The sequence below is a fragment of the Triticum aestivum genome, chromosome 6D (genome assembly GCF_018294505.1).
Source record: "Triticum aestivum cultivar Chinese Spring chromosome 6D, IWGSC CS RefSeq v2.1, whole genome shotgun sequence".
NCBI lineage: Eukaryota > Viridiplantae > Streptophyta > Magnoliopsida > Poales > Poaceae > Triticum > Triticum aestivum.
This window is the reverse complement of record NC_057811.1, coordinates 463,221,287-463,290,973: the sequence shown is the minus strand read 5'-3', so window position 1 is coordinate 463,290,973 and position 69,687 is coordinate 463,221,287. Positions and strand designations below refer to the sequence as shown.

The 69,687-nt window shown below is 46.1% G+C and overlaps 5 protein-coding genes across 6 annotated transcripts; 3 read left to right on the top strand and 2 right to left on the bottom strand.

The window, feature by feature from the left end:
- The first annotated feature begins 20,766 nt into the window (after nt 1-20,766).
- Nucleotides 20,767-23,267, top strand: LOC123145922 (uncharacterized). Its single transcript, XM_044565440.1, has 7 exons — nt 20,767-21,023; nt 21,908-22,210; nt 22,304-22,347; nt 22,433-22,495; nt 22,584-22,716; nt 22,799-22,859; nt 22,940-23,267. The coding sequence occupies exons 1-6, from the start codon at nt 20,900-20,902 to the stop codon at nt 22,849-22,851; spliced, it is 720 nt and encodes a 239-aa protein (XP_044421375.1). The 5' UTR covers nt 20,767-20,899; the 3' UTR covers nt 22,852-22,859; nt 22,940-23,267.
- A 516-nt stretch (nt 23,268-23,783) lies between these two features.
- Nucleotides 23,784-32,355, top strand: LOC123145921 (serine/threonine-protein kinase VPS15). Its single transcript, XM_044565439.1, has 12 exons — nt 23,784-24,187; nt 24,276-24,350; nt 24,840-24,962; nt 25,175-25,220; nt 25,327-25,487; nt 26,149-26,228; nt 26,840-26,945; nt 27,943-28,119; nt 28,212-31,037; nt 31,310-31,545; nt 31,643-31,742; nt 31,994-32,355. The coding sequence occupies exons 1-12, from the start codon at nt 23,987-23,989 to the stop codon at nt 32,171-32,173; spliced, it is 4,311 nt and encodes a 1,436-aa protein (XP_044421374.1). The 5' UTR covers nt 23,784-23,986; the 3' UTR covers nt 32,174-32,355.
- A 6,499-nt stretch (nt 32,356-38,854) lies between these two features.
- On the top strand, nt 38,855-42,980 carry LOC123145918 (alpha/beta hydrolase domain-containing protein 17C). Of its 2 annotated transcripts, XM_044565437.1 has the most exons (6): nt 38,858-39,453; nt 40,713-40,749; nt 41,495-41,731; nt 41,821-41,868; nt 42,301-42,498; nt 42,614-42,980. In XM_044565437.1, exons 1-6 carry the CDS (start codon nt 39,152-39,154, stop codon nt 42,626-42,628), a joined length of 837 nt encoding a protein of 278 aa, XP_044421372.1. In that variant the 5' UTR covers nt 38,858-39,151; the 3' UTR covers nt 42,629-42,980. The 2 variants fall into 2 exon arrangements, with proteins under 2 accessions (XP_044421371.1, XP_044421372.1); XM_044565436.1 differs by having other exon boundaries at nt 38,855-39,453; nt 42,301-42,980.
- A 446-nt stretch (nt 42,981-43,426) lies between these two features.
- LOC123145920 (uncharacterized) lies at nt 43,427-44,839 on the bottom strand. Its single transcript, XM_044565438.1, has 2 exons — nt 43,752-44,839; nt 43,427-43,647 (listed from the first exon to the last, which is right to left on the bottom strand). The coding sequence occupies exons 1-2, from the start codon at nt 44,343-44,345 to the stop codon at nt 43,579-43,581; spliced, it is 663 nt and encodes a 220-aa protein (XP_044421373.1). The 5' UTR covers nt 44,346-44,839; the 3' UTR covers nt 43,427-43,578.
- A 1,561-nt stretch (nt 44,840-46,400) lies between these two features.
- LOC123145917 (protein LAZ1 homolog 2) lies at nt 46,401-49,945 on the bottom strand. Its single transcript, XM_044565435.1, has 9 exons — nt 49,692-49,945; nt 49,209-49,433; nt 49,022-49,078; nt 48,564-48,672; nt 48,110-48,294; nt 47,937-48,025; nt 47,417-47,666; nt 47,087-47,332; nt 46,401-46,996 (listed from the first exon to the last, which is right to left on the bottom strand). The coding sequence occupies exons 2-9, from the start codon at nt 49,356-49,358 to the stop codon at nt 46,730-46,732; spliced, it is 1,353 nt and encodes a 450-aa protein (XP_044421370.1). The 5' UTR covers nt 49,359-49,433; nt 49,692-49,945; the 3' UTR covers nt 46,401-46,729.
- Nucleotides 49,946-69,687: the final 19,742 nt, after the last annotated feature.

The window sequence follows — 69,687 nt, the reverse complement described above, 5'->3', positions numbered from 1 at the left end:
CTCGCACCAGCCAGTGGTTCGAAACTAGTATCTTTGGATAACGAAGAATGGCGGACCATTACGTTGTATATCTTCAACAACCTGACAGAAGTGCGGCCGTACATCGAGTAAGTTCTCGGTACATCGTTTTGCAACTTCTATTTCCTTTGAACTGCTCTTATTCCTGGATATTTCATACAGTCGATACGTCGCCATATTCTCGTATGGAGCGGTAATCCAAAAGGATTCCGTCGAAGAGTATGAGCTTCTCGTAAAGCAAGGAGGCGGCTATCCCGGTTTCATCTCTTGGTTCAAACAAACGGTAATTTCTATTAGACCATTTCATTACATTCGCTAATTTCTGCCTAATGCAACAATCCTTTCGTATTAAACTTGTAGGCTAATTCAGAGTCTATGGACGCCGAATTGAGACAAGTTGCTAATGGTTTTGACTATAAGGTCCGTTCATTTGACAAATACGACATCAACGGGTATCGCTTTCATACCTATGGCAAAGAGCTATCTATGGCCGACCAAAAGTCTACAAATTGTTGTGTATCTGCTATCAGCGAAGGAGGTACCGAGTATTATGGGAGAGTTGAAGCAATTTATGAACTTCTATTCTATGGTGACAACCCACCGAATGTCGTACTCTTCAAATGTTATTGGTTTCAGCCGAAGGAGACTAGAAGGACTCATGAACATATAGGGCTAGTTGAAATCAAACAAAGCACCCATTTAGATGTTCCTGATGTCTATATTACGGCTCAACAGGCGACCCAAGTATTCTATCTACCGTGGGCCTGCCAAACTAATCCAAATCTGAAAGGTTGGGATGTCGTTTATGAAGTGCCGCCACGTGCTAGACTATCTCCCCCAAAGGAAGAGGATTATGAACCTCACATTAACCCAGACACATATGAAGGAGAATTCTTCCAAGAGACACGCCTTTCCAAAAAGCGTTTCAAGAACCGCTATACTTCACCCCAAAACATTGAAGTGGACAGCGACAGTGAATCCGACATCAACCCAGAGGAGGAACAAGAAGAGCCGGAACAAGAAGAGGTTACTGCTGCGGATGACCTGTCAATACTTGACCGATTACGTCAAGGTGGCCTTCCACATGTTGATGCCACTGAGCCCTATGAGCCCGTCATTGATTATAGTGATGATGATGATTATGCATTTATTGATGATAGTGATCGAGATTATTAGTAGTATCAGGTATTCAATTTTTTATGTTGTACTTGATGATGATACACTTAAGTGATATACATATTATTATTCATGTCGGTATTTTTTATGCTGTACTAATTTCGTTTACTCTTTGTCATGGCAGGTGTTGAAAGATGGTGGGCGCTGGTCGGGAGTGCTCCGAGGCCCCTTCTTCGTCGGCGCGTGGTGGGAGGTCTTCCATTCCACACGCACCTCTCCGCCGAGCGTTGCTGGACAGTATGGCGACACCGCCGGGCCCTTCTTCGTCGACAGCGGTGCCCAGCAGGGGACGAGGTAAGGGAGGGAAGAAGAGAGGAGTTGGAGCACGTGGTCGCGGGAGAGGAGGTAGGGTGACTGCTAGGGCGCCTTCCTCGCCGCCGACCCCAGCTGTTTCACCCGAGCACGTGACTACTAGGGTGGACTTGTCCGAGGAGGAGGCTACACGGACTCCGGTCCACGAGCCTCGGGTCGACGGGCCTTCGGCCCACGAGCCTTGGGTCGATGGGCCTTCGGCCCACGAGACCCCGGAGGAGCACACGTCTGGATGGGGTACCTGGCCGAATGAGTCTGAGGGGCTAGTTATTAATTGTACTAATCAATATTGTCTCATTTGATTGCAGACATTCTACAGGTGTGAGGAGGGATACGAGGAGGCGGCGGCAAATGTTATCGAGAACGTCTGCAAGCGCCTACTACAGAACATACGACACGAGGCTCGGGTGCAGGCTGTTCGAGACTACTACGCCTTGCGTGGTATCAAGAAGCCCAAGCCGGCGTGCCGCGATAAGTTCCTGACTAAGGAGCAGTACATGAAGGTAATTCTTAAGGCCTTGTACTTACTTCCTTCATTTAGTAATTCATAGCCGTAGCGCTCAAGTTTCTATTTGCTAACTAGGCGCCTCCGAGATGGTGTGCGGATCGGATGGATTGTTGGGAGGTGTTGGTCAATGAGTGGTGCTCAAAAGAATGGCTAGCCGTCCACAACGCGGCCAAGGACAAACGTGCCCAAATGGAAGGTGTGCCACACCATCAAGGCAGCTCCAACTTATATCAGTTCGGGCGGAACTGGGTATGTGGTTTGCTTCATGATTCATGCAATTCATTCATCATGCTAGCTTGAGCCCTTTAATTACTAATTTACTTTGTTTCTCTCTTTCAGGCACGCTACAATAAGGTGGATAAGGTGCCAGAGGTGTACAACCTGTATGCCATGGCCCACACTGCCTCTTTCAAGAAAGTCAAGGCATTCTCTCCGTCTGACCTCGATGATGCAAACAACTTCACCAACATCTCCTCCCACGACAAGCTCGTGAAATATAGAGATGAGGGGAAGGTGAGGAAAGGGGAGGACTTTAACCCGAGCCAGGGTCCCATTGATCCAGAGCTGGTGATGATATCTGGTGGCGAGAGGTCCCATGGCTCCATAGCCATTGGAGATGGACTTATCCGTTGTCCTAGCACTCTCCCGGAGATCAAGGCGCGCCAGTCGAGCTCCGCTCCTGAGATAAGGCCTCGTGGACGGCCAGTCCAACTCGCCATCAAGGTTAGTTATACGTACTCAGCTATCTTTCTCCATTACATTGTCTGTGCTTCCATCAATGATTACAAATGGTAACGAGTAGTGGTGTTGCAGGCTGCTATACAGAGTGAGAGAAATAGAATGGAGAAACTTCTGGCGGAGGCGGCGGAGAGGCAGCGGGAGTTGGAGGAGAGGACGACAACGATGTTGGAGGAGGAGAGGGCACGGAATGACATGCAGGCAAGGGCCATGTACGAGCTCCTTGTGGTAAATTTCTTCTGCAGATTAGCCAAAACATTCATGTAGTGTTTGTCTCATTACTAACTAGTATGACTGAGTCGTCAAAACCAAATGTGCAGTCTGTGTGCGAGAAGACCGGTCAGACCGCTCCGCCGATGCCAGTGATTGCTCCTGGGACCACGGTGAGTTTAATTTGAATGGACATTACTTGCTAGTCTTAACATTTGAGTGCCATCATGCTAACGAGACATTGGAAATGATCTTTGGTGCAGCGTAACTCCAGACAAGCATCGCATGATCCTTCTCCAGCTACCGGCACGAGCCAGCCCGCTCCTACACCTCCATGATCATGGTAAGTTTCTCTAGTGTTTTGCTTAACAAATGCATAAAGACCTAGACTTAGCCTTATTTCCTCCAATATGCTTACCACAATGACCTAGAGTTAGCTTCTTTTCCTCCAAAATGACTTAATAAGCTTACTGACCTCCAAAACCATCCATTTTACCTAAGTTAGCTCTAAAACGATCTATACTTAGCTTTGTTTCCTCCAAAATGACATAAGTTAGCTCTAATATGCTTAGTTAACTAGGTTTGCTCAATAATGACATGTACTTAGCTTACTTATGTCAAAAATGGCATAATTAGCTTAGTTAGCTCATAAACAATCCATTTTACCTAAGTTAGCTCTAAAATGACCCATTCTACCTTAGTTAGCTCATAAATGATCCATTTTACCCAAGTTAGCTCTAAAATGACCCATTTTACCTAGACTAGCTCCAAAATGATCCATTTTACCTATGTTAGCTCTAAAATTACCCATTTTACCTAGGTTAGCTCCAAAATGACCCATCTTACCTAGGTTAGCTCCAAAATGATGCATTTTACCCAAGTTAGCTCTAAAATGACCCATCTTACCTAGGTTAGCTCACAAACGATCCTTTTTACCTAGTTTAGCTCCAAATGACCCATCACACCCAGGTTAGCTCTAAAATGATGCATTTTACCTAAGTTAGCTCATAAACAATCTATTTCACCTAGGTTAGCTCATAAACGATCCATTTCACCTAACTTAGCTCAAAAAACGATCCATTTCACCTAGGTTAGCTCCAAAATGACCCATCTTACCTAGGTTAGCTATAAAATGATGCATTATACCTAAGTTAGCTCATAAACGATCTATTTCACCTAGGTTAGCTCATAAACGATCCATTTCAACTAAGTTAGCTCATAAATGATCCATTTCACCTAAGTTAGCTCATAAATGGCATATACTTCTTCTTCTAGTCACCTTTTTCTAACTTTCTTATTTGCCATTTTGCATATTTCATTCACTTCACGGAAGCTAGCTTGCTATGATGGAGTGCTTGTTTTTTCTTTGATTCTCCTCTAGTATTCTTCTAGCTTGCTATGATGGAACTTGCTATCTTGATGAAACTTTGTATGGATGGAACAATGTGTATGTGCAACTTGCTATGTATGAATGGATGGAACTATATATGTATGCACGATGAAACTTATGTGCTGGATATGTCATATGTTTGCTGTTAAATAGCCCTGTGAAATATATATATATATATATATATATGTCATATATTTGCTGTGAAAATTGCTGGATTTAAAAAAAAAGAAAAAAAAGAGGCACCTTTTCCGTCAGCCGCTGATGGCAAAGGCTCCTTTGCCGTCTGTCGCAGACGGCAAAGAAGCCACGCGGCGGCCACCTGTGCTCCCTGGGAGCTGACCCATTTGGTCAGTTTGCCTACAGCGGCGGACGGCAAAGGCTTTGCCTACAGTGGCAAACGACAAAGAATGCCCACATTTGCCTACAGCAGCAGACGGCAAAGGCTTGTCCCGCAGTGACGTCCAGCTGACGTCATTCGGCGGACGGCAAAGGCCGGATGCTCTTTGCCGTCAGCGGCGGACGGCAAAGGCTACCGTTAGCTGCCTAATGGACTAACAGCGCATTTATTGCCGTCGGCTTTCTTTGCCGTCAGCCGCTCATAGCAAAGGCCTCTTTGCCATCCGCTTCAAAAAGCAGATGGCAAAGAAGCTCTTTACCGGTGCCTACTTTGCCGGAGCCTTTTGCCGTCCGCGGCATACGGCAAAGGCCTTTGCCGTCCGCCATCCTTGCCTTTGCCGTCTGCCGTGGCAGACGGCAAAGTAGCTGATTCCTGTAGGGAAAGTAATTATATCAGGATCAACAGAGAATTCATAATCCTTATCAGTAACACATATAGGTGAAGTAGCAAAAGCAGGGTCAGGTTTCATTCTAGCATTAAGAGATCGCTACTTCCATTTAGCTAATAACTTCTTAAGATCACTTCTATCATTGCAAGCAAGAATAGCTCTAGCAGATTCTTCATCCAGAACATAACCCTCAGGCACAATAGGTAATTCATATTTATTAGGGGGAGAGTCTTCATCATCACTATCTTCAATATTATCAATTTCAATAATTTCATTCTCTCTAGCCCTAGCAAGTTGTTCATCAAGAAATTCACCAAGTGGCACAGTAGTATCAAGCATAGAAGTAGTTTCATCATAAGTATCATGCATAGCAGAAGTGGCATCATCAATAACATGCGACATATCAGAATGAATAGCAAAAGCAGGTTTAGGTGTCGCAAGCTTACTCAAAACAGAAGGTGAATCAAGTGCAGAGTTAGATGGCAGTTCCTTACCTCCCCTCGTAGTTGAGGGATAAATTTTTGTCTTAGCGTCTGTCAAGTTCTTCATAGTGACCAGCAGATATAAATCCCAAGTGACTCAAAGAATAGAGCTATGCTCCCTGGCAACGGCGCCAAAAAATAGTCTTGATAACCCACAAGTATAGGGGATCGCAACAGTTTTCGAGGGTAGAGTATTCAACCCAAATTTATTGATTCGACACAAGGGGAGCCAAAGAATATTCTCAAGTATTAGCAGTTGAGTTGTCAATTCAACCACACCTGGATAACTTAGTATTTGCAGCAAAGTATTTAGTAGCAAAGTAATATGATAGTAGTGGTAACGGTAGCAAAGGTAACAATAGCAAAAGTAATATTTTTGGATTTTGTAGTGATTGTAACAGTAACAACGGAAAAGTAAATAAGCGAAGAACAATATGTGAAAAGCTCATAGGCATTGGATTGGTGATGGAGAATTATGCCGGATGCGGTTCATCATGTAACAATCATAACATAGGGTGACACAGAACTAGCTCCAATTCATCAATGTAATGTAGGCATGTATTCCGAATATAGTCATACGTGCTTATGGAAAAGAACTTGCATGACATCTTTTGTCCTACCCTCCCGTGGCAGCGGGGTCCTAGCGGAAACTAAGGGATATTAAGGCCTCCTTTTAATAGAGTACCGGACCAAAGCATTAACACATAGTGAATACATGAACTCCTCAAACTATGGTCATCACCGGGAGTGGTCCCGATTATTGTCACTTTGGGGTTGCCGGATCATAACACATAGTAGGTGACTATAGACTTGCAAGATAGGATCAAGAACTCACATATATTCATGAAAACATAATAGGTTCAGATCTGAAATCATGGCACTCAGGCCCTAGTGACAAGCATTAAGCATAGCAAAGTCATAGCAACATCAATCTCAGAACATAGTGGATACTAGGGATCAAACCCTAACAAAACTAACTCGATTACATGATAAATCTCATCCAACCCATCATCGTCCAGCAAGCCTACGATGGAATTACTCACGCACGGCGGTGAGCATCATGAAATTGGTGATGGAGGATGGTTGATGATGACGACGACGACGGATTCCCCTCTTCGGAGCCCCGAACGGACTCCAGATCAGCCCTCCCGAGAGGTTTTAGGGCTTGGCGGCGGCTCCGTATCGTAAAACGCGATGAATCCTTCTCCTTGATTTTTTTCTCCCCGAAAGTGAATATATGGAGTTGGAGTTGAGGTCGGTGGAGCGTCAGGGGGCCCACGAGGCAGGAGGTGCGCCACCCTCGTGGACAGGGTGTGGGCCCCCTGACATGGATTCTTCTTCTAGTATTTTTAATATTTTCCAAAAATATGTTCCGTGGAGTTTCAGGTCATTCCGAGAACTTTTGTTTCTGCACATAAATAACACCATGGAAAGTCTGCTGAAAACAGCGTCAGTCCGGGTTAGTTCCATTCAAATCATGCAAGTTAGAGTCCAAAACAAGGGCAAAAGTGTTTGGAAAAGTAGATACGACAGAGACGTATCAACCGCTGCCCAGTCGGAGCCTCTTCCCCGACGACGTCGTCCACCGCAACAGCTCGACGTCCCTCGTCCACCTCCCCGGATGAGGATCCGTCGTCCATCTCGTCGTCCCGCCGGTTCAGCCGCCCCGTCCTCCATCTCCAAGGAGCTGCTCCGACGATCGCCTCGTCTATCGCAGCTGCTCCATCCCCACAGCGCCGCCTTAACCTGCTCCACCAGAACCGCAGCATCCTCACCGACTCCTCGGATGAAGTCGAGGCCTACTCGGCGCCACCAAAGAGGTTGTACACTCATCGCATCGCACCTTCTCCTTAGCTCAACCTCCCGGCGCCGACGGTGCTCCATCCTGCACCCCCATGGAGCGGCTACCTTGAAGCCGGCGCTGCGGGTGACATCTCCACGGTGGCTCTCCCCCAATGCAAGGCCCCTTCGGCGGCGGCGGCCATACCAGCCGGATCTGCTGCTGCCGCTCCGGCTCTCGCTCGCTCGCGCTGCTGCTGCTGCTCCGGCTCTCGCTCGATCGCTTGCTCGCCCAGCTGTTGCTGCTCCGGCTCTCGCTCGCTCGCGCTGCTGCTGCTCTCCCCCTCGCTCGTGCTGCTGCTCTACTCCGATTAGCTACACTTCAGTCGACTGAATCGACTTTTGGGTCAGTCGGTTTTCAGGGGGTGGGGGGCTCGCCGGAGTTAAGGAAGAACCACCCGCAGTGGGGACGGGGGCTCGCCGGAGAGGTACCCCACTATCTATCTTAGGGTTCAGGGTGGGGGCGGGGGCCTATAGGGCTGGCCGGGGCGGCGGCGGACCGGCGGTGGGGAGTTGTTTCGGGCCGGCGAGGCGGCGCTGGGGCCGGCGGTTCGGCCGGTGGTGGCTGGCGGCTCGGGGGGTGCAGGTTGAACATGAACTGCCGGCCCTCCCCAAACTACATGTCAAGTGCCTCTCTGCTACCATTGCATTCAGTTTCGACAGTAACATTCAGATTCCACAGTAAATTTCAGTTTCGACAGTTAAGTTCAGAGTCAACAGTTTTTACCTCATCTGCTGTAGTCAGGTGGTTTTTGGTGATGTAAATTTTACATCTATTTTACATCATCTATTGGAGATGCTACTAGAATCCCACTTGAGATTGACGATGTATGTCTTGTGCTGCTTCAGCCTTGACGTCTTACGGCTCACCGGGGCTGCTCCAACGACAGAATGATCCATCACAACAGAGCAGTGCCCTGGACGCCGTCTATAGATTCCTCAGATCTTCCTCCACACCTCCGATAGCCACCTCTGCCTCAACTGCTTCAGCGACCAACCCAATGATGCTGAGGTCGACACGGCTATGGCAAAGAGGTTGTACACTTGTTGCATCACTTATTACTATACATTCATGTCGATCCATTAGGGCTATTTTGGTTCAACGGAAAAACATAGCAATAGGGAATTTTCCAATGGCACTCTACTATTCAATTATTCATGCATTTTGTTGAAAGGAATGAAGCAAAACATCCACCTGGACCTACTTTTCAAAATCCTATGCATGAAAACAAGACCAAGTGCATTAGTGGCAGAATAACATTCTAACTGTACACGCTTTCATATGGTTTCACTTTATTTTGGCCATGTTTCTTTGCATTCCTCTGCTCTTCCAATTCCTGTAAACCAAACACTCAAGTTAACAGAAATCCTGTGTTTACAAATGCTCTGTTTACCATGTGCATTCCTATCCTATTCCGGTGTTTTTCCTATCCCTGCGTTTTTAGAATCATGCAAGCCAAATGAGCCCTTACAGAATTACTTCAGTTACAGGTAGGTGTCAAAGGGAACTTTGTGTGGTTTGTCCGGCTCCTGCCGCGACGTCGTCCACCTCAACTGAGCTGCTCCATCGATAGAAACATCCACCAAACCAGACATCACAACTCCTGACCGTCTTTCGCCGCCTCAGATCTCCTTCCCTGTCGCCGGCACCCACCGCAACGGCATCACCATCATCGACTCGGCAGATGAACCTGAGGAGTACACGGGTCCACAAGAGAGGTCGCACTCTTTTGTTTCTGCTTATGTTATGCATTGCTTAAAATTACCTGCTACTTTATCGTCCTGTTCACCTCTTGGACTCCAAGTCAGGTCCAAATTAATGTTCAAACTTGAGCTCTAAATTAGTTGTGGGGCACATATCGAGGAAGCAATGAATAGTATCTCTGTCTAATATCTGGTTCACCTAGGGTATGCCTATGTTGTTCATCTTGGGTGGGAAACAAATAGTAAAGCAATCATCATCTGTCTTTTTATTAAATTAAAGCAATCATCAGCCTGCTATCATTATTTTTGGATCCATCCACTGGTTGTTACCATCACTCTAAATTTCTGCATGCTCTCCTTACATAATCTCACCATATTTTTTCGTATGCATGTCAGATATTGTACACAGTCATGCTGAACATGTAGAGAAAAAGAGAAGAGTTTTGTGCGGCAATACAATGTCATGCAGACATCGCTCCATGGTGGGTTCAATGGCAAACCCTCCCCACCCCTCTCCAGATTGCAATCCAGAGGAAGATATCTATTCTGAGGCGGATTCAGACGCCGCTGACCACTCCTATTTACCCCCCAAGGTGTTTGCTCTACCTTGGCATGATGATGTTAGTCATATCATGCATATGTTGCCTTGCAGTGCCTACTTTTGACATCATATATGTCATCTGCTTAGTTTAGACATGTTCTGTAATGCCACCTGTTTAGTTTCTATATCATATATGGGAATTGTGCAGTCTCATGTCTTTTAGCCAGCCATAATATACGTGAAATGTGCAATGCCATCCTGTTTAACCAGGCATCATATATTTGAATGATATCTTGCCCATCCTTTTCTTCATTACATTTCCATTTGTCGACAATGTTTGTACATTAAACTACTCTTCCTGTGAATCAGCCATTTGGGTGGGAGATTGAAAAATCTGGAGTGAAAACAAGGCCTTCAGCGCAGACAGTGCTACCTGTCGAAGCAGATCTCTTGTTGGGTCCCGATAGCTCCTCAGAGATGGATTCAGAGACAGATGACCAGTCCTATTCCCCCACCGAGGTGTATGCTCTAACTTGGCACGGTTATACTGCTCATATCATGCATATGGTGTCTTGCATTGCATAGATTAGACATCATATACACAATATTCAACACCATGTTCTTAGTTCAGACATCATATCTAATGCCCTCTGTTTAGCATATAAATCACATATGTGAATTAAATGATGCGATCCTGATTACTTAGATAACATGTAGGTGAATTATGTCATGCGATCCTGTTTAGTTATTCATCATATCTTTGAATTATGTTATGCTATGCTATCCAGTTTAGATAGACATCATATATGTGAAATTATGTCATGCTATCCGTTTTAGTTAAACAATATACATGTCAACTATTTCATGCCCTCTTTTTTCCACACTATTTATTGCATCTCTCTCTCATACAATGTCTGTACATTCAACTATGTTTCCTGTTTATCAGCCATTTGAATTGGAGCGGGTGATGCCAACATCTAGCGGACTAAAAACACCGTCTTCAAATAAAACAGTGCTACCTCTTGGTGGAGATAGCACCCCGGTTGTACATGCACGAGAGCCAGCCGTACCACACATAACCCAAACTCTCGCAGATTGTACCCCTACTGCGATGGACAGAGAACCAGCTTCACCCAATCTAACCCCCAACCCCAGCAGATAGTAACCCAGTTCCTGTTGACACAGCACCATCTCCACCACAGAGCTCCCAAACAAGAGCAGTTAGTAAGGCAGCTCCAGTGCCCAAAGGGCCAGTACTACCACGGCGAACCCCAACTCCACCAGTTAATACGCCTATTCCTGTGGAGGAAGCACAACCAGCTAGTCGTAGTTTAGCATCTATCGCATTTGATGTTGTTAAATCGTATGTGCGTATCTTCCCATCTTGGAAATATTATACTGAAGATGAAGGAAAATGTCAGTTGCAGGTGTTTGTCCAGGAGTTATGTGTAAGTAATGTTATTCATGGCAATTACTTTGCTTTGTCCCATACATCCTACCTCCATGATGGTTATAATACAGCAAATTTTCCCATTTTTCTCTATAGAGAAGGACCGATTTGGAAACTCAGGATGAGGTAACCTGTGCTAATACCTCTGCTATCTTCAAGAATGCTTGGTGGCAGTATCGGAATTACCTGAAGAAAACGTACTTCACCGGCAAAGAAACTCATCAAATTCCCTTACGTTCTCCTGAGACACATTTACTGGACGATGACTGGGAACGCCTTGTTCTGTACTGGTCCCGAACCAAGAATGTGGTAAGGTCTATGAGCTCATTTTCTATTTTAAGTACTATATTCTTGCGTCTTACTGTACTCTGTTCATGTAGAACAAGTGCCTAAACCTGAAGAACAACTGTTCTAATTTAAGATTCCATTGCTATCATAGTTCAAAAAAGCGCTAGGCGTTAATTGTGCGTTTTGCCACCGCCTTGCGCTTTACTGACCAAAGCGCATGCTTATGCGCAGTTATGCACAGATTAAGCGTAGTTATGCGCAATGCGTTTCGCCAACGCCTAGAGCCTAGGCGCGCTTAAGCGCTCGCTTAGGCGCGCCTTTTTTAACTATGATTGCTATCGTGCATACTGCTTTGCTCTTGTATCACTGTATTTACTCATACAAACTTATTTTTAAATTGAAGGATCCAATCGAAACTCCAATGGCACAGCAGGTATGTTCACGCATGTTTCTTTAACAGGCTTGCTCTTATCAATAGCTCTGTTGATTTCAATTTCAATTGTGTATACAGTTGACTTCTCATATCATGCACATTACTAGCATCACAACAGAGCCAATAGTGTTGTTGTACATGTAGACCCGTGGTACCCATCTGAAATCTTGTTGTGCCGTGTAGTTTCCCACGCTTTGTATTCTTTCACTGCTGCTTTGTCTTGAACTGATATGATTTGAACCGTGTCTCTATTTTGATTTGGCAAGACAATGCAGTGACCATAGGACATAGATATATGTTTGTTTGATGCTTTTATTATGTACTAGTACTTGGCAATAGAAGACTTGGTAGTTTAATCCTGTCCACCTTACTAATGAACTGGTTCACCGAAATGAGTTTCATATACTAGTACATGCTAAACTGTTATGTGTCTGCTTGTTTCTTCTTTTAGAATGCTGACAGAATATTGGGGAAGAGTGCCTTATTAAGCAATGGTAAAGGAAGTAATGCAGATAAGGTTCAGGATAGTGACACATCCTTGTTGGTCTCCAACAAAGCTGATAAAACAGCTAAGGAAGACTATCTCGAAGACAGTGAGACAACCCCAAAGTCCTGTCTTGGTTTAGTGTTGGAGTTACTGGCCACTACCGCTTGCACAAGCTATTCAAACTCACTGTCTGAATCAGTTCGGTTTCTTGAGTCTCAACTACAAGCTGAAAGACATCGATCAGCTGTGCTGCGACAAGAAGCGGAAGGACTGCGGAAGTCCCTGGAGCATTCAGATGCATACTTTCTGGTGCAACAGCAAGCGTTGGAGGATTTTAGCGCCAAACAGGACAAAGCTAATAAGCTTGCTAAGCTTATTGCCAGCATGGTGGATACCACGTTTCTTGAGCTCTTATGAAGTTGTTTCAGTTATGCTCTTGTTTTGCTGCCGTGTTTATTTGCACTGGTGGCCAATTTGACGGCCAGTGTATGTAATATGCTGCTTTGTTCCCTATATTTGCACTGGTGGCGAACTTTGATGCCCAGTGGATGTAATATGTGTAATAGTGGTAATAGGCTAGCGTTAATTGCTTGCTTATTTATTTCCTTATTGTCTTGTTTAGTTGTTTGCTTGTAGTCACTGTAGTTCTTTTTCTGTGTTTTTCTCGTGGCCACAGTAACCTATTTTTGGAAACTAGGCCAAAATAATCATGGCAACACATGGACTGTTGTAACCATGGGCCTCCTGCGGGCCGTATGATCCATGGGCCTTCTACGGGCCGTAGGATCCATTGGCCTTCTATACGGGTCGTAGGATCGATGGGCCTTCTACGGGCCGTACGATCCATGGGCCTTTTATGGGCCGTAGGATCCATGGGCCTTCTACGGGGCATATCATCATTTCGCCAATCATGGGCCGTACTATTCATGGACAATAACGGGCCGTTTATTGGCCGTATTTGATAACTCTATGAAAACAGCCCAACGGGTTTTTTTCGACATGAAAACGGCCCAACGTATTAACGGGCCGCAAATGGGCCGACTGTAACCACGGGCTGAATTTGGCCCACAAGAAGAAAATGACAGTAACGGGCCGTAAGTAACCGAATGCTGGAAATGAGCCCAAGAATAAATGGGCCCTGAGAAGGCCGAGGGATATCATGGGCTGGAAACGGCCCAACGGAATAATGGGCCGTTAATGGGTAGAAAGTGATACACTGTTCATTACGGGCCAGTTTTACCACGGGCCGTTAAGGGGCCGAGGGTTACTAAGGGCCTCATATGGGCCGAAAGACGTCATGGGCCATACATGGGCCGGAAGTTAAAACGGGCTGGAATTATATTGGACGGCCCAGATGACGCTACTGGCCTAATTCAGATAGGCCGTAAACGGGCCCTGGGATAGCGGGCTGTAAATGGGCTATATGCGAACAGGTCGTTAACAGGCTTGCCGTGGGCCGGCCCGCCACCTTTTGACCAAGTCAAACGGGTCGGCCTTTTCACAGGAATGGGCCTCTGTTGGGCCGTGCCACGTGTCGGCGTATCATAGGCGCTTTGGGTCCAATGAGTGGATGACATCTATCCCAATGATGAGCCGACACGTGTTTCCTCCAGCCAATGATGATTTTACACGTGGAAAATCCCCATTGGTCGGGGCTGTTAACGGGTTATCGGATCCAAAACCGGACCCGATAGCTTAACAACGTTATGTTACGGTGGACGCCACGTGTCGGTCACCCTTGACGAAAGCACTTCTGTGACGCGCGATTTATCGTCATGGAAGTGGACACTTCCGTGATGATAATTTTGGTAATGTCATGGAACACTTCTATGACAGCACAGTTATGACTATCTTGATTCTGTCATAAATTTGTCATGGATGTACATGCATGACAGAAAACGTGACCTACTTTGACAAACATGTATCATCACAGAAGTGTATTTTTTGTAGTGGTTGCCGCCGTAGCGAACTCACCGCCGAACTAGGGTATGAGTTCGACCCCTTGTGCATTCTTTTTACCTCCGATTTTGAGCACAAGGTCAATGCCATGTTCTTTACCACGTATGAAATCATCCTGTCCAGCAAGAACATCCCTTAGATTAGATTTGATTCGAAAATTTAGGATTAGGTTTCCGCCGAACTCATCTCGGACCGACCGAGTTGTGGAAATCGGCCTCACCAATTTGGCTCAGGCCATTGCACTTGCACTTTTCGGTCTGACCGAAAGTTGCAAATCGGTGTGACCGAGTTCAACTCTCTGTGAAACCCTAGCAATCTCGGAGTCATCGAACTGTGACTCGGTCTGACCGATTTCACTAGTTTAGACTCCAAAAGTTGCTTCGGTGTCACTGAGTTTAACAAATCGGTAGCTCCGAAATGCTTTCTGTGGAAAACTAAAACTAAGTTTTTGACTCATCTGTTTTGCAAAATCCCTGCACTTTGTGATGCTCATCCACTCTACCTCATCTATATCTATTCACAGGGTCTGCTGTCAGTTTGCTTTTGTCAGGATGTCAGATCAGAGTGATAGCCAAAACAAGTCAGAAGAGCAAGTGAACATGAGTGAGGGAACTAGTCCCTCTAGCAGCTATGATGAGGGCAGCAGGAGCACTCCAAGCAATTTGCCCAAAGCAGTTACAAGGACAAGGAAGAAGAGAAACTCAAACTCAGAGGATGAGGACTATGTGGCTGCTGAGGAGGAAGTCAGCTCCAAGAAGAAAGTGTTGAAGAAGGAATATGGAGCTGCTGCTGCAACAAAACCTGGTATGGACAAGAAAGCACCTGCCAAGAGAGTTTCCATGTCAAATGCCAGAGCCTCAACTCATGAAACTTCCAAATCAACTGGAGGAGAGGTTGTTGGTGAAGGCAAGAAGAGGAAAGAGAGGGTCAAGAAGACCATGGCCAAAGTTATTGGCAGATCATCCATGATGAGAGATCTAGCTGAGGATGAAGATGAAGAGGAAGAGGATGCTGCACCAGCATCAAAGTCTCAAAAGCTGATGGGGGATGCCATCAAGTCTGGGGCTGCCTCTTCAAAGCCCAAGACTGCCCCCAAAGCTTCTTCTCAAGCTCCAAAGACTTCAAAGCCCAAGAGGAGCACAAGAAATATTCCAGCTGCTGAGAAGAACAAGGCCCCAGTGCCTGAGATTGATGAAGAAGATGTTGAATCCCAAGTGCTTAGGAAGCTCAAACCAAAAATTCCAGATCATGATGACAGCCATCCAGTGGCAGAAGACATGAACATCAGGAAGGATGCAGGGCTCAGACTTTGGAGACAAAGTGATCCATATGCTATGCGGAGGAGGATTGTTGTGGACTACAGGTTCCATACCAAAGAGCAACAAGATTTCTAAGAAACAATCTTGCTTGACAAAAAGCCCATTGTTTGTGACATGAAGTGGGCAGACTGGAAATACATTGATGAGAATGAAAACCATTTTCCAGGTGTGCATGAGAGCTTTAGGCAATGTGGTGTGGAGAAGTTTGTGGACAAAAGCTTACCGAGTGGAATGATGAGCTCATTATGCAATTTTATTCTACAGCTCATTTCTATCCTAATGGAAGAATAGTTTGGATGTCTGAGGGTACAAGGTACCAATCTACTGTTGATGAGTGGCCCAAATTGATCAATGCCCCTGAAGAGCATGAAGATGACTTGGATGTCTATGCCAAGAAGAAGAAAGACCACAACTCTATGGCCAATATGTACAAGGAAATTCTAGACAAAGTTTTGGAAACTCATAAGCTTGGGTCTATTCATTATTTGTTGTCTGGATTAGCTACAATCAACACCATTCTGAGGCATACTTTGTTGCCAAAATCTGGAGATCACAAGATGATCAGAGGCCATTCAATTAACTTGCTACAACTGTTTGATGTGCCCCAAAAGTTTAAAGTTATGAGCCTGATTGTGGAAACAATCAAGAGGACAGCTGCAGATCAGAAGAGATCTTGTGGGTATGCTCCACATATTCAGGTGCTCATCAACTCCAAGTTGGCAACAAGCACTTATCTTTTGGACAAGGAGCATCTACCCTTGAGACCAGATTTTGAGGACAACACAGTTGTCATGAATGAAGAAGATCCCACTTCTGTGTAGGCACAAGAAAAGAGAGAGAGAAGGAAAAGGCTGAAAAAGCTGCAAAGATGCCAGGTGTTGAAGAAGCATCTTAAGTGTTTCTAAAGAGCAAACAAGATCAACTTGCTTATCTGATTCAAGCAACCTTGAGGACTGAGAAGGGCTTGGCCACCCTGACTCAGAACCAAGAGAGCCTGGAGAGGATTATTGAGACAAAGTTCTATGATCTTGATCTGAAAGTGACAGAGATGCAGACAGCTGTTGAGCAGCTCCAAGAAGAAGATGAGCAGAGGAAAGGGCAGGCTACCACAGATGCCTTTCAGAGAGTGCCTAGAGGTCAGAGGTCTGCTGCAGTGCCCATGACTGACACTAGAGCTACTACATCAGCACCTGCAGCCACAGGATCAGTGTCACCTCCAGTTGCAACTCCACCAGCTCCAACAACTTCTATAGATGCTTTCGTCCTTGGAGTCCTCTCAACACCACCTCCCGAAGATCAAGCCTAGAGAGACGCATAGCACTATGCATTTTCAAACTTTTTGGTAACTTGTTGCCAAAGGGGGGGAATGTATAGATCATAGGCTTCGAGGGAGAGTGTTTTTGCCTCTTTTGTGTCTTTGTTATTTGGTTGATACTTTTGTGTGCTTGCTTAATACTCTATGTCTATGTGTGTGTGATACTTGTATGATCATGTGTTTGATCATATCCTACTTTAATGCTTGCTTGGATGATGTTATCTTCATATCTCTTATATGATCATTCACTTTGCCTTGGTGATGAGTGCATGTTTTTACTTTCTATCATTTTGAGCGCTCCACCAAGATGTATATGACATGGAAGAGTAACCCATGATCCTAATCGATTGTGCATTTGCATTCAAAAGCAAACTCTAAATAATGCACAAATTTAGGGGGAGCTCTTGCTTGTCACATACTTCTCAAAGCGACGATGTATTTTAAATCTTATTATCATTTGTCGAAGCTTTGATCCATATGTTGTCATCAATTACCAAAAAGGGGGATATTGAAAGTGCAACTATCCCTAGGTGGTTTTGGTAATTCCTAACAACATATAGCTCATTGAACTAATGTTCTTTCAAGATGATCATTTCAGAAAGTACAACTATTGGCATGGCATGGGTTAGGAATGTGGACCCCTCAAAATGCTAAGGACACATATTGGCTCAAGCTCAAGACTCTACATTTTCATTTTAGTGATCCAAGATCACATTGAGTCCATAGGAAAAGCCAATACTATATTAAAAGGGGATGAAGTGTTGCTTGATGGCTTGCTTGCTCAAAATGCTTAGTGATATGCTCTAAAAGCCCTCAACCACTTTCTCATATCCACATATGTCCCAAACCAAAAGTCAAACTCGGCCCCACCGATTTGATTTATCCGGCGCCACCGAGTTCATTAGACATAGCCACTGCCAGAAACCCTAGTCAGTTCGGTCTCACCGATAGGGATCTCGATCTCACCGAGATGGGATTGCAAACTCTCTGTTTCCCTTCGTAACGTTTCGGTCTAACCGAGATAAGCGATCGGTCCCACCGAGTTCGCAATGCAAACTCTCTGTTTTCCTTTCGTAACGTTTCGGTCTCACCGAAATCATCAACACACCATCTATTACCTTTTAGAGAGTGGTGTCTCCTAGATTGGTTAGGTGTCGCTTGGGAGCCTCTGACAAGATTGTGGAGTTGAACCAAGGAGTTTGTAAGGGCAAGGAGATCGCCTACTTCGTGAAGATCTACCCTAGCGAGCACGTTCTTCGTGGGCGATGGCCATGGTGGGATAGACAAGGTTGCTTCTTCGTGGACCCTTCGTGGGTGGAGCCCTCCGTGGACTCGCGCAGCCGTTACCCTTTGTGGGTTGAAGTCTCCATCAACGTGGATGTACGATAGCACCATCTATCGGAACCACGCCAAAAATCTTCGTGTCTACATTGCGTTTGCTCCCTCCAAACTCCTCCCTTTACTTTCATATGCAAATGTTTTTACATTCCGCTGCTATACTCTTAGACTTGCATGTGTAGGTTGATTGCTTGACTTGTGCTAAGTCGCTAAAATCTGCCGAGACTTAAAATTGGAAAAATGATAGATTTTTATTTGGTCAAGTAGTCTAATCACCCCCTCTAAACATACTTTCTATCTTACATCCGCATAAGTGGGCGCTCGCTTCTCGAGGCGCCCGACCACGGTACCGGAGCCGGTGAGCGTCGGCTGGCACTATAGGCGCTCCTCACCGAATGTTCCTAGGATGACCGCAGAACCCCTGCGGCGAGTCATCGTTCCAGCCGCGTCCGACTCCGAGTCTATGTTAAAAGACGACACTACACACCGCCTCGAATGCGGCAAACGCCCCAGGTGCGACAGCAAGAACGAGGCGGAGGACCAGAATGTCCGTCGTGCAAGGATCAAGGCCCAGAACGCCGCCCAGGCCGAGTCGCGCTTCACCGCGTCGAACAAGGGCTCGGAGGCCAAGGCCGCCGAAGACACTCGTGCCCAAATCTAGGCGAATCGGCAAGCTCGGGCCACGCGTGCCTTCACAGTGGAGCAAACCTGCGATGTTCGTGCACTCTCCGGACGAGGAGGAGGAGGATGGTTGTGCCGCATCGGACCCTTACAGCTCCAGGAGCGAGCAAATCTGCCTTTACCCGTGTTGTGTCTTCAAGCGCTACGACGACAAGAGGCAAGTGCAAGGAAAGGGTAGCTGCGGGTGAACTTTCTTCATAACTCTAGTATTTAGAACATGCCAACTTTTGCTAGTCCAATGACATGTATGATGAACTATTCGTATGCTATGTGTGTGATCTACATGATCTCTATGTGCTTTTTTATGTTGCACGAGAATGTATGGATTTGAGGATTTGATATGAAGGACATAACCGTTGACACTGACGTTTGAGGGGTCATCGGGCGCTGTCTGCGGACATGCCCGGACTTGTCCGCGGATGTTTGAGGATGATATTTAATGGGGTCCGTGGATGTTTGAGGATGATATTTAATGGGATCGGTCCGGTTGTAGATGCTCTATTGTGTGATGGTGTTGGACAAATATTTCAAAAAGTTGGGCCGCAAATCATAAGTTGAAGATCAGAAGTACTTATTTGGATAAGGTGTGCGCATGTGCGTTCATAGAAGTGACCGTGCGTGTGTATAGAGAGCAACTAGTTAACGAGCGCTCCTTCGGGAGCCTCGCAACGATCAGCGTCACTTGGCGCTCTCTCAGCCATTCGCCACGTGTCGCCCTCTGGGCACTCCCCTCTGGATTTTGTTTTTTATTTTACCGCACGCGTTTTCGGCTTTTTAAATGGTTTTTTGGGGGGTTTTCGACGTTTTGGTTTTCCACGGTCTTCCTTAGCTTTTCAATCAAAAAAAAATTTAAAAAAAATTCGCGAAGAAACGTGTTTTCTTTTTTCCCTTTCGCGAGATAACTTTTTGCTTCCGCGAGGGGCACGGTTTTGCTTTCACGAGAGTCATGGTCGTGCCTCTCGAAAAACGAAAAAACGCATTTTCTGTTTTTTTTTCTTTCATGAGAGTCACGGTTTTGCTTCCGCGAGAGGCACGTGTGTGCTTTCGCGAGAGTCACGGCCGTGCCTCTCGGAAACGGAAAAAATAGCTTTTTTGTTTTTTTCGCGAGAGTCACGGTTTTGCTTCCGCGAGAGGCATGGTTGTGCTTTCGCGAGAGTCACGGCCGTGCCTCTCGAAAAGGAAAAAAACGCGTTTTCTGTTTTTTTTCCTTTCTCGAGTCACGGTTTTGCTTCCATAAAAGGCACGGTTGTGCTTTCACGACAGTCATGGCCGTGCCTCCTCGGAAACGAAAAAAACGCGTTTTTTCTTTTTCTTTTTTCCTTCCGCGAGAGTCACGGTTTTGCTTATGCGAGAGGCAGAGTTGTGATTTCGTGAGAGGCACGGGCGTGCCTCTTTCGGAAAGAGAAAAAACCCGTGCTCCCGGTTCGGTTTTTTCGTCCGGTTTTTTTCGTGAAAAAAAAGTTCATCAAAACCTATCAATATAGGATCTAGTTTTGAAGATCTCGACGCGAGGAATCCAACGGTGAAAGCGGTACGAGAATTGGACGAACGATTTAAGAGATAAAACGTTTTGAATGAACGAATCTACGAAAAAGGGAAAATTCACAGGTTGCGACAAGTGGCGCGCTGCATGTGCGCCATTTGTCGCAACCAGGGGAATTGGAGTGGTTTTTGCAACGAGTACCCCTCAATTAGTGATTTCGGTGTGTATTTGAGCGTTGTGCATGTACGTGTTTAAAAAACAACAATTCTGAAAGAAAAAAACAGCATTGGTTGCCATCCGGCAACATGGGCTCTGATGGCAATACAATTCCCAAATAAATCCCTCGTCCCCCCTACAGATCCCACTCTCCCCCGTTCAAACCAAGCTCCCCGAGCCCCCAATTCCCCAAATCCGCCCTTCCCGTTCCCGTCAAGCACGCGGCGATGCCGCCGAGGAAGAAGCGGGGGGCTCGCCCCGCCGCCAACCAGCCGCCGCCGTCGCCGCCCAAGCCGCCCGGCCCCGACGCGTCGGTGGAGGAGAAGCTGCGGTGGTCCGCCGACCAAGAGTGTACGTGCCCCCGAGCCCTAACTCCCTCCCCCCAATCCGTCCCGCCCGAAATCAGTTTTAGATGCTAGATTTGAGGCTAGCAAGCAGTAGACGCGGGGGAAAGAAAAGATAGAGGGAGGAGGAAGAGCGCCGTCGTACTCGTGCCGCCGCTCGCCGTAGCAGGTCGTATCTCGCCGCCGTACTGCAGTTCTTGGTGCCCATGGCTGCCATATGAACTTTCGTTCCGTGTTGGTCGCCGTTGGAAGAAGGTAAAGCGTAGAAGCTATGTGATTGACTCCCAAGAGTTTATGTGGATGCAGCACAAGCCGATTTTACTGCTTTAGTATTCTTCTCTGCTTAAAGCGTCCATGAATAAATCTATGTAAAATGACGGCTTAAATTATCTTTAGGAAGCAACATACCTTCTTCAGTGTCGGGGATCTTTGGTTCAAGCCTGCTCCAAAGGATTCACCATCCCCAATTTGTCCTGGCACTGGCAGTCAGTAGGAATGTAGGATACAGTCCACTTTTTAGGCTGAACTTTGAAATCTAATGTCAATGAGAAGGTTGTAATCTAGTGCAAATATACCGACATCTTATTCTCTAGGCAGTTGGCTCTATCATGCCTGATCAAACTCTCAAATCTAATGTCAATGAGAAGGTTGTAATCTAGTGCAAATATACCGACATCTTATTCTCTAGGCAGTTGGCTCTATCATGCCTGATCAAACTCTCACTACGATTCTTTTGAATGGAGCTCTTTCTGCTGCTATGTCAAAACCTGAATTCTTGTGATTTTTTCCTCTGTATTTAATACAATAAGAATGCATATCATAGAGGCACTGTCCTTTAACTTAATGTAATTATCAGGATTCAATTGCTAATCTACTGTCCTCAATAAATAGTCGTACGTCGGAAAGCTGCCATCAGAGCTATTCAAGCAGCAGAGACTGAGAGCATACTCTCCCGGCTGCACTTGGTGCGATCCTACATTTCCAAGGAGCAACTAGAAACACCCGCCTTGCAATTTTTTCAGGAGAACTTGCCCAACGTGTCAGTTGTACGGAACGAAGAGCAGGGTGAGCTTGAGTTGAAATGGAAAGACTGGGATGATCTCATAAATGGAGACCAGAGGCATGACAAGGTTTCGCGAGCTTCGATCACGTCATTGGCAACTGCTCCTGGTTTTCATTTCTCAGGAGATTCAGGTTCAAATGCTATCTACTTGTTGTTGCTGTACCTTTATAGGCACCAAAGCAGCTTGACTCGAATGATCTTCTCACCTTATATAATGCGTGCAGTGCAGAAGAACTTCATCGAGAGCAGTTTTGATTTTAACAACTTTGTAAGTATTTCTTTTGTACAATGATGATATGGGATGATTTTTCTGTACCCTTGACAACTCTTTATTTTTCTCTGTTCCTTTGAAGAACTGGAGTGAGCTGCCCGAAAGCCAAACGATAGGAGCACCAGATTCTCTACAGACACCCGGGGTTTGTGTTTAACCCTCTTGACACGAAATGTTTGATCTTGAATCTCCTTTTGAGCTCACATATTGTGGTGTGACATAACCCTGAGCAGGCCACGAGCAGTCGACTCTCTTTTGGCATGACACCGAAATCAGTAAGACAACCCAAGAATGGCGAGATGCTCTTATCCGTGCACGGGTCACCTCTTGGAATGTACAAAGAGGAAAATCTGGCAGCTATTACCGGTACTTGCTTGCGCCTGACACCGCAGCCATCTCTTATTGCTGTTGTTTCCTTTCTGATGACTAACGGGGAAACATGTTGCAGAATCTGGAAACGGAAGCGAAGAGCCGCCTCACGATGCCAGTGGCCATCAATAGTAGTAGTAGTAAGAATTCCACATGCTTAAGCCCCTCTTTTCCTTTACACATCCACTGGCTCAAGGCTAATCTTTCATGTCCATTACAGGAGCTTAACCGGCCCTCAACATAAAAGGCTAGGAATTTGATGCTGCATCTTCTCTTCAGGCCGAAGCTGGGACACCAATCGAAGCTCCAACCACCAATTCAGTGTGCTTGCAGCAGCATCTCGAGTCCCAGCGTCAGCTGAGAGTCTCCGACAAGATGCAGTGCGTGTGTAGGCTATCATGTTTGATATAAGATCTTATCATGTTTGATGTGTTGCAAGTGCAAGCATCTGAGTCATGTTTTTGTTTGCTATAAATCATACCATGGAGAACAATGGTGAATTAGCAGCGTTTACTTTGCGGTTGCCAATCATAACTCGAGTATTTAACGCATGTGCATGTATCCCTGTGATGTACTGCCACCGTCCCGAATCTAAATCTAAGACAATTAATTTGGGAAGGAGGTAATACAAAATACCTTGGGACAACTGCTTGAAAAAAGATGTTTCAGTCAATTTTTTCTGATTGAAATTCGACGGCTGACACTGCATCTTCCTCCTCTAGCCGAGTCTTATCCTCTAGTCGAGTTCTCTGCCCAGCCCCCCTCCCTCTCCTCCCAAACCGCGTCGTCCCGTCGCCGGCGAGGTCCTGGCCGTGTCGCCGGGGACAACGCCGTTTTGCCTCGGGGCACTACTCTCTGACAAATCTGAATACTTCTACACCATTTTTTTTTGACGGGTGAATACTTCTACACCATAGTACCACATTGTTTTTGAGAAAAAAAACAAATGCCTTTTTTAAAGAAAAAGTCGGTACTAATGGTTTTGTAAACCGGACCGGGTTCCTTTCCCACCGGATCAGAGTCAGGCGGCCAGCAGGGGGTTGGATTGGTTTCCGATCGAGAGCCCAACACGACACACCTCCTCTTCTCCCCCAATTCAACCGGCGTCCTCTCATCAGACCCCATCGATCGCCTCCGCCCCACGCCACGCACCTCCCCTCCGCGGAAACCCGCGCCCAGAAGCAAAACCCCGCCGCCCCGCCCCACCCCGGCGAGCCCCTCCGCCGCGGCGGCGGGGACAGGAGAGGCAGAGGGGGGCGCCGCGGGGATGGGGAACAAGATCGCGCGGACGACGCAGGCGTCGGCGACGGAGTACTACCTGCACGACCTGCCCTCCACCTACAACCTCGTGCTGCTCGACCTCGTCAGCCGCGGCCGCTTCCTCAAGTCCGTCCTCTGCAAGCACGACGAGGGCCTCCTCCTCGTCAAGGTCTACTTCAAGCGAGCCGGCGAGCCCCTCGACCTCAAGGTAATCAGTAACCGCCGCATCCGCATCCCCTTCCTCCCCCTTCGGGTTGGGAGCGGGGTCCTGAGAAGATCTGTATGTTCCCTTGCAGGACCATGAGCGGAGGCTGGAGCGGATCCGGAGGGCGTTCCAGGGCCTCGAGGGCTCCCACGTCTGGCCCTTCCAGGTCAGGCCTTGCTCTGCTGTTTCTTTCTCCTGTATAGTACACGTTATATTACTATAACCATAACTCAGGAGACGATTACTCGCTGTTTATTAGCCCCTTATCGTGTGACATTTAGTGAGGTTTAGCGAATTCCTGTGTATTGTTATTATCTCTGTTTGGTTTTTGGTGGGAATTTTAGTGTGTTATCATTCAGCTGAGGCAGCAAGGTTGGATTCAGAGTAAATTCCCTTTAGGCTTTGCCTGCTTGTTATACTACCCTGTTCAGGGGTTTCCGCTTTCTGGATTATGATGAATGTATGACGCCAGGTTAAATTCTGACGGCCAGTTGGGAGTATGCTCTCTTACTAGGATGTTTTCTCACAAGATGTACATACTTGAACACTGAAATATCGCATTACCTTTCAATGTGTGGAGAGTGGCTTTGTTGCGCAGACATGTTTTCTCTCTCACATGGTTGACATGCTGACAGGACTCCGGTTTTTTTCTCAGGTTTGGTTTCAGACGGACAAGGCAGCATATCTCCTGAGGCAGTACTCCTACAGCAATCTGCATGATAGACTTAGTACACGCCCTTTCCTCAGTCAAATTGAGAAGAAGTGGCTTGCTTTTCAGGTGCGCCCTTCTTTCTTTTTTGTCCCTGCTGTCGGATGGTCATTAGTAGTTGTTACAAAGGTGAAAGAGTCAATCATGTGGGAGACTTCTATAGGAAGTTGTACAGCCTCTTTGCTAAGTGTAGCCTTAAACTAGTGGCACATGTAAGAGTCGTTCTTCATTCCTTTCCTTTCCAGATATGGTTGTCGACTTAGCTCAATTTGGTTGTGCAGTTAATACATGCTGTGGAGCAGAGCCATAGTAAGGGAGTTTGCCATGGTGAGAAGGTTTTCTCTTAAGTTATATGAGCACTAGTGTTTTTCTTTCATTTGTATTTACACTGCCGTTCTCCTAAAATATATATTTACACTGATGTTTTTGTTAGGTGACATAAAATGTGAGAATGTACTGGTTACCTCATGGAACTGGCTATACCTCACGGACTTTGCGTCTTTTAAACCAACTTACATCCCGGATGATGATCCATCTGATTTTTCCTTCTTCTTCGACACTGGAGGAAGGCGAAGATGCTATCTCGCACCTGAAGTTAGTCCCTTCACCTAAATTATATTCAAAACTTCAATGCTCTTTTATCCACTTTATCTCAGTTTGCTTGCTCTCATTGGTGTAACAATTGTTACATGCTACTAATAGTTTGTTAATAGACGCTCTTCACTGAAATGCTTGCTCTCACTGCATCTCCATCATTCAAAAGAGGGTACAATAGGAAAAGCCTATAATTAATAGATGTTTTAGATAAGAGCATAAGCTTTGTAATGAGAAACTGAACCAAAACAATGGGACCTCTAAATATGAAATAGAGGGAGTACAAGAATATATCAGTAGAAAGGCCTGTATAATACTTCCACAGCACCACCCAAAGCAACTGGGTTCACAAAAGCATGATAAAAAAATCACTTCTGATTGATAAACTATATAAATGATCCAAAAACATTTATACCAGGCCAATTCAGACAGTTTAGCAAATCTTTAGTACATAGTACAAAATAGCAGCTCCAGGCATGAACATAGAACTTCTGCTGAACATCAAGAATAAGAAAGAAGCATACCACAACATGCATTCACAATGGTATCCAGCTGTAATGTGATGTACTTTTATGCTATATCTTTGTTAGCTTATAACTTCTTTTTGATGGCACGTTTTTATTTGTACTGTGAAATAAACTAAACTCCATTTTTTCTCCAGAGATTCCACGAACATGGTGCTGAGTCCCAAGTTTCATCAGATGCACCTCTGAAACCATCTATGGACATATTCTCTCTCGGGTATGCAGTGTTGTATCGTTGAAGATCTTTCTTAATTTGGTCGGGAGTTGTGTTCTTCCATTGGGATATGTGTGCTTTCCATTTTGCATGTTAATGATAGATTACTGATCACTATCGTTTGCTTGAACATGTTAATTTGATCATATGTGATGTATTGTCATTTGACCTCTTTATGTGACAAAAGGGGATTTTTCTTATCAGACGAAATCTGATGGTTATTGGAAGATTACAATCGACCTGTTGTGTCAGCCATACATGATGTATGTTGCTGCAATGCATTGTATCTTCACCTTGAGACAATTTACCCACCAGTGAAGTATTGAGTTTTACTATATACTGGGGAAGAATTTGGAGCTATTTTGGATTCATTTAAGGCGGCATGCATTTTTCACAAATATTGCATCACATTTTTCTTTATTGGGATTTAGGAGTGCTGTGCAGTTAGAAATAAGAAGAGTTGTTACTTAAATGAAGATGTTGATTTTCCTGTTTTTCTTCACTAGCTACTTATCTTCTCTTCAGTACTCTACTGTGCTAAAATTATAAACTGATCTGATGGATTTTTACTTCCTTGTTTACTGATTGGCAAACTATTTTTTCCTTCCTTCCAGGTGCGTTCTTGCTGAACTTTTCCTGGAGGGTCAGCCGCTTTTTGAGCTTTCACAACTGCTTGCTTATCGACGTGGCCAGTATGATCCAACGCATACCCTAGAAAAGGTTTTCTGTTCTTTTCTTGCTCTTTGAAATATATTTTTTTAACATCAAATAGTTTCCGTATTTGTTCTGAATTATTTTGTAGCTGTTGTTTCTCTAACATAGAACTTGAGGTTGACATGTCTGTTATTCATTCTGAGCAACTGTAACATCCTGGTCGCTCCATGGGTGCCTGCAGAATTACTTCTTGGCTTCTTGCTATAGGGCCAGTAATACGTGTTCCTTGGGAAGTAGGACCAACAATAAATTCAGTCATGTTGTTTATTCCTACAGTGATCTTGTTTGATATTGGAATTTTTGTGACCAACACATACAAAATTGATTCTTGAGTATTCTGTTCTTAACTTGGTGGTTGCAATACCTTCTCAGGTTCTGGCATGGAATGTTGGATGACAACACGTAGAATAGGAGAATTGTGAATGTATACACTTTATGATTCATAAGTTTGGCTATATCTGCCCAAATATTTGTCCTAAACTGAACTTTCGTACCTCTTGGACTATGCCTTAGAATAGTACCTACCGCCTATCGTTGCATGATTTGTTTTTTCCCAGACCCTAAGAGGATACATATGGACAATTTTAAGTGGATGATCCATTGCTGAATTTAGTGCAATTGTAGAACTTTAACTGGTGATGAAATTTCCATATCTGAATCTTCATTGACTGAGTAAACAATAGGGTAAGGGTTAACGGTCTTTCGTGCAAAAAGATATTTTCTATGTGGATCTAAATCAATTAATACGAATTTGACCAGTCCGTAGGTATACATTCCTTCTTATTTGCAATTTGTTTGTGAAGCATATGTACTGAAAATGCATGGTGTAGGGAGTAAGTATGAACATGCTTTCATTTGCGCGCATCTCCCACTGATTCTGCTGGTGTTTGCTGATGTTATCCAACAGGATTGCAATATTCCTTTGAGATATACCAGCCATTCATTATGCCCATTGTACCATGTATCACAGGACAAGGTGCTCACTGTTAATTTGTTCTTTCAGATACAAGATGCTGGTATCCAAGATATGGTACTTCACATGATTCAGTTGGACCCCAAAGAAAGGCTATCATGTAAAAGCTATCTGCAAAAATATGCAACTGTTGTTTTTCCAACCTATTTTTCAAGATTTCTGCACAAGTTTTTCTCGGATATTGTTCCACTTGGCTCAGATGCTAGGGTAAGGATTGTTGAAGTTTGTGTTAATTCTCTGATCCATCCACTACTCTTCAGTCTTCACCATGAGCATCCTAACATACTTTATTTGTACAGATTGAGAAGACACAGGAAAATTTTGAAAGGATACATGACATGATGATAAGTGGCTTAGCATGTGAACAAATTCAAGTATCTGGGGAGAAAGGCATTGGAGGACAAGCTGCAAATTCACCAAGAGAATCTGCCCAAAGCGCATCTTTGGTTAAGATAAACATTCCTGGAGACCATCGGCAGATTGTTGGAGACCTCAATCTCCTTCTCAAGGAAGTTGAGCAAAGGAACAACCATGGAGACACAATGGTCTCGCGTGCAAATGGTATTGGGCCCTTGCAGCAGCTTAATGAAACACAAAGTCAAACTACAAGTGTCTTGGCAGCTCAGAACGATGATGTATCCCATGTGCACAAGATCTCCAAGAGCAACTTACTTGCTTTAGTGTCTGGTTATGATTCCCAATCAGATACCTATAGTTTTGACATTTTCCAACAGACACACTCCAAGGTGAGCTGTGAAGGAATGGTCTTGCTTGCCTCATTAATATGCTCATCCATACGAAGTGTCAAAAAACCAGAACTGAGAAGGGCCAGTCTCATTCTTCTGAAGATCTCTTCCACATACATAGATGATGATAGTCGCTTACAGCTGGTTGTTCCCTATGTTATTGCAATGCTCTCAGATCCAGCTGCCATTGTTCGCTGTGCTGCTCTGGAAACCTTGTCTGATGTTCTGTGTCTTGTTCAAGACTTCCCTATCAGTGATGCAATGATATTCCCCGAGTATATCCTCCCGATGCTTTCTTTGCTCCCAGATGATGCAGAGGAGAGTGTTAGAGTTTGCTATGCTAGTAACATTTATAAGCTGGCTTTAACAGCTTATAGATTCCTGCTTCGTTCTCGGAGCATAGCTGATACTGGGCCTCTAGACAAATCAGTGGTGGCTGCTGCATCACAGTCTGCAGATGCACCAGCAAAGAAGAAGGATGATAAAATTGATCGTCAACTTGCACGTCTGAGGAGAAATATTTATGACATTGTGCAAGAGTTGGTGATGGGACCTAAGCAGACACCTAATGTCCGCAGAGCTCTCCTGCAAGATATAGGTTATCTATGTTACTTTTTTGGGCACAGACAAAGTAATGATTTTCTTCTTCCTATACTCCCAGCATTTCTAAATGACCATGATGAGCAACTCCGTGCAGTTTACTTTGCGCAAATTGTCGTTGTTTGCTACTTCATTGGTTCAAGAAGTGTTGAGGAATATCTCTTGCCCTATCTTGAACAGGCACTAAGTGATGATATGGAGGCTGTGGTTGTAAACGTGCTTGATTGCTTAACCATGATGTGCAAAAGCGGTTATCTGAGGAAAAGGGTAATCGTTGGCTTATTTGGGAAGGCCCTTCCATTACTATGTCATCCAATTCAATGGGTTAAACGGTCTGCTGTAGGGCTTATTGCTGCCTGTAGTGAGAGCTTAGGGCCTGTAGATACTTATGTGTACCTTTCTCCACATTTAAGGCAATTTCTACACAGGGAGCCACCTTCATTGTCTGAAACTGCTCTTCTTGCATGTCTTAAGCCTCCAGTCTCGAAATCAGTCTTATACCAAGCTTTAGAGCTTGCCAAGGACACAGGAGAGGTTTTACTGAAGGGTGATGTTAAAAAGGAACAGATATTACATGGTGGAAGATATCCTGCTGCAACACAAAGTGTGTCCTCTGCGGCTCTGGAAGATGCTGTAAGGTTGAGAACATCTACGTTGGACATTAAAGATTCAATTTCTTCAGATAAATCGTTATATTATGGCTATGCGCCACATGCATCTGCTGGGAGTATTTCATTTTATGACGGACTGTCTAAAGGAATACCATCATATTCTGTTAATACTGATAAGCGTGGTTTAGGAGAAATATATATGCCCTGGGAATCCAACCGGCATCCAGGTTTATCAAGTTCAGTTCAAGGCTTCCAGACCAGAGAGAATCATTTCAGTAGCAAGCATGGTGATTTAAGCATCAGCGACCCAAGGAAGAGCAGCTCCCCTGTGCCAGGTGATGGTAGTTCCAACTCTGAGACAGCAGTATCGCCCTCCTTCAATAGATCATCAGTGGCTCTGGAGACAGGTTGGAAGCCTCGTGGAATTCTAGTGGCACATCTCCAAGAACATCGCTTGTCTGTCAATGATATTGCTGTGTCAGATGACAATTCCTTTTTTGTGACGGCTTCGGATGACTCGAGTATTAAGATATGGGATACAAGAAAGTTGGAAAAGGACATTGCCTTCAGATCTAGGTTAACCTATAGCTTGGGTAGTAGCCGAGCTCTATGTACTACAATGCTTTGTGGTAGTTCTCAGGTCGTTGCTGGTGCTAGCGATGGCACATTGCACTTGTTTTCTGTCGACTGTGCACGTGGAGCTGGGAGTTCTACAGAGAGGTATTCTGGCATTGTTAATGTAAAAAGGAAAGATCTGAAAGAAGGTGCAATCCTCAGTGTTGTAAATTGTTCATCGGATAGCTTTAGCCCAACCATCCTTTTCAGCACTGAACATTGTGACATCCATAAATGGGATACAAGGTCCAATTCAGAATCTTGGTCATTTAAATCGTCACCAGAGGAGGGTTATATCTCGGCACTTGTGATGGGCCAGTGTGGAAATTGGTTCATCTCAGGGTCTTCAAGAGGTGTTCTTACATTGTGGGATCATAGGTTTCTGCTGCCTGTCAACTCGTGGAACTATTCCACAGTAAGCCCTATAGAGAAATTGTGCTTGCTTATACCACCACACAACTCAATATCTTCTAGTGGAAGACCACTCGTTTTTGTGGCTGCGGGCTGCAATGAAGTCTCCTTGTGGAATGCCGAGAATGGTAGCTGCCACCAGGTAATTGTATAGCTTTATATTCTTATTCTAGTATTCTGGTGATAAAACATGTCATTTACTTGCCTTTGAGAGATTACTGACGCTACACCCTCATAAGTGAAAACTTTTCTATCCTGATATAGAAAGCTCATGATGTTACTTCACATGATTTAGAATGCGGAACACCTGTGTTTTCTTTCTTCTGTTTTTTCATGTGCTTTATATCATTTTGTATAAGTTGCAGCACCTTTGAAATATGTATTGGCATCTAAAACATTGAACACACTATACAGATGTTTAGGACAGCAGGCACCGAGAATGATGCTGTTACACCAAAGACACCATCAAAACCTCTTAACAAGACAACTGCCAAAGACGTGAGGCGAGCAGGAAACTACAAGTACAGAATTGAGGAACTGGCCGATCCGCCTCCACGCCTTCCAGGCATCCGGTGCTTGCTTCCTTTGCCAGGGGGAGATCTGTTGACCGGGGGAACAGATTTAAAGATACGCTACTGGGACCAGGCCAGGTTGAATATTACTACTATACACTCTTTGCTTCTGCATTTTTTCCCCCTTCACAACATGTGATATTAATATATATTCTTCTGTTTGATGATTTTGAAGACCTGAGCAAAGCTTCTGCATCGCTGGTCCTTCAGCGAAAGGAGTTGGAAACGACGAGTTTTACGACATACGATCCAGCTATGGCGTACAGGTTGTGCAGGTAAGTTTGTCAAAATAGCATCATTGTTTTGTTTCTCTTGTTTATCTGAAGTTACACAGTAATAATTCTCTAGGAGAAAACATTGTGAAAAAAAGTTCTCTACCAACTAAAGAACCTTTTGAATTCACATGTCTGTCCCTTTAACCTCCAAACTGGTGCTGCTGAATTCCTGCATGGCAATTTGATCTCCATTGGGGCTGTCTCTCTCTGAATCTCTGTTGGACGCTAACAGAATTCAACGTTGTGTGCAGGAATCGTGCAAACCGCCTACACCGGCGTCCAGGTTGACGCACAAGACGCAGCTCGCGATGGCCGCCGCCGATTCTGCCGGCTGCCACCGGGACGCGATCCTCGCGTTGGCCTCCGTCAACTTGTCGAGCCAGCGGTTGATATCGGCCAGCAGAGACGGTGCAGTCAAGGTGTGGAAATAGCTACTCCGGCCTGGGTAAGCCGGCGCCGTCTCCCACGGTGACAAGCAGGCAGGCCCCTTGGTGTACATACATATTTAGCCTCGTGACACAGTAGTACATATATATCACGACTCACTGTTGTAGTGTTGTACATATGACGATGGGGTTAATCAATACAAAACTGGAGGTTGCCATGCGTTTAACCAGTTGTTTGTTGATGACGTATCTTGCACAGTAACACTCTGCTCTAGCTTAGGCTTGAGATTGACGTGAAAAGGGGGTAATTCTTGATGCACGTTGCGAATAAGAAATACTGCCAATGCTGTATATAGAAACTTCAAAGTCCGTTCTACGTCAGAGGCATTTTTTCTCCTGCTGCTTATATATGTTTTGTTTGGCAACTCACGTTTACACAAGCTTAAAAAGGCATATGGCACTGTTAGTTAGACGGAATTCTGCAAGGTGTCCCAATTTACCACTGAAGATCCACAACTTGCTCTGGGGTTTTGCATGTTGGTTTGTGAAAAGTTTAACTTGGAGTAGTACTAGTAGCGTGCGGCATGATTAATTATGATTGCGCATCATGCATCTTGCCTTGGTTTCCACCAAACCCAGAGCGAGGGCCGCGATGCCATGTTTCTTTCCAAGATGGAGACAGCAGTAGTGGCAGTACGTAGTCCAGTATGCGCGCGCGCGCGCGCAGGCAGATCCGAGGGGCATCGTTATTCGCTGCTGCGACTGCGATTGCGAGGAAAGCAAGAAAAGAAAAGCAGAGCGGAGCCGAGGGATCCGATGCGACGCTGGGAAATCTGTTGCTCAACGCCAGGACGCCAGTGCTTGCTTGGCCCGAGCAGCAGCTGCTCTGTTCACCACCTGACGCAGTCAACAAACCCCGGCCTCTGCCTCTGCGTGCGTGCCACCAGCATCCATCCATCCATCCAGATGAAGTTTGCGTGCCACGCCACCGAACTCCTTGGACCCGACCCTCCCTTGGCCAGAGTCCTCTCCGCGTCCGTCCATGCATTCGCTTGCCATCGGGAAGCGCGCGCGCACCGGAGCCAGAGTTGGTTTCCCCAGACGCTTTGCCGATGCCTGCCAGCGGCACAAGAAAGAAGAGGACGCAAACGCTGGAGATTAGCAGCAGATTATTTACCGAGCCTTAACAGGTTACAGTTGTGCCGTTGACCGTGCCCTTTTCACCCTTTGACCGCCTCCAGCCACGCGCCCCATGAAATGAAATGAGAGGAAACGAGAGCATGCACGTGGTCCCGGGTGATAAAGAAAGAAAGAAAGTGGAAAGGGAATGATGAGCGGGCTGATGGTCCCTCGGTCCCTTTGCTTGACCGTCATACTCCTAGACTCGTCAACAGTGTACCACTATCAATGATCAGATCCAGGATCGTATAATTTCAAAAAAAAAGAAAGATCCAGGATCGTATGGACGGATCCGAAGAATTTTAGAGCCACGTCCATGCTTCCGTTTCGGCTGCCGCTCCATCCTCCGTCCATGCCGTGCGCATGGAACGCCCCGGGATTGAGGGACACTTGCAACAGTCCTGCAAGGTTGTTTTAGTAGCAGTAACACGGAGTTAAAAAAGATCGCATGGAATGTTATGGACTAACCCAGGCGATTTTGTTTTGTTTACCTGCCCGTAGCTGCGTGTTACGGCGGTGGCATGTGCACATCGGTGAATCGACCGCCCCTGTGCTGTGCTGTGCTCTCTCTTTTCTTTTCCCGTTGGCGAGGCAACCGATGGATGGCCACCCGCATCCACATGCCTTCTTTTTCCCTCTCTTTTCCATCCAATCATTTCGGTTCCGCTGCCAGAGGGCTGGCACTTGGCAGCGGGGCTCCGCCAAAAGACGCGCGCGGAGAATGTTCTTGCCATGCACACCGGTTTTCCCGGCGATACACGCCGACCGGACCCACTGTGTTCTCTCATCCCGGCGATCGGTTTCTTCTCTTTTCTTTTCTTTCCTTTTCTTGCCGAGCAATTTCTACAACGTGACAATGCGATCAAGTGGCCATGGAGCACACGATCAGTCCACGCTAGAGCCGCATGCATGATGCAACATCGAATCGTCGTGTCTCGTGTGCATGACAACACGCTTCATCTTTTTTGCAACGCTAGCTACTACTCCCTCCGTTCTTAAATATTTGTCTTTCTAGAGATTGCAACAAGTGACTACATACGGAGTAAAATGAGTGAATCTACACTCTAAAATATGTCTATATACATCCGTATGTGGTAGTCCATTTAAAATTTCTAAAAAGACAAATATTTAGGAACAGAGGGAGTAGTAGCTGCTAATAATAATGAGTCGTTAAAGACGTCGTCGATCGGTCGACGGCTAGCTAATCACTGCTTTCTACGCCTCGGTTGCACACCCGGCCGCCATCATCATCGAGTTTGAGCCCATCGATGCCGCGTTTCGGCCCACGTGCTTCTAGTCGTTACTAGGTGGCCTGCGGACTTGGATGTAGTTTTTATTAATTCTAGTGTTCGTTGTACTGTTAAAGATTAACAGATCGAAGGTTTTCCTGTAAAAGGAGACCTTTTATTCATAAATACCATTTGTGGTTGCACACCTGTCGACCAAATGCAGTTCATGACCGCCCACACATATGCAAGTCAGTTATTGTTTTTTATAATAGTTGATTAGAGATGCAATAACAGCTAATTGGTTGTCAATGCAAATAAGTTTTTTTGAGGGGGTGTAATGTGTATAAGTGTGTAGATGCACAAGCAGTACAATTGCATATGCCTGTCCCGGGTGGGCTCTCTATGGTCCGGTCCAGATAAACATTGTACGAGATCAAGCACGTACAAAATCAAAGTGGTGACATCCACTCCTACTTAAATCCTACGCACCACGCACTAGTTCACTTGCGTGACGGTTATTTTTGTTTACCTCTAAGAACATGCATGCAGTCGGGAGAAACAAAAACGCCTCGATTGCACACCCGGCTGACATCATCATCGAGTTTGAGCCCATCGATGCCGCGTTTCGACTCGCTTCAGTGCCTATAGTTGTGACGGTTATTTTTGTTTACCTCTGAGAACATGCATCCACTAGATATTTACGTATGCATGCAGTCAGGAGAAACAAAAATGCCTCCGAGGTGTATCAGAGGGAGAAATCATTACCAAGAAAAGAGTGCGCATAACTCCACCTCGTCGGGTCATATGATGAGCGGAAACCCGTCCGTTTATTCTGGCCCTACCCTTCATTGTCGGCTCGTCGGCGCCCGTGATCTCATCTGTTCACGAAGAATTTGGGTTTTAACTAACTATTGTATGCAATGGCGGTTCTTGATAAAAAAAAATCCAATCTAATGTACTAATTTTCCATAGCGCACTGGCCTCGATGGGCGCCTTCGTGTTTGTCGGGGCGACGGCGGCCCTAGCCGGTGGTCCTTTGAAGCATCTAAAGTTGAAGACGAACACAGGGTCCGGAGGCGCACTTAATTTGATCACCTCCTTGTAAAATCAGGGCGGCGCATTTTCAGCTCCTCCCATTGCGGCAGTGGTCGCACTGTAGCGTCGTATGCGCTCCTTTGCTAGCCCACCGATCCTTTTCATAGCCCTCCACGGGTAGGCCACGCCGAAACTGGCTTGCTCGACGGAGGATGCTAGGGGGGGGGGGGGGGGGCACGGTATGGCGAGGCTCCGCTCCGATGGCATCTGTTGGTGTGTTGGCATGGTAATGGCACATTTTTATTCTCGAGTTTCCATCGCTGAATCGACCGAGGCTTCGTGCCAATTGTATCTGGTTTTCGCGTGGTTCTTTCTATTTAACCCAACATCTCTCTTCTTCTATCTTCTTACAATGAAATACATGAACTGGATCCCCGACTCATCGAGGTGTCCACGAGACCAAAATGAAAATTGGCACAGTTCGTATGCGAAAGTGCTGTCAAACGGCAGCAGGGAGCACCTAAGATCAGGTGCTCCAGGAGCTTTTCAACCGTTAGATCTGAGATCCGAAGGCCGAGGAGAGAGCTCACGCTTTTATTCAAAGAACACCCCCAGAAATTTGGTATTGCAAATCGGATCCAGCGCATCTGTAGATGACCGTTGGATTTCAGATCCAATGGCTGAGAAGCTCTTGAAGCACCTAAACTTAGGTGCTCCCGTAGCACCTGATATTTTCCCCGGAAGGACAGGCGAACTGTTGCAGTAAAAAAAACTTGTGCGCTTCCCTTCCCGGCGCATGGGAGACGGCATCAGCGAGGGGATCTCGAGGCGTGGCAGCTGGCGTGGGGCCGGGGTGACAGTGGGCTGAGCCCACACGCAGTCTCACCAGTCGTCACTCGGCTCGAGCAGAGCGGAGCAGTCATTCAGCAGCTGCCATCACTCCCGTCAGTCGGCTAGTCATTCGCCGCACGCAAACACCCAGAGAACTATCCATGCTCTGCTCTTCGTTTTCCTTTTGACCGAATCTTGACCACGTTACCACTGGCGGTAAATTACTTTTTCTTCTTCAACTTGTTTAAGGGCAATTTCCAACGCAGGACCCAAATAGACGTGCGTTTTGTCCGGATTTCGTTCGCTTGAGGATGACAATGGAGCGGTGTCCCGCCCTGATTTGTGGATGCACCGGCCGCTTGCCCAACTGACGGCCGAATTTTGGCCGCATCTTGTTCGACTACATGCATTTTTTAGTACATTCACCAAATCTTAACTAAAATAGTAAAACCAAAGAAAATAAGAACCACATTTAGGCATTTTAAAATAAATCCAATTTTCATAACTGCCCTCATAAATTGGATTAATATCTTTTTGATGCCTTCATTGTTGATCTGCGGATTCTCGATCTTGTATATTTCTTTCTTCTTTGATTCTAAAGAAGTAGACGTTGCTTCCCACCAAATCTCTTCTCAGTCTCATCTCTAGCCTCGGTTCTAACAAGGAGTGCACGAGCATCTATAATATTTCGCCCAATCAATAGATCGATGTATTCTTCTTCCCAATACCAAAATTTGCATCCATCCTACACACAATTTTGCGTGTGAGCCAAGAGCTATTGAAATTACGCTGAATTCGGAAGCACAACCGAAGAAAAACAAGCATATACCTTATCTTTTTTGCACTTGATGAACACCCACCCCTGAATGTTCCGGCGTGGTAGAAACGCGGCGAATGACTTGCCGCTGGTAGTCGTTGCACTTTATGAGCGGCAACGGTGAGCTGACCAGCCGCTGGGCCAGCGCCGACCCCGGACGACGGCCGGGCGTATGTTTGCCAGCGCCGTTAAGGCGAGGTAGATCCGAGCGGCTAGAGGCGGAGTCCATGCCTGCATGTGGCGCAGAGATGTTGGCGGGGCTGTGCGGTCCGGTGCCCGGCCAATCCATGGCTAGGCACAACCCACCGCGGTCGGATGCGCATAAATGAGGCGGCCAGATGCGCTCAATCCGGCGGCCCGGCAGGACAACGACGCGGCCGAGACAAAGGTCGAAGGGGGGTAGGGGTGGGGGTGGGCGGCAGGAGGAGGAGGGGATGCGCCGGGCAGGGGCTGGCCGAGAAAATGGCGGCGGCGGCGATGGCGGGGTAGGGTTTGGGGGCGGCTGGGGGAGAAAAGGGGCGCATGTGTTCCCGATGTGCGGGCCAGGGGAGGACATGAGCACGCGTCGCGCCCGTCAGCGCGTGTCCGTTTCCATGCAAACGTGGCGCATAGTTGGGCCCAGAATGGGTCGAAAGCGGACGAAAAACAGATGTTCGTCCGTTTGCTCCTACGCGTTGGGCCGTGTTTTGTGTCCGTTTACCCTTGAACGGACACAGTGGAATGATTTGGGGGTCGTGCATTGGAGCTGCCCTATAACACACTCGCGGCTAACTCATTATTGGGTGGAATGTGCCTAACATGTTCGTCACAGTACCTTGTCAGTAGCTCGTTCAGCAGAGAAAATGCAGTTAACATACATGGTTGTTTTCTTTCTTCTTCTTTTTTATACCTTAGAAAATACACACACACCCCGCGCAAAAAAGATAAAGAAAAAAAGAAAATACACACACATTTGAGAAACAACCATTCTTCTTTTTTACCTTAGAAAATACACACACACACACATTTGAGAAACAATCATTTTTCTTTTTTACCTTAGAAAATACACACACACGCACACACATTTGAGAAACAACCAGTTGGTGGATGGTTAGGGCCGTGGTACTTCAAGCCCACCAGAGATCAAACCCATGTGTTGACGCTTTGTTTCCTTTTTTAGAAAACCTTCGATCTATTCATCAACTGTCAAGATAGCACAAAAAACACCAAAACTCTTTTTTGGTTCGTATACCACCTAGCGACGACTACAAGCACCGGGACGAGCTGAAGGCGCGCCACCGTCATTGCCCCTCCTTCATCAGAGTTGGGCAAACATTCTTGTATCCTTGTTCGGGAAGTCGTCTATCTGCCAATGACTATGAGCGTTCAAACGTCACTGCGTTGTACTAGTAGACAATTTTTCTATGAACCAAAGAGGCCTTGGGATTTATGTCTCTATAATTCCAACCAAATACAATCATTCAATTACATCCATCACAAAAAAAAAAACAGTCATTGAAACACATGGCATTTCTTCCAATTCGCAAAAAAAAAGGTATTTCTAGCATACTCTGTATACGTCGACTCCCGTACAGGCCGGAGGGTATAGGATCTCTCGTTGTCTCCCACCCGCATTTCTCCCCGCATTTACACGCGCCCGTCCAAGCGAACGCGAAACGGAAGTGGACTAGTAGAAAGCAGCAGCAGCATCCAAACCCAACCTTCCCATCCATCCTCCCCTCCCCTCCGTCGACACGCCACACAACCAAACCAAACCAAACCGAAAGCAGAGCGAGCGAGCGAGAGAGAGGAGGCCCGGCCAAAAGGAGCGGGGCGCGTCCCTCATAAGCGGAGGGGCGGAGCGGCTCTCACGTTGCGGAATTCGGAGGCCCCCAGGAATAGCCAGCCGGTCGGGCCAGGCGCGGAGGCCGGAGGGCGGAGGCGGAGGAGGGGATGGGGAACGTGACGTCGTCGGTGGCGGCGCGGCTGGCCTTCTTCCCGCCGGAGCCGGCGACGTACGAGGTGGCGGCGGCGGAGGGCGGGGCCGGGCTGCGGATGACGGGGGTGCTGCCCGACGCCAACGTCGACGTGCACGCGCTGCCCACCAGGGCGGGGACCCGCGTCGTCGCCGCCTTCTGGCGCTACCCCACAGCGCGCCTCACGCTGCTCTACTCCCACGGCAACGCCGCCGACCTCGGCCAGATGCTCGGCCTCTTCATGGAGCTCCGCTCCCACCTCCGCGTCAACATCATGTGGTCAGCCACCCCTTCCCCCCGTCTCTCCCTCTCTCTCTATCTCCCCCACCCCCGTAGCCTCTAGTTTCCCTCACACGGCCGCGTCATGCTCCTGCATTCACCTCACCTCCCACCCGCGCAATCGATATTCAGGTTCATCTTCTGCGTTCGTCAATAGTATCTGGCAGCTCCTGCCTCTGCACAGCCTCCTTCCGATTGGATTCGGCAGGCTGTTGGTGGTCGTATTCCTCATCATATTCCGTGTCTGGGGTGGTTTTATGGCTCCAGCGCATGCTGATTCGGTTCGAGGAGGATTTAATCGGAGCTTCGTCTTTGTCGTCTGCTAGGCAGCCAACCGTGAATAAATAATAAGATTAGGTGGCGTTCGGAATTTTTTGATTGACCTGCAGAAGATCTGCTGAATAGCCTGCTTCCATTTAAAAAAAAAAAGTTTGATTCAGACACAATTTGGGTTTTGCTTCTTCGTGGAGATAATCTGCTCCAACCATATCCTATCCTAGTCACAATTCCGGGGTAGAAACAAACAGCCAGTCGCCTGCCTTTGATTAGTACTAGGTCCCGGGTTATAATTAATCCGGGGAGAAGATCCCAGGTTTTTCAACGGCTTCAATTATTGTAGTACCAGTCTGTACCATATCATCAGGTTCTGCTCTGATGCTGACGATTTCTCCTATCCTATGGGTGCTATTCTGCTGTTGTTGCTTTCAGCAATGTCAGTCAGTCAGTCTTGTTATTAGTGGCCATCGATCTGCCAATGACTATGAACGTTCAGACGTCACTGTGGATGTGGCATAGGTGCATTGTAAGGCCATTTGGTGCTGTGTTTTATAAGGAATCGAAGATTTGAGAGTGCTAAGTATTGTACTAGTATATTGTTTCCTTGTGGTGTTTGGAGGACTGCAGATGATAATCTGCATGCTCCCTTGGTGGGCACTCCAATAGCTCTTTGAAATTTGCGTTTTCTATGGGATATTGGCAGATCTCATATTCATGAGATTTCTTGTCTGGTGGATCTTGCTGATGTCTACGGCTTGACTTTTGAGTATTTTACACCATTTGAAAAGTACTCCCTCTGTAAACTAATATAAGAGTGTTTAGATCACTATTTTAGTGATCTAAACGCTCTTATATTAGTTTACGGAGGAAGTAGTTTCTATCTGAATCTGATGGGACTGCAGATTTCTTGCCTGGTGGATCTTGCTGATGGGATTTTACTCCAACGAATCTAGTAAATCTGTTTACTTGGTTTTCTTGTGCAGCTATGACTATTCAGGATATGGGGCCTCTACAGGAAAAGTAAGAATCTGAATTCCCAAGTAATTATAAGAACTCGAACGCGATTCTCCTGTTGCTTAAATCTGCAGTTAACCTGTCTTTTTTGTCACGTCACATTCCTGCATAAACTCTCAATTTTGTGATCATGATGTCTCCTGTACTATATGATAGTGCCACATTTTCATCAATTACTGACAACTATTGGATTGCATCGCTCCCTATCCTTTTCTCATAATCAGCTTTGTGTTCTTCGATAGGTGTGTGGGCACCCTTTCTTAAAAGCAAATAATAATTATTAGCCACTCCTATCTTTGTTGGCCTCATCTATAAAAGGGCATCGGCAAATGGTTGGTCATGCTTTTTCATTCATATGCACTACAAACACCCCAAAAGTCATACTCGCTTTCTGCTATTCTAGTCCATGATGTTACCTTTGTTCTGGTTGTCATCCTTTTGACAAAGTTGCCAAAGTAAGGGACCAACAGCCCCAACACTCATCGGTTATCGGTCCCTACTCAAAACCTTCCTTTGGCCAATCAGATAATGAACTATAGCATGTGTGCTTGTTTCCATATGCAATACATAGCTTTGTGAACTGTTGTACACTTACATGGGAGACAATTGGAGTTATAACAGAATAAATGATAGTAGACACGTTCATGTGTATGCACTTAGATTAGGTAGCTGAGTGCTACATTTTTCCTTGTGTGGAATATACATAACCTAACTACGCTCCTTTTTTTGATCTTGTTTCCCGCTTCGACAGCCATCGGAGTATAACACGTACTACGACATAGAGGCTGTCTATGACTGTTTGAAAAAGGAGTATGGGATAGGGCAAGAGGATCTGATCCTGTATGGGCAATCAGTTGGAAGCGGACCGACGTTGCACTTGGCCTCACGTTTGGATAAACTAAGAGGGGTCGTCCTTCACAGCGGCATTCTGTCAGGCATACGCGTTTTGTATCCAGTGAAAGTGACACTTTGGTTTGATATCTTCAAGGTAAGTCTGGGTTATACGCCTTTTCACTTTGGTTCTGAAATGGCGGTCGTTTATTCTTCTAATCATCACCTTACTGCCAACGTTTGCAGAACATCGACAAAATAAAGCAAGTCGAATGTCCAGTGCTGGTTATACATGTGAGTAGGGACTCACTTACCTTTTGCATTGATGTCCAGTCATCTTTTTCTCATAGCAAGTCTATCTCATTGATTTGTGTGTTCTGATGGAACTCCTATGATTTTGTTCCTTTCCATAAAGGAAGCTTATCTTCTCAGCCTTTGAAACTACAAAAATAGATTAAAAGAAAACATATGATAGTTCCCGCCACAAGAACTTGTTGGTGCTGTCCTGGACTCCTGATGCATATGGACAGTCTGCGTTTATTGGTGTCCCCTATGAGGCCTGCTCCAAATGCTGACTTAAATATTGTATTTAAACGTCTAATTAGCTGAAGTTCAAAATGTTTGTAGTTTCATTATCTTTGTGCCAAGACTCGAGATTAGGATATGCTTTATGGTCACTCCCAGCTGGGTTTTTGTTTGATCTGGACTTGGTGAATCACATGTCAGGGCACGGCGGACGACATCGTCGACTTCTCGCATGGCAAGCGCCTATGGGAGCTAGCGAAGGAGAAGTACGAGCCGCTGTGGGTCAAAGGCGGCGGCCACTGCAACCTGGAGACGTACCCCGAGTACATCCGGCACCTGCGGAAGTTCGTGAACGCGATGGAGAAGCTGGCGAGGGAGCGAGCGACAAAGGCGCCCCAGGTACCGCCGTCGAGCATGGGCGAAGTGAAACACAACAAGTGCTTGAGATTTGGGAAGTGATCGATGACCCTTGACCATGCCAGCTCTCGCTAACTGTGTCGTTGCTCGCGTATAGACACTGATGATCTGACGGAGGAGCCGAAGAAGCCAGTCGCGGCGGACGGCGGTCTCCCCGTCGGGCTCCGATGACATGACACCATGGGGTGGGGGGAAGTGCAACGGCGTCGTCGTCGCTTATCGCCGGTCCGGTCGCGGGTTCAGGGTTAGACAGGCTCCATGGCTGGAATGTGCTGGAGATGACTGAAGAGAAACAGAAGCCTAGTGGAGGAAGCATGCGGGAAATCATATATAGCCTGTTGTTGTTGGGTAGTGTTCAGTTGGGGCTCTCTCCTTTTTCTTTTTTATTCAGCCTGTGTATTAGTTGATGTGCAAAGAAGTGTCCATCTCTCCTAATTGATTGCAAAGTGCTTCGTGTGCTGTCAGGCAGTGTGGCATTTGGGTGTCTGCTTCATAGTTTCAGTTTCAGTTTCGTTTTGCTTCTTGTCTGGGTTGCTGTGCTCAGTTCATAGCAGAGCCAAACAGGAGGCAGAGGCTTAAACTACTTAACCTTAACCTGCCTGCACGACAAATTCTTGGTCTACAACAGTGTGATATGGCATAATTAACCATATCACATGAGAAGCTTGGTCAGTAAAGCAATGTCTTTCGGGAATGATAAACCCCGAACGTTTGGGATTTGACCATAGCAAATCGAATATTTTTTATGGCAAATTTAGTTCGGGATTTGACCATAGCAAATCAAACGTTTTCGATGGCAATTTTAATGACACGAGAATGGCAAGTTTAATTGACAGCGTGGCAATTTTCTGGCAAAAGATACACTAAGCACAGATTTGCCATGCGCGTCAACTTTGCCATCCTCGCGTCATTAAAATTGCAATGACAAGCGTTCGATTTCAGGGTCCATGTCTTTCATGTACAACGAATCCATTTCATATATCACATATTCACATGACTTGTGTTTGCTGTTTTACAGCAGAGTATTCCTTCCGCCTCTGTCAACTGGTCCCAACTAACTAACTATAGGAGGTCCCTGAGGGTTGTGGTGGAAGGTGTCCTGGCACTGGCACTGGCAGTCTTCTTCTTCCCCTGGAGGAAAACAGGTCAAAACGCAGTACATTAATCTGAACCCCGTGTTGTTCACAAGCAAGTACTGTATACGTTGTCCAGATAAGCTTACTGTGCCTGCATACCTGGCGGTGGTTCCTTCGGCCCGGGGTGGCGAGGTGCATCGGCCGGCCGTGCTCGTCGTAGAGCAGGAGGCCGCTGAACCGCGGCAGCTCGCACCGCATCCCCATCAGTATCCTCCTCTGCCACACCGGCCGCCCCGGCGTCATCGCCGTCGACGCCGGCGTCCCCGGCACTATGAGCGGCGACGCCGTTGTCGTTGGTGGTGCCGTCGACGGCGTCCCGTACCGCCCCGGCGTCATGGGGGCCCCTCGGCCGGCTGGCGTCGCCGTCTTGCGCGTGGGCGGCGTCGCACCTGGCTCGACACCGGCGGTGCTTCTGGCAGTACCCAACCGAGGAGGCTGAGCGCAGGAGACGACCATCCTGTCCGGCGCGTCCGCGCCTTGCTGCCGGCTGCATCTCTCGTGCCTCCTGGATGCCACGTTGGCAGGTGGTTTCTGGAGCTGCGGTCGGCCGGAGTCCTGCACACGGAGCACCAGAGGCTCCGGCCGGCGGTCGCCCTCGCCTCTGACGACGAACAGCGCCGTCGGCGTGCCGCGCCTCGGCTCCGGGTGCCGCTGCTTGGCCCTCCGTCGCAGCATCGACGCGCACAGCCCCATGGTTACTCTGATAGTATCTTTTGTCTTCGGATCAGGGGTTTTAGACGGATGGATGGGTGCTTGCTCGAGCTCGATGGATAATCTGCATTGGTTGGTTTCTTTAAGGTGGCAGCGGGTGGAGTGAGCCAGGCTGGGAAGTAAGAGAAAGGAAGGGAGATTTCGTCGGTAATCTTCTTCTTTCTTTCCTTGTCGGTAGAGTGCTAGTCTACTAGAGTTGCTTGCTTCGTGATCGGAGTAAGACAAGCATTGCTTGTGGGTGGTTCGGATCAGTGACTTGCGAGCGAGGCCCTATGCGTGTAGGGTGTAGCGTAGTCGGCCGGTGTTCCACTCACGGCCGCCGATCGACCCGCACCCGCCGCCGTCCCGGCTTGGGTGGCATGGGCTCCTAGGTTTCCTTGTGCCTTTCTTGCATGGGCTCCCAAGTTTGGTTTGTGGCATTTGCACGCAAGTGATGTGATATGATGGGTGTTGTTTTCTGGTTCCGTAGGTGGAAGACAGGCTTCTCTTCGGCTGCATTTCCTTTTCTTCAACACGGAAAACCATTTTAGTGTTGTATAATAAATAATCCTCTGAAAAAGAACGGGTTAATTTGATAATTGATACTACTACTACATTAGAGTTATTTACCCAAAACCACCACACTTGAAGCTAGGGTAACAGTTTGGTACCAGATTTGAGCCAGGTCACAAAGAACCAAGTCTAATGCGTAACACGGAGCACTGATGCTGGAATTTGGTCGCGAAAACAGCAAAACCGACAGGTGGGTCCTGCCTGTCGGGCCGACGTGGCAAAGGCCAAGCACAAAAAAACTTTGACCAGCTGAGGTGGCAGATGAGATGCGGGCCCCGCCTGTCATTGACTACATGGTCATCTTCATCCCATCTCTATTTCTATGGAGCATTGCGTCGAGCAGCTTGTGAGCGGTCGAGCCCATGCGAACTGGGAGGTCCATGGCCATGGCATCCGAGCCCTTGCTCAAGCCTCCTTCCCCTCTCCCTTCGTGTGGAGCTCGCTCCCATCCTCCAGCCCCCTCCCCGCTGCCGTCCGAGAGCTGGCCGTCGATGCCGCTCCGCACTAGCGTGGCCACCACCATAGTTTCGCCGAGACACGGTGTCCTCGAGCTTTGCCTCCTCACTCTGGTCATCCTTGACGACAAATACGAGCGAAGACGCCGCAGAACGACCGAATCGACCGCGTCTTCAACCTCGGAGCCGCCGGCCGTCGCCCTCGAATTCAACACCTTCAGAGCACCCCTGACCTCGCCGGCTTGCTCATCTGAATTGCCATGAGCTCCTCTCCTTTCGCCCCTTTCTCCCGTTGTCGAATTCGTTCTGTAACTAATTCCTCCGCCATGCCGGAGAGCTACAGCCCTCGTGCCTCTCCGCCATCGTTGTTTGAGCACGAATTGATTGTGCCTTAGCACTGTATTGGGACCATGGAGCTCCAGCGACGCCATCTAGCTGCTTAGCTCGCTCGCTTGCAAGCTATAACTCGGCGCTCATGCAAGCCCGAGATCCGCCACCGCGCAGCTCGCCGCCGTCAACGCTGCTGGACACCCTAGCATCTTACTGCCGGCGCGGCCGCTGCCGGCGGGCCCTTCCGCGCCTCCCTTTCCTCTCGAAGGCCATCTCCCGCCAACGCGCCCGCATGCTTGCCTCCGCTCCGAATCAGCCGCCGCAGGGCAGAGTAACAGAGGAGGAAGAAGAAGATAAAAGGAGTATAAGAGGATGATTGGCTGACTGATGGGTCTCCCGTCCACCTCAGCAGGTCAAACACTGACTTGGATTAGTCTTTGCCACGTCGGCCCGACAGGCGGGACCCACCTGTCGGTTTTGCTGTTTTCGCGACCAAATTCCAGCATCAGTGCTCCATTAGGCTCAGAACTGGTGGTTCTTTGTGACCTGGCTCAAATCTGGTACCAAGCTGTTACCCTAGCCTCAAGTGTGGTGGTTTTGGGTAAATAACTCACTACATTACAACATTGCCTCCAAAGGAGAGAATATATGATCAAAGGAACTTGTTGTACTTGTGCAGGGAAAGCAGAGACCAAAGACACGTAGCATCCCAGATGGGGCTTGAGCCAGCCACACAGCTTCATGGCTTCAACACTCAGATCCGTTTCGGGCTTTTGGCAACAATATCGACACGAGGCTTGATCCCTGTGTGAGCCCGGGGTACAACCGCCCTCCTACCCATCCAACACCTAGTTAGTTATGAAAATTCCTAACCATCCAACCACTAGTTGGTTCTTGATTTTCAGGATAACACTTGGTATCATGGTGCCCATATTCATCATCGTTTTACTCAGTTTCCTTTTTCGAATTGCGGAAGCGTACTGTGTTCTCAAGGACCAGTTCCTCTTGCACTCCTCTTATTATCATCTCCTATTCTTTCGATTTCAACCTCTCCGTAGATTCGCCACCATCGCTCTTGTCCTTCACCCTTGTTTCAACTTCCACCTCCGCATCGACCGCAACAGCCTCACCGTTGTCCACCACATTCTCGGTGACATGCTCCTCCACCTCGACGTCGGGTTCCTTCTTGTCCCCTGGCTTCAGCGACACGTGATGAAAGGTCTCCTGGATCTTCCCGACGCCTTTCTCCACGGGCTCCATCGCCTGTGAGATGGTCAGGGCCACATCCTTGACGACCTACCGAAGAAGAAGCAAGTAATCTGTCAGAAAACCAAGGATTCAGGTTCTTCAACCTCGAAATTTCAATGCGTGTCGCGGGCACTTTACATGGTGGCCACCGCCCAGAACGACGTCCTCAACGCTCTCTCTGATGCTTGTTCCTGGAGTCTTGACATTTGTCTCTTTCTGCTCCACAGTGGCCGGCACCGCATCGCTTTCGTCGTGGACATCCACCGTCACCTCCATTTTACTCTCCTCACGGGTCACCTCCTCGTGCTCACGGTCATGGACCGGGATATGCTGGTACGGCTCCACCCCGAAGACAAAAGCATGTGCGATGGCCGCGATAGCCATCTAAGAGAAAGCAATTTCGCTTTACTGCAGCAACAGAAGACCAAGGATGGCTCTCAATCAAATTCACAAGATTTGCCTATTTACCTCGATACAAATCAGAAAGTCTTGAATCCCATTTTGCACCTTGCCCTCCTTCGGCAGGAGCCCCGTATGGCAGATGATTGTGATTCCGATTCCCTGCCACCAAGTGGCGAATACAATGGCCTTGAAACTTATGAACTTGGCTAGTGGCCTTATTGCCTGTAGCCTTTCATGTGTTGCGTTGTAAAATTTCACCAGACAGTACAGTGCCCATGTCTGGCTGAAATTAATGACAAGAGCGATGTAAGGGTATCTGCGTATTAGAGCATGACATGCTTTTAGTGAATAATACGAGTCACTGTAGTTAAATGCATAGTGGAAGTACTCGGATTTTCATAATAGTGACTGCTAATGTTCTTTCCCTAACTTTTGAAGGTAATCTTTTAAAACTTCTAAGTTCCAAGCTTCTCTAATGTGTAAAAGTACACTGCACCTATCAGCTGACCTCCTCTCCCATTTTGCAAATTCAGATATCTCACCATTTTAAATAACAAAAAGAGAAAGAAAGATATGAGATAGTTACCCATAGTTCCACTTGAATTCACCATCTCCATATGCTCCAAAAAGCTCCAAGATGAATGCCAAGAAAGCACAGAGTGTCTTTAGAATCATCTGAAATCGTGTTGAGGAAGGATATATCATCCACGTCGTGATTGACCAGTTTCAGGTGAGAACATTCTAAAATGTACTACTTACATATTGCACAAGGCCGAATTTTATAATCGTGTATAAGCTCTTCCCCAGTGCATTAGGATCGCAAAAGAAGTCGCCCAGTCTACTTCGATTACGATATTTTGCCTTCTCTTGACTCTCAAGCAACTGTTCACTTAGCTCTTCCATTCTTTCTTTTTCAAGCAGGCCAACAACCTGCCGTTCTCCCCCTGAAAGAGTTAAGCTTTCAATTTCCATAATTCTTAATACAGTAAGGTATCATGAATTTAGACAACAGAATCAGAGAGGTGCTGGAGTTAATTTCTGAATATATTTAATTAGCCAAAATTTGCTCCATAACACTGCGAACATGTATAAATATGAAAATAGGATGCAATGTCCATGCAATTTACTGCTATTAATTACGGCAAATTTACAATGATTTCTCACATATTACTTGGGTCCATTCCTGTGGTCATATAGAAGAAAATAAGATTACCCAGGCATGCAACCAAGTATCGTCCAAAGGCATACAAAGCAAATGCTTCATAACAATTCCGCAATATATCACAGGCCAAGGAGAATTCCGAATGCCACAGCGATATTATCTGGGGAAAATAAATCAAATATCAAAAATGGGATAACCATACAGGTCAACAGTTCAATATAAAAATGGGATAGAATCTTCAGGCAGGCAAAAATCAAATGCTCAAAGCAACCATGATAAGGTGGTTTTTCTTACAAGTACATGATTCTATTATATAACTGATCTTTTTTAACACTTCTAACATTTTGATATGAAAATGAGAGAAGCTGTTTTTTTCTAAAGCCAGCAATTCCATAGCACATTCAGCATTCCAGTATTCACATTTTGCTCGCTTTTACATATCTACTGGTGGGTGCATTGTATCCCTAGAGTTATTCAACCAAATCCAACAAGTTTGGGCTCAAACTTACAGATTCAGATGCGTATACAGGCACCATAAACAGGACAGCTATGATCCATTTCTGCTCCTGCAGAACTCTCAGCAAGATAAATTTGTTCAATCAGAACAACGGCAAGCTATAAATAATGGCTACACTGGAGACATTTGGTCCACCAGCAGAAAGAGGGGATACTGCGACATGAACCCGCCGCACTCACCGAAGGGTTTCTGTACGATCTAAGGTGCTGCAGTATGAGCCAGAGCGAGATGAGCAGCGCGACGAGCACGAACCCAGCTCCGATAAGCACCGCCGGGGTGTGGAGGTTCCTGTAAAACCCCTGGAAACTAGAGGATTCATTCGATGTCATCGGTTCATCCCACGTGCACTGATCCCTGAAAGAAAATTCAACTTGATCGGACACTCTGTTCTCAGAATCTGTTATCTGAAAAATGCACGAGGACAGAAACTTATAAACTGATTCTGACTGCCCAATTGCTGTCCTGATTTGCTGAACGAATGAATGTTATAGGTGGCTTTGCGCCAAATTGCAGTGAATTAGTCATTAACAGGCACCTATGTATATGAATATGATATGAGGTTTCGATCCAGAAGAAATGATATCGAAATGAGGTGCAGAGTATGACATTCGGAGCAGGAAAAACAGAGCACATCAAGAAAGCGAAGTTCACCGAGGAAGAACCTGGCAGACAGTTCCGGGGAGCGCACTGCGACCACGACGGTAAGGAACTCGCGGCACCGCCGCAGGAACCGCTCCGGCTTGCCGTCGAAGTCACCCCCACCGACGCCCGCGCCCTCAAGCTCAGTCTCAGGACGCCGGCGTCCCAAGATAGAGATGGCGCAGGGCGAGGGAGAGGGAGAGAGGTGAAATGGGTAACTCAACTGTGGCGCCCGCCGCCGCCGCCACGGGAGAAGAGACGAGATGGGAAGTTTGCTCGGGGGAGAAGAGGTCAGCGAGGGACCCCCCTCTGTCCCCGGCTGGAGATGCAGCCATGCAGCGGGCGGCGTCGCCCGCCTTCCACGTGTCCGGGGCGCAGCGCACGCGGCGGCATCCCGTGGGCTCCAGGCAACTGGAGAACCATCTGATTCATCCGCTCGGCCGATCCGGCGCCCGGCGTGGTCGGACGCTTCGGTCTCCAACCACGTGCCCCCCTGCTCCATGTGCTTCCCTTTCTTTCTCCCCTTTTTCGTGCACGACTCGTCATCTCCGCCGCTTCCCTCTTCTCTTCGTCAGTCAAAACCTCTTCTCACTTTTTTTTATCATGGATGGATGTGTACTTTTTTTAACACAGTAGAGACGCAGATGCTCATATATATACATGCACATAGCAGGCTGTTGCGGAAGGTGCAGAGGTGTGTCGTGGTGCGGGCGGCAGAGTGCAAGCACGCGTAGTGGTGGTGGTGGCACCGGGGCATGTTGTTGGGTGGTGGTGTTGCGTGGACTGGTCTAGGTCCGTGCGAGGTGCTCCGGTGGAGCGAGGCATGGCTCACTCGGCTGACGCGGGCGATGAGTTGCGTAGTTTGTTGCTGGTCCGCGATGGTGCTGCTTGTGCGGCAGGAGCGCTAGTGTTGCACACTCGTTCTGGCTCGAGTTGTGTCGACATCGACTTGGGCAGTTCTCCATGGTGATGTGTGGCCCACTGCCCTTCTACTCGGTTTAGTGTCCATCACTGAAGGATACAGACGAAGTCGTGTTTTGGTTCGGAGGCTCACAGGTTCAAAGTGGCTAGCCCCCTTACCCGGGGTTTGTTGAGGTGGAGAGGAATAAGACTCTGGATGAAAGCTTTGTTTCTCCAATGATCGTATTGATGATATGATGGGGCTCGAGGGCGTCCTTCACCTCCTTCGAGGCATTGTCAGTCCTCAACACTGGGGCGCGTCCACTCCGAGTGGTAGCGATGGTGGTTAGGGATGAAAATGGAGTGGAAACTTTCCGTTTTTCTGGAGAAAAAATGAAAACAAAGAGGAAATATGAAAACGAAAAGGGAAATTTGCAAAACGGAAGTGGAAATGGAATTTTTTATGCGGAAAGGAAAACAGAAACGGAACGGTGTTTTCCGGTGGAACAGACATGGAAACGAAACTTTCCGTTTCCGTGAATATGAAATTTCCGTTTTACTATAGACCTATGTCTCCTTTGTGGCCCAACCATCAAACAACACACAATGACACAATTAGTAGAATGAATCTAAGACATAACTTCTACTACCACACATGTACTCAGCTTGACTCTATACATAATTGTTCAGTACTATTACAATACTACACTAAGTTGCTAACATAATGATATTATTTTGTAGCCATGTTAACAACTCATTATATTTGTTTGTTTTTGTGTGTATTTCCATATGATTAAAGGGGGTTTTAAGTTCCGGTCAAAGCTCACTTCTATTTCCTTGTCCGCTTTGTATTCGCTCCGTGTCCGTTTCCGGTAGTATCTGTTTCCGTATTCATTTCCTGGGTTTCTGTATTCATTGCCACTTCTGCAAAAAAATATGAAAACAAATGTGGTAGCACTCAGTTCCGTCCGTTTCCACTCGGTTTTCATCCCTAGTGGTGGTGGTTGTTGGCTTGTCCGAACCATTACCCAAGGTTCAATGGGGAGGTCGGATGTGGGTCTGGGCGAAATCTTTGGGGTTGAAGGGGTCGGCGCCGGTGACGATGGCGTCCATAGACGTCGTTTCCATCTTAATAGGCATTCCCGAAGACCTCGCTCTTGTTCTCTTTGGATGGTCGTCATGTTAGGTGGTGTTGGCCTGTTTTTGTAAAAAATGTGAGTATTTATAGTCTTCCAAATGCACCAGATAGCACATGTACATGCAGATTAAGATCTGGATGGTTTTTATTAGCAGGCCAGTATCTGGCATTGGATAGGAAATATGTGCCTAAGGTTTCTCCAAAAAAGGTTGAAAGTAAATCCTAGACTTTTTTTGCAACCACACATTCAAACAAAAGATGTATTATGGTTTTATGCTCAACAAAAAATACAAAATCTAATGGTTTACCGATCTTCCTTTTTTCCTATATAATGTCTATCATGAGTTTGTTGTGAGATAATAACCACAGGAAGACTTGGTTAATCCATGCATTTAGTCTGGTATTAGGCTGATTCGGTGGTTGATACTAGACACTCTAAAGAAATGGCAAATTCTACTCAAGAGGAACATCCGGAAAAATCAAAAGCTCTTTCCCAGATGATTTCCCATCAGATAGATCTCCCTCATCTGCTGCTGGCAGGGTGATATATTTGATTAAATTTTTTATTTCTCTATCTTTAAGTGATTCAAATCCTCAAGTGAAAACTATGGCCCCCGAGTCTACTTTAATCATATATAAAAATTTAAAATACCTTTGCTGCAATTTTATTTCTCTTATTTTGTTTTGCAATTTATCTATCTACCACTATGAGATTTGATCCTTGCAATTAACGAGTCCAAGGGGATTGATAACTCTCTTGCCCGCGTTGGGTGCAAGTATTTGCTTTTGTGTGTGCAAGTGCTGTTCACGAGGTTTTGCGTGATTCTCCTATTGGTTCAATAAACCTTGGTTCTCACTGAGGGAAATACTTATCTCTACTATACTGCATCACCTCTCCTCTTTGGGGAAAATCCCAACACAGCTCACAAGTAGCAGTGCCCGATGAAATGTATGAACCAAAGTTACTTTTACTTGCTAAATTTAAGGGATCGGCTAGAAACGACCAAAAGTTAGTAGAGTAAAAATACTCCATAAGGTTTACTCCACCGTTTTACTCCTCTATTTTTAGGGGATCAGATAGAGTTGGCCTAATGCATATGACTACAGAAGGAAAGGAAAGTGACATACCAGTGATGAGTTATGATCGGAGTTGTAGATAAGAAGGATACAAGGTTAATGTACTTTTATTTTTACAACCTGGCTTTAAGTAGGATTGAAAGTATGTCTAGAGGGGGGGGGGGGGTGATTAGACTGCTTGACCAAATAAAAATCTAGCCTTTTCCCAATTTTAAGTCTTGGCAGATTTTAGCAACTTAGCACAAATCAAGTAATCAACCTACACATGCAATTCTAAGAGTATAGCAGCGGAATGTAAAATAATTGCATATGAAGGTAAAGGGAGGAGTTTGGAGGGAGCAAATGCAATGTAGACACAGAGATTTTTGGCGTGGTTCCGATAGATGGTGCTATCGTACATCCATGTTGATAGAGACTTCAACCCACGAAGGGTAACGGTTGCGCGAGTCCACGGAGGGCTCCACCCACGAAGGGTCCACGAAGAAGCAACCTTGTCTATCCCACCATGGCCATCGCCCACGAAGGACTTTCCTCACTATGGTAGATCTTCACGAAGTAGGCGATCTCCTTGCCCGTACAAACTCCTTGGTTCAACTCCACAATCTTGATGGAGGCTCCCAAGTGACACCTAGCCAATCTAGGAGACACCACTCTCCAAAAGGTAATAGATGGTGTGTTGATGATGAACTCCTTGCTCTTCTGCTTCAAATCATAGTCTCCCCAACACTCAACTCTCTCTCATAGGATTGGATTTGGTGGAAAGATGATTTGAGTGGAAAGCAACTTGGGGAAGGCTAGAGATCAAGATTTATGTGGTTGGAATGGAATATCTTGACCTCAACACAAGTGTAGGTGGTTCTCTCTCAGAAAATATATGTTGGAAGTGTAGGCAAGTTCTGATGGCTCTCTCTACGAATGAAGAGTGGGTGGAGGGGTATATATAGCCTCCACACAAAAACTAACCGTTACACACAAATCACCAAACTCGGTGGGACCGAATTAGAGAACTCGGTCAGACCGATTTAGTTCAAAATGTGAACGTTAGGATTTTCGGTGGGACCGACATGTCAACTTGGTGGGACCGATGTCGTTAGGGTTAGGGCATAACGTAATCTCGGTAAGACCGATTACACAAACTCGGTGGGACCGATTTTGGTAATAGACAAACAGAGAGTTGGTCAGGCAAACTCGGTGGGACCGATTTGCTCATCTCGGTTAGACCGAAACGTTACGAAGGGGAAAAAGAGAGTTTGCATTGCAATCTCGGTGGGACCGATCGCTCATCTCGGTTGGACCGAAACGTTACAAAGGGAAACAGAGAGGTTGCAATCCCATCTTGGTGAGACCGAGATCCCTATCGGTGAGACCGAAGTGACTAGGGTTTGTGGCAGTGGCTATGTCAAGTGAACTCGGTGGCGCCGGATAGAAGATTTCGGTGGGGCCGAGTTTGACTTTTGGTTTGGGACATATGTGGATATGAGAAAGTAGTTGAGGGTTTTTGGAGCATATCACTAAGCATTTTGAGCAAGAAACCCATTAAGCAACACCTCACCCCCTCTTAATAGTATTGGCTTTTCCTATGGACTCAATGTGATCTTGGATCACTAAAAGTAAAATGTAGAGTCTTGTGCTTTGAGCTTGAGCCAATCTTTTGTCCTTAGCATTTTGAGGGGTCCACTTTCCTAATCCATGCCATGCCAATCATTGAGCTTTCCTGAAATATTTATCTTAAAATAGCATTAGCTCAATGAGCTATATGTTGTTAGGAATTACCAAAACCACCCAGGGATAGTTGCACTTTCAATCTCCCCCTTTTTGGTAATTGATGACAACATATAGATCAAAGCTTTGACAAATGATCATAAGATTGAAATACATCATCGCTTTGAGAAGTATGTGATAAGCAAGAGCTCCCCCTAAATTTGTGCATTATTTAAGATTTGCTTTTGAATGCGAATGCACAATCGATTAGGATCATGGGTTACTCTTCCATGTCACATACATCTTGGTGGAGCGCTCAAAATGATAGAAATTAAAAGCATCCACTCATCACCAAGCAAGTGAATGATCATATATGAGATATAAAAGAGAGTATCATCCAACAAGCATTAAGGTAGCATATGATCAAACACATGATCATACAAGTATCTCACACAAGCACATAAAGTATTTAAGCAAGCACACAAAAAGTTCAACCAAAAGCAAGAGAGATAAAATGCAACACTCTCTCTCGAAGCCTATGATCTATACATTTTTCTGCCCCTTTGGCAACAAGTTACCAAAAAGATCGAAAATGCATAGTGCTATGCGTCTCTCAGGCTCGGTCTTTGGGAGGTGGTGTAGAGAGAACTCCAAGGACGAAGGCATCTGTGGATGTAGCTGGAGCTGGTGGAGTGGTTGCTGGAGGTGGCACTGGAGCTGTAGTTTCTGGTGCTGATGTGGTGGCTCTAGAATCTCTCACTGGCACTGCAGTAGACCTCTGACTCCTTGGCACTCGCTGAAATGCATCTGTGATAGCCTTCCCCTTCTTCTCTTCTGCTTCCTCCTGAAGCTGCTCAACTGCTGTCTACATCTCAGTTACCTTCAGATCAAGATCATAGAATTTTTGTTCAATGATCCTCTCCAAGCTCTCCTGATTCTAAGTCAGGGTGGCCAAGCCCTTCTCAATCCTCAAAGTTGATTGGATAAGATATGCCAGCTGATCTTGCTTGCTCTTCAGGAAAACTTGAGATGCCTCTTCAGCACTTGGCATCTTTGCAGCTTTCTCCGCCTTTGCTTTAGCTCTCTTCTCCTGTGCTTGAACAGATGATGGTTCCTCCTCATTCATCACTACAGTGTTGTCTTCAAAGTCAGGATATAAGGGTAGATGCTCCTTATCCAACAGATAAGTTCCTGTGCCCATCTTTGAGTTGATGAGCTCCTGAATGTGTGGAGCATACCCACAGCTTCTCTTCTGGTCAGCTGCTATCCTCTTGATTGTTTCTACAATCAAACTCATAACTTTGAACTTCTGAGGGACATCAAAAATATGAAGTTTGTTGATTGAATGCCCTCTGATCATCTTGTGATCACCTGACTTGGGTAGCATTGTGTGCCTTAGGATCCAGTTGATGGTAGGCAGACCAGACAACAGATAGTGTACAGATCCAAGCTTATGTGTCTCCAAAGCATCATATGGGATCTCCTTGTACATGTTTGCCATGGAGTTGTGGTCTTTCTTCTTCTTGGCATAAACATCCAAGTCATCCTCATGCTCTTCTGGGACATTGATCAGCTAAGCCCATTCTTTAACAGTGGATTTGTCGTGGAATTGTCACGGCAGATGTCCTTAGTGTCAGGACTTAGTCGCGAGGCCAGCGCATCTATGTGGTAGCTTGAGAGGGGTTGATTGGGATGAGAGACGCAGGGCGGTTCAACGCACAAGACAAGGGTTTAGACAGCTTCGGGCCCCGGGAAACATCATCCGGTAATAACCCTACATGCTGTTTGAGGCTAGGTCTCATTATGCTCATGAGAGAGTCGCCGGTAAGCCGGCTCTTTGTGTCTAGCCTTAGAGATTGTTTCTTGTTGCTTGTCCCTCTTTGGGGTGCCCTGCCCCTCCTTATATAAGTTAGAGGGGCGGGTTACATGTGGAGTCCTAGTAGGACTAGGACTAGTCTATCTTCTCTTACAAGTTAATTACAAGTCCGGGTCTTGCTTCCTCGTAGAGGAAATATTCGTCGTCCCTTTCTTCTTAAGCCGGCCCATCATAAACGTGAGCCGGCCTTCTGGGCCTTGGGTCTAGTCTTCTGTCTGACCCGCCGTCGGGGTCATCCGTGAGTCGTCAGGCTCGTGAGTCGTCTAACAGTGAGCCGCCAGACCCGTGAGTCGCCAGTTCTCCGGCGGGTCACGGTGAAGCGCCAAATCCGGCCGGGTCATACTTCCGGCCGGGTCATAATGCCGGGTATATCCCCGACATTAGCCCCCAGTTTAATTTGGATTTATCCATGTTAAACTAATCCTGCAACATAAACACAAGAACAATTTTGACAAGGTTGTGCTCCGGGTTAAATATTCTTGTAAACCGGCACCTGATCATCCTCGAGTCCTTGACATTTTCTCCTAGAATATACGGGTCAATAGGCCAGCTTCATAACCCATTTGCTGATATTGGCTCTTGTAAATAAAGAATCCATTTGAATTGGCCTTCAATGCTCTGACTTGACAAATTGTAGACACAGGGTCTGTAGCCCCCAAATCTTGAGTAGAACAAAGTGATGGCTTAAGACTTGCTTAAATATAAATGCTGCCACTTTGAAGAAATCCATATTGTTCATCTCAGTCACTAGTAACAACTGAATACTCCATATTATGTAGCCCCCAAGTGCCGGGTTGTCATGCTTGCAGCAACCTGGAACTTGTAATTGCCTTATGCTCATATAAACTTCAACCAGCGTAGCTCCCAAGTGCCGGGTCATTATGCAATAATGAGCAGGGACTTTGTAAATATGATCATGTAAATTTGACCAGCAACGTGTAGCCCCCAAGGGCCGGGTCAGTAAGATATTACCGAGCTGGGACTTTGTATATGATTCATTGATAATAACAGTATATGATGTAATCTCCACCATGGAGCTTGAACCCACGTCCACAAGGTTAAGAGCTTTGTACTCTACTAACTGAATAGTGGAACTTTCAATATAATGGATTAAGGCTTGTGTACCTTGAATTTTCGATAGGAGCAATTGGTAGCCCCTAAGGGCCGGCTCATTTAGAATGTGATGAGTCGGGTCTTCAATAAGTTGAGCAAAAAATGACTTTGCATTAGCCCCCAAGTGCCATGGTGCATGCTGGCAGTGACATGGGACTTGCATATTTGATGTAATATCAATTGGAATAATGTAGCCCCCAAGTGCCGGGTCGTAAGCCTGCAGCGACTCGGGACTATTCTTTCCATTGTATAATAAATCATATCCATTGATAAAATAATAGCCATTGCGCCAAAGCGACTTTGAATACCTCATATGTTGATAATTAAATCCGGAGTTTAAATACCCGACGACTCTTGGCCGATGGCAATTTAATACGCCTCCATTGTAAGCCGGAATTTGTACAACCCGGCGGCTTATAGCCTTTGAGAAAATCAAGAATTGATAACCCTTTTGAGACACCAATTTCAATCTTTGATGATGGGCTTAAATTTAATCATTTATGTAAGTCATAGCTCTGTAAATCCTGTAGAGTTTAAACAACATATGCCCTGGCGACTTAACGTGAAAAACCAGGGCGGGTAACCACCCAAATGTAGTCTTATCCTGCTCATAATTAAATCACAAGATCCCTTGGCGGTTTACCGCCGGGCGGGTCATAATATCTCACATATAACCATTGATGTGTAACAAGGAGTCACAGATAAGCCTGTTATGAATCATAACTTTGAAACATAACTATAACAATAATATTATACCTGTGATATTGAATTTTCACTTCCGGTTTATGTGACCGGTGCAGTAAGTGTGATAACCCAATCCTTAGAAGCCAACGCTTCCACATAGATGATGATTGTCATAAGCCGGCGACTTATCATCGAAAATCAAGCCGGGTTTAAATAGAAACCACTCATATACACTTTAGATGTGTTCAAAAGAGCTTCAAATAAAATCCCAAAAATTATTTGCAAAAAGAGACTTCAAAAATTTTGAGGCTTCTGATTCGAATACGATCAGAAAACCGTCCCAAAGGGGTTAAGCTAAGATTCGAATACGATCATATAGCCCCCAGTGGCTTTGGCGTTGCCGATCAAGAGGGTACCGACAGCTATGTTCTCTTTGGTTCGAATACGACCTATGTTTGAACAGGAAGCCCCCAAATGACCTTGAGAGTTGTTTAACGACGCTGATTCGAATACGATCCACGTCGGTTCCCAAAGGGGGTTGAGCTATGGTTCAAATATGACCAAGAAACTCCCCAATGAGCTCGGCAGTGTGCCGATCAAGAGGGTATCGACAGCTATGTTCTCTTTGGTTCGAATACGACCTATGTTTGAACAGGAAGCCCCCAAATGACCTTGAGAATATTTAACGACTCTGATTCGAATACGATCAGGGTCACACCAAAAGGGTTAAGCTAAATTCGAATACGATCAGCTCCCAATGGTCATTAAAGCAGGGTACCTATATTTGAGTTGTGCCTTGTAAAGACTCTTTTTGGTCCCTTTAATTTTCCCTGAGAACTTGAACTTTGCGAGAGATAAATTCTTTTTGAACCGGAAATTCTTAAACTGGATATTGAGAGTTTCCAAGTTTTGTGATAAACAAATTTACCTTGAACCGGATTTTGAACCGGATTTGAGATCTCCAAAACCCTGTGGCAGATAAATTTCCCTTGACCCGGATTCTAAACCGGATATTAAGAGCTTCAGTGCTTTGTGGGAGATGTCAAGTCTCTTGAGCCGGATCGAAATCGGAATCCTTCTTTCTAAGCCGGAAATTTTCTGACGGCCTTTAAACTTTTAACCAATATGGCGGTAGCCTCCGGGACCGGGTTATTTTTCCCTCCAATGACCCGGAGTTTTTGAATGCATTGAAATCGACCAATGATGCCGAGTCATATCATTGTAGCCCCCGAGTCTCAAGACGACTCGAGGAGTTGGCTTTGAGATTCTCCATATTGACCATAGCATAAGGTGTATATCATTGGTGTTGATAACACGATGTGTATCCACAGAAGGTTAAGGTGACTGCGGCGGGTTATAAATGATCCCGTATGAGCCGTGTCAGCAACTCGGCCAATGGTTCCTTCCAACTGGCTGTTTGAAGTTTAACCAAACTGTAGTGACGGCGACTCGTGCACCTGCCCATTGAACCATCCAGTGCAGACGACGGCTGATAATATATGATAATTTGCCTCCAGTTTGTTGGAAGAAAACCGGGCTTCCCAAGTAGTTACTTGCTCATAATCAATAAACAACTCATCCAGCCAAGTGCGGCCTGGTGTGTTGATGTAGATCAGGCCGCGAGAGACGGACGGTAAAGACGATCGTAACATCAGAGGCGGCACAGACAGATGAGTCGGCCGTGGCGTTGTAAACCGGTGCGGACGGGTGAGTTGTCCTCCTTGTTGTAAGCTGGCGTGGTCGCGAGAGACGGCCACGGCGTGGTAAGCCGGCGCGGTCGCGAGAGACGGCCACGGCGTTGTAAGCCGGTGCGAGGGTCCGTTGAATAACGAAGACCACCTGTGCCAAAAGATGTTGGCGTGCCTCCATCTCCGCAGTATAATATCACTTTTTGTCATAAATAATTGCCCTGTATAAGCAATATTGCAGACCAAGGCAAACATAAACTATTCTTTGACAAAAATAATATGTACTAAAAATATATTTTAGACGGATATCACCTGATGTGTTTAGGCCGAAAATAATCCACCATGAAGTTGATGATCACTAAGTGAAACTGGAACCTTTCACGGGTGAATCGGCCGTGGGAGTAGACAGATAAACCGGCCACGGTGTTTGTGAGCCGGTGCGGACGAGCAAGTTGTCCTCCGCGTTGTAAGCCGACGCGGACGCGTGAACCGGCCACGAGGGCGGACGGGCAAGTCGTCCGCGGCGTTGTAAGGCGGTGCGGACGGGCAAGTCGGCCGGCGCATTGATGTAATCCGGATCATGACACGCCAGTCCGTGAAGCCGCGTGGTACCGCCGAACGTGCCTCCGTGGCATAACACTACTTTGTATGAATGATTCTCCTGCATATGAAAATACCGTAGAGCAGAGTAGTTGTGCTCATAGCAATTAAAGTATATTAAGAAAAATGCATAGGAGAAATAACACCTGATTCGCGCGGACTAAGGAGGGGCAGGGCGGGGGAGACGCCTGCGTGGGAGGCCGTGTGGGTAATGGCTGACAAGGTAATGTGTCGGTCCAGTCTGCGGCCAGTGGCAACAGAGACGCTCGCGAGCGATGGCCAAGTCCTTCTCCGAATTGTGGATTTTTTTTACGCGTTCACGCAATTGTAGCCAGCCAATCCAATAATTTCCTTGTTCTTTTCCCGATCTACTAGTACTCAAACAGTACTATCCTTTTTTACAGTACTAGTGGAAGCGCTTGGGGGCTCTTTGGATTTGACTCGGGCTTCAGGCTAGAAAAAGTAGTGACAATGACTGATTTGACCACGTGCACTACTACTTGAAGTAGTACCTTTCCTTCGATCTTTGCTCCATGCTCGTGGAAGTAGCAGCAACAGTGTACACTGATACGCCTTAGGACTTGATGCGAGCGCCCAGATGATTGTTTCTCATATCCAACTTGTACTAGTAGCACTTGGTCCTTTTAAAAAGTTGGCAGCAAGCCTAGGGTGCCACGCCATGCAATAGTGATGCTCCGAGTTGGGTTTGGACACGGACGACAGAACCGTCAAAGTCTTTCGGTCTCCGCAAGTTGCACGTCGTATTGATTGATTTCAGATGCAAGATTTCGACCCTCAACGACAACGGAAATTAATCCAGCCCCGACGGATCATCTGGTGGTGTGCGCCGACGCATAAACACGACCCTAATTTCTCCTTTGATTTTTAAATCGTGTATACGTCGCTTTGACTGTTTGTTGATGATGTTGTCTTCTGCGCCGACTTCTTTTTCATCCGGAAAATTGCAAACTTCTCAATCCTTTTAGAGAAATCCCTTCAAGAACTCAACACCACCGTGCGCAAGCCCCACGGTGGGCGCCAACTGTCGTGGAATTGTCACGGCAGATGTCCTTAGTGTCAGGACTTAGTCGCGAGGCCAGCGCATCTATGTGGTAGCTTGAGAGGGGTTGATTGGGATGAGAGACGCAGGGCGGTTCAACGCACAAGACAAGGGTTTAGACAGCTTCGGGCCCCGGGAAACATCATCCGGTAATAGCCCTACATGCTGTTTGAGGCTAGGTCTCATTATGCTCATGAGAGAGTCGCCGGTAAGCCGGCTCTTTGTGTCTAGCCTTAGAGATTGTTTCTTGTTGCTTGTCCCTCTTTGGGGTGCCCTGCCCCTCCTTATATAAGTTAGAGGGGCGGGTTACATGTGGAGTCCTAGTAGGACTAGGACTAGTCTATCTTCTCTTACAAGTTAATTACAAGTCCGGGTCTTGCTTCCTCGTAGAGGAAATATTCGTCGTCCCTTTCTTCTTAAGCCGGCCCATCATAAACGTGAGCCGGCCTTCTGGGCCTTGGGTCTAGTCTTCTGTCTGACCCGCCGTCGGGGTCATCCGTGAGTCGTCAGGCTCGTGAGTCGTCTAACAGTGAGCCACCAGACCCGTGAGTCGCCAGTTCTCCGGCGGGTCACGGTGAAGCGCCAAATCCGGCCGGGTCATACTTCCGGCCGGGTCATAATGTCGGGTATATCCCCGACAGGATTGGTACCTAGTACCTTCTGACATCCAAACTATCCTCCCATCTGGATAGAAGTGAGCCGTGTAGTAAAACTGCATGATAAGCTCATCATTCCACTTGGTGAGCTTCTGGGCAACAAATTGATCAACTCCACATGCTTTGAAGCTGTCATATACTCCTGGACAGTGATCTTCATTTTCCTTGATGTATTCCTAGTTGATCCATCTCATGTCACACACAATTGGCTTCTTGTCAAGCAGAATTGTCTCATAAAAGTCTTGCTGTTCTTTTGTATGGAACCTGTAATCAACTGCAGTCCTTCTCCTTACAACATAAGGATCAGACTGACTCCACAATCTCAGTCCAGCATCTTTCCTGATGTGCATGTCTTCAGCTACTGGATGAGCATCATTATGGTCAGGAATCTTGGGCTTCAAGTTTCTCATAACAAGTGAATCATCTTCATCTTCTTCAGCTTGAGGCACTGGGGCCTTGGTCTTCTCTTCAGCAGGTATACTTCTGGTGTTCCTCTTGGGTTTTGGGGGCTTCTGAGTTTGAGCTTTGGGAGCAGACTTGGGCTTGGATGGAGTAGCCCATGACTTTATTGCATCTCCCATAAGCTTCTGAGCTTTGGGTGCTGGTGCAGCATCCTCTCCCTCTTCCTCTTCTTCTTCTTCAGATGGATCTCTCATCATTGAGGGCTTGCCAATAACTCTGGCCATGGTCTTCTTGACCCTTTCCTTCCTCTTCTTGCCTTCTCCAGCTTCTTTGGGTTCAGATGTGAACTCCATTGTTGATTTTGAAGCTTCAACAGTTGAAGCTCTAGCTTTTGACATAGGAACTCTTCTTGCTGGAGCCTTTGTTTTCATTCCTGGCTTAGTTCCAGCTACTGTGCCATATTCCTTGTTTAGCACTTTCTTTCTGGAGCTTACTTCCTCCTTAGTGGCAACATAATCCTCATCCTCAGATTCTGAGGTTCTCTTCTTTCTAGATCTGGTGGCTGCCTTTGGCAAGTTGCTTGGAGTGCTCCTGCTGCTATCATCAGAAGTACTTGAGGGATCTGAACCCTCACTCATCTGCACATGTTCCTCAGACCTGTTCTGACTGTCACTTTGATCAGACATCTCTGCAAACTTACTGATAGCAGACCCTGTGAATAGATATAGATGAGGTAGAGTGGGATGAGCATCACAAAGTGCAGAGTTTTTGCAAAACAAATGACTTAAAAACTTAGTTTTAGTTCTTCACAGAAAGCATTTCAGATCTACCGATTTGCAAACTCGGTGATACCGAAGCAGCTTTTGGAACCTAAACTAGTGAACTCGGTCAGACCGAGTCACAGTTCGGTGGCACCGAGACTGCTAGCGTTTCACAGAGAATTGAACTCGGTCGCACCGATTTGCCATTTTTGGTCAGACCGAAAATCGCATGTGCAATGGCCTAAGCCAAATCGGTGAGACCGATTTCTATAACTCGGTCGGTCCGAGATGAATTCGGCGGAGACCTAACCCTAAATTTTCAAATCAAATCTAACCTAAGGGATGTTTTCAGTGGATAGAGTGTTTGCATACGTGGTGATGATCATGGCAGAACAATGTGCTACGAATCAGAGGTAAAAGAATAGCACAAAGGATCAAGTTCATACCCTAACTCGGCGGTGAACTTGCTACGGTGGCAACGGCGGGGCAGATTGCTGTTGACGGCGGCGGAGACCAGCGGCGGGAGGTCGCTGGCGGCGAGGAGATGATCCGGAGACCCGAGGAGGCAGAGCAGGTCACGCGCGGGTGAAGCACTTTGGAAATTTTTCCAAAATTTGACCCGTCGGTATATATAACCTGACCCTGTCGGTGTGACCGAGTGGAACAACTCGGTGGCACCGAGATGCAGAATCGCAAGCGGTTACTGCAACTCGGTGTGACCGAAAAGTTCAAATCAGTTGCACCGAGATTGAAAACCTAGATCAACTTAGTGATCTCGATGTGACCGAAAAGGGTGAATCGGTTAGACCGAAATGCACAAAGAGGTTTTGGAAGTTTAAGTCTATGACGAATCGGGGACTCCGAGTGCTCCTCACACAGAGTGGTTCGAATCTGACTTGATCAAACTTTGTGATGTAGCATGAATAGAGTTTGAGACGAGAAAAGCATAGATAGCTAGAGGAAGTTCTTAGGCATTCTTGTCCATCCATTTGGCAAAAGAGAAAAAGCCAAACAATCAAAGCAACAAATCGATGTCCTCGAATGAGTAAAATATGCAACCAACATGCTCACACAATAAAATCACAAATGAAATATGTGACAAAGCATGCACAAACACTCTAGCATCTATCAAGCAATTGGCGATGACTAGGTCATCTATATATGAGTATATTGACTTAGGAGTCAAATGAGAACATTTGATCATAGGTCATACTCATCGTTTAAGCACAAGTGGGGTTGCCACTTTTACATAAAGCATTGTTGTGGTCACATCATTAGAGTTGCTCTAACTCAATTCTTAGAGTAAAGCTCCCCCTAGATGTGATATCCCCCATAAGAGGGATGAACTAACCTTGGGTTTTGTCGATGATGACTTCATGTAGGTGTTGAAGATGTGGGTGCTCAATGTTGATGTAGATCATTCGGAGCAATCCTTTGGAGTGAGTTGCACTTTCAATACCTACACGGGTTAGTCCCACAAGGAACAAACAAGGATATCCATAGACATAGAGTGATATTCACATGAGATGATGTCCATGAAAGCATTAGGTTACCTTGTCCCTTTTCTTACCAACAAGAGGGTTTGTGACTCCTTGAACTAGTGCAAGGTATGGAAGTTGTTTGCACTTGTCCTTGCCAAAATGATAAGAGTGAAGTATGTTGGCGAAGTCACCCTCAAGAACTCTCTAGTTCTTCTTCTTTGGGATCCACACCATATTGATGGGAATCCTTGGGGTTGTGGTCATACTTGATGAAGTAGAACTTGATGTAGTCTTGGGAACCCACTTGACCAAGGACTTAGGTGCTTCTTCAAATGCATCAATCTCCTCTTGAAGCTTGTCCTTGCCTTTTAGCTTGTGGTCTTGTGGTGGAAGATCATCTTGAGCTTGTGTTCCTTGGAAAGAAGTAGGATCATACTTCTCTTGTTGAGGAACAAACTTCGTCTTGGGGTATTGATCTTGTTCCCACTCAACTCCATTGGCATTGAACTTTCGTTCAAAACCAACACCTTGATTCTTCCGGTGTCTTCCTTGCTTGCGTACAATTTCCTCAAATTGCTTACTTCCGGCAAGACTCTTGTAAACACCTTTCTCTATAATTCCCTTCAATAAGCTATTTTCTTGCTCAAGTGTAACTTGGCTAAGAGAATCATTAGTGGAATCAAGAGAACTACTAGAAGCAACAACATTGGATTTAGCATGATTGTTGTTACTACTAGAGGAAGAATATTTCTTGTTCTTGTTGCTAGATTTAACTTGTGGCATGTAAGTAGATAAGAGTAAACGCTTGGCAATGTAAGAAGAACTTTTCTTGCGAGGACCATCATTGATTGCTTTTAAGAACTCATGCTCTTGCTCAAGGTTGAGCTTTTCAAAGCGTAGCTTCTCATGAGTCTTTAAAAGTTCTCGATGATCTTCCAAGGTAGTTTCATGAGCTAACTTAAGAGTGCTTAGTTCTTTAGTTAGACGCTCAATCACTTTATTATCATCGTCATTCGTTTTATCTTGATTATCATGATTAATAGCAAGTTCATCATAGTTTTCATAACTAGAGTTGTCAACAAGTAAATCATCATCTCCTACCAGATCATCTTCATCACTATTGAAATCAACATACTCGGGGTGTGTTACCTTTGGACCTTTAGCCATGAAGCATCTCCCAATTCCTTCATTTGGTGAGTCAAATATGTCATAGGAGTTGGTTGACACAAGTGCTAGACCGGCAAGACCTTCATCTTGAGTATATTCGGAGTCGGAGTGATAACTTCTTTCGGAGTGATTGTCGGAGTCGGAGCCGGATACCCACTCACCAACATGAGCTTGATGTCTTCTTTTTGTGTAGCTCTTTGATGATTTTTCCTTCCTCTCCGAATCCTTGCTTCTCCGAGAGGGTCTTCGTTCGTAATGATCATCTCTACTCCTCTCTCTTGGTGGTGATTCTTCTCTCCTACTCCTTCTTTTGGGAGAATCTTCTCTTCTTTTGTAGGGAGACATACACTCATTGGAGTAGTGTCCGGTTCTTCCACAATTGTAGCAATTTCGTTCACGACTTGAAGATCTCTTGTCATTGTAGGATCTTGACTTGGATCTTCTTTCCTTGCTTCTACTCTTGTATAATTTGTTGAAGTTCTTCACCATTAGGCTCAATTCTTCATTGAAGGTTTGTTTCTCACTTGATGATGTGGGAGCTTCACATGAGGCTTTGTAATCACCACTTGACTTGTCGTGGAGCTCTTCCTTATCCTTAAGTGACATCTCGTGAGCAACAATTATTCCAATGACTTCCATTGGCTTGAGATCTTTGTAGTTGGGCATCATTTGGATCAATGTGCACACGGTATCATATTTTCCATCCAAGGCTCTTAGGATCTTCTTGATGATGAATCTATCGGTCATCTCTTCACTTCCTAAGCCGGCAATCTCATTTGTGATGAGAGCAAGCCTAGAGTACATTTCAGCGACACCTTCACCATCCTTCATTTTGAACTTGTCAAGTTGACTTTGAAGCACATCCAATTTGGATTCCTTGATGGAGTCGGTACCTTCGTGCATATCAATCAAAGTATCCCAAATTTCCTTTGCATTCTCAAGACGGTTGATTTTGTTGAATTCTTTGGGGCACAGTCCGTTGAAGAGAATATCACAAGCTTGAGCATTGTGTTGCAGCATCTTCAACTCTTCCGCGGTAGCTTCACGGTTTGGTTCTCTCCCATCAAATAATTCACCTTGCAAGCCAATACACACAATAGCCCAAACGTCGGGGTTATGTCCAAGAATATGCATTTTCATCTTATGCCTCCAACTAGCAAAATTAGTACCATCAAAGTAAGGACCTCTACGGTGGTAATTTCCCTCGCTAGACGCCATACTCTCCTAGGTTGTGAAACCAAGGCTATGATCACCAAAAGCTATGGAAATCAAAGCAAATGGAGACCAAAGCTCTGATACCACTTGTAGGATCGAAAGTATGTCTAGAGGGGGGGGGGGTGATTAGACTACTTGACCAAATAAAAATCTAGCCTTTTCCTAATTTTTAAGTCTTGGCAGATTTTAGCAACTTCGCACAAATCAAGTAATCAACCTACACATGCAATTCTAAGAGTATAGCAGCGGAATGTAAAATAATTGCATATGAAGGTAAATGGAGGAGTTTGGAGGGAGCAAACGCAATGTAGACACGGAAATTTTTGGCGTGGTTCCAATAGGTGGTGCTATCGTACATCCACGTTGATGGAGACTTCAACCCACGAAGGGTAACGGTTGCGCGAGTCCACGGAGGGCTCCACCCACGAAGGGTCCACGAAGAAGCAACCTTGTCTATCCCACCATGGCCATCGCCCATGAAGGACTTGCCTCACTATGGTAGATCTTCACGAAGTAGGCGATCTCCTTGCCCGTACGAACTCCTTGGTTCAACTCCACAATCTTGACGGAGGCTCCCAAGTGACACCTAGCCAATCTAGGAGACACCACTCTCCAAAAGGCAATAGATGGTGTGTTGATGATGAACTCCTTGCTCTTGTGCTTCAAATGATAGTCTCCCCAACACTCAACTCTCTCTCATAGGATTGGATTTGGTGGAAAGATGATTTGAGTGGAAAGCAACTTGGGGAAGGCTAGAGATCAAGATTTATGTGGTTGGAATGGAATATCTTGACCTCAACACAAGTGTAGGCGGTTCTCTCTCAGAAAATGTATGTTGGAAGTGTAGGCAAGTTCTGATGGCTCTCTCTACGAATGAAGAGTGGGTGGAGGGGTATATATAGCCTGCACACAAAAACTAACCGTTACACACAAATCACCAAACTCGGTGGGACCGAATTAGAGAACTCAGTCAGACCGATTTAGTTCAAAATGTGAACGTTAGGATTTTCGGTGGGACCGACATGTCAACTCGGTGGGACTGATGTCGTTAGGGTTAGGGCATAACGTAATCTCGGTAAGACCAATTACACAAACTCGGTGGGACTAATTTTGGTAATAGACAAACAGAGAGTTGGTCAGGCAAACTCGGTGGGACCGATTCGCTCATCTCGGTTAGACCGAAACGTTACGAAGGGGAAATAGAGAGTTTGCATTGCAATCTCGGTGGGACCGATCGCTCATCTCGGTTGGACCGAAACGTTACGAAGGGAAACATAGAGGTTGCAATCCCATCTCGGTGAGACCGAGATCCCGATCGGTGAGACCGAAGTGACTAGGGTTTGTGGCAGTGGCTATGTCAAGTGAACTCGGTGGCGCCGGATAGAAGATTTCGGTGGGGCCGAGTTTGACTTTTGGTTTGGGACATATGTGGATATGAGACAGTAGTTGAGGGTTTTTGGAGCATATCACTAAGCATTTTGAGCAAGAAACCCATTAAGCAACACCTCACCCCCTCTTAATAGTATTGGATTTTCCTATGGACTCAATGTGATCTTGGATCACTAAAAGTAAAATGTAGAGTCTTGTGCTTTGAGCTTGAGCCAATCTTTTGTCCTTAGCATTTTGAGGGGTCCACTTTCCTAATCCATTCCATGCCAATCATTGAGCTTTCCTGAAATATTTATCTTAAAATAGCATTAGCTCAGTGAGCTATATGTTGTTAGGAATTACCAAAAACACCCAGGGATAGTTGCACTTTCACTTTATGTTTTTGCATTGGCTAAATTATGTGAACAAAATAAGGTGTTTGTTTTTAGGTTGCCTTCAAAACTAAACACACAATTCTTCCATGTTCAAGAAATTTCAAATGGGCCTGCCTAAGATGGAGAGTAGGTATGTGCAATAGTTAATATGTTTTTGGAGGAGCATAACAAGAATGAGAGTGGGCAAATGAAATATAATGCTACACGGAATGATTTCTAAAGTCAAGGTAAGTGGAAAATCAAGGATATACATGACGCTAGGATTTTGCGACACAAGAGTAAGAAAAGTATGATTGGTTTGCCAACATGCTAGTTGTTATTGCAAAAATAGAAAGGTGTTGGTAAATGGTTAAGGTGGGTTCGACCGTTAAATGTATGAATATCAATTGGTGATATGGCCATAAGGATTATATAGATAGTTAGCCAACTCTATATGTGACATTGCATGGCTAGAGTGACCCGGGGTATGTGTTTTTTATCTTGTTTTTAATTAATGTCTAACTTCCATGCTAGGAGATTAAAATGCTCTATAAAAAGAATATGTGACGGGAGCGAGGGCCTCGTACCTAGTAAGAAGGCTTGAACAACATTTACTAAGGAGCGTGGAATTTTCAACCACCTGATTGTGGATGCCTAAGCCACCTTGATCTGTTGGAAAACAGGATAACCATTGTTGTCTCATGAGGGGGTTGGCACCCCTAAAAAGAGAAAAAAATTAAAATAAGTGGATTAAAGGG

What these genes read in the sequence shown, in the direction of transcription:
- LOC123145922 (XM_044565440.1), top strand. Translation starts at nt 20,900, where the DNA reads ATGCCGCCGAGGAAGAAGCGGGGGGCTCGCCCCGCCGCCAACCAGCCG. An exon ending in ATTCTCTACAGACACCCGGG is followed by an intron (nt 22,496 to 22,583) that starts GTTTGTGTTTAA and finishes AACCCTGAGCAG; the next exon opens with GCCACGAGCAGTCGACTCTC. An exon ending in AAATCTGGCAGCTATTACCG is followed by an intron (nt 22,717 to 22,798) that starts GTACTTGCTTGC and finishes AACATGTTGCAG; the next exon opens with AATCTGGAAACGGAAGCGAA.
- LOC123145921 (XM_044565439.1), top strand. Translation starts at nt 23,987, where the DNA reads ATGGGGAACAAGATCGCGCGGACGACGCAGGCGTCGGCGACGGAGTAC. An exon ending in CCCACGTCTGGCCCTTCCAG is followed by an intron (nt 24,351 to 24,839) that starts GTCAGGCCTTGC and finishes TTTTTTTCTCAG; the next exon opens with GTTTGGTTTCAGACGGACAA. An exon ending in CACTTGGCTCAGATGCTAGG is followed by an intron (nt 28,120 to 28,211) that starts GTAAGGATTGTT and finishes TTATTTGTACAG; the next exon opens with ATTGAGAAGACACAGGAAAA.
- LOC123145920 (XM_044565438.1), bottom strand. Translation starts at nt 44,345, where the DNA reads ATGGGGCTGTGCGCGTCGATGCTGCGACGGAGGGCCAAGCAGCGGCAC. An exon ending in GCCGAAGGAACCACCGCCAG is followed by an intron (nt 43,648 to 43,751) that starts GTATGCAGGCAC and finishes GTTTTCCTCCAG; the next exon opens with GGGAAGAAGAAGACTGCCAG.
- LOC123145918 (XM_044565436.1), top strand. Translation starts at nt 39,152, where the DNA reads ATGGGGAACGTGACGTCGTCGGTGGCGGCGCGGCTGGCCTTCTTCCCG. An exon ending in TTTGGTTTGATATCTTCAAG is followed by an intron (nt 41,732 to 41,820) that starts GTAAGTCTGGGT and finishes CAACGTTTGCAG; the next exon opens with AACATCGACAAAATAAAGCA. An exon ending in GTCCAGTGCTGGTTATACAT is followed by an intron (nt 41,869 to 42,300) that starts GTGAGTAGGGAC and finishes ATCACATGTCAG; the next exon opens with GGCACGGCGGACGACATCGT.
- LOC123145917 (XM_044565435.1), bottom strand. Translation starts at nt 49,358, where the DNA reads ATGACATCGAATGAATCCTCTAGTTTCCAGGGGTTTTACAGGAACCTC. An exon ending in ATACTTGGTTGCATGCCTGG is followed by an intron (nt 48,295 to 48,563) that starts GTAATCTTATTT and finishes TAACTCTTTCAG; the next exon opens with GGGGAGAACGGCAGGTTGTT. An exon ending in GAATTCAAGTGGAACTATGG is followed by an intron (nt 47,667 to 47,936) that starts GTAACTATCTCA and finishes TCTAATACGCAG; the next exon opens with ATACCCTTACATCGCTCTTG.